The sequence below is a fragment of the Leuciscus leuciscus genome (genome assembly GCF_965113295.1).
Source record: "Leuciscus leuciscus genome assembly, chromosome: 4".
NCBI lineage: Eukaryota > Metazoa > Chordata > Actinopteri > Cypriniformes > Leuciscidae > Leuciscus > Leuciscus leuciscus.
In genome coordinates this window covers 25,045,838-25,097,225 of record NC_138728.1, presented here as the reverse complement: position 1 = coordinate 25,097,225, position 51,388 = coordinate 25,045,838, and the positions used below count along the sequence as shown (strand labels likewise).

The 51,388-nt window shown below is 37.6% G+C and overlaps 1 protein-coding gene and 2 long non-coding RNA genes across 5 annotated transcripts; 1 reads left to right on the top strand and 2 right to left on the bottom strand.

Annotated features, from left to right (window-relative positions):
* Positions 1-12,194: 12,194 nt before the first annotated feature.
* Positions 12,195-13,978, bottom strand: LOC309497219. The gene is made up of 3 exons (XR_014205443.1): positions 13,313-13,978; positions 12,327-12,410; positions 12,195-12,241 (listed from the first exon to the last, which is right to left on the bottom strand). It is a non-coding gene; the product is annotated as an uncharacterized lncRNA (long non-coding RNA).
* Positions 13,979-22,786: 8,808 nt separating this feature from the next.
* Positions 22,787-42,051, bottom strand: LOC309497233. The gene is made up of 4 exons (XR_014205457.1): positions 41,601-42,051; positions 41,459-41,501; positions 40,160-40,242; positions 22,787-22,836 (listed from the first exon to the last, which is right to left on the bottom strand). It is a non-coding gene; the product is annotated as an uncharacterized lncRNA (long non-coding RNA).
* On the top strand, positions 24,574-27,781 carry LOC309496203 (uncharacterized protein). 3 transcript variants are annotated; one of them, XR_014205059.1, is made up of 6 exons: positions 24,574-24,792; positions 25,028-25,083; positions 25,166-25,259; positions 25,753-25,834; positions 27,139-27,440; positions 27,604-27,781. XR_014205059.1 is itself a non-coding variant. In XM_082166164.1 (5 exons), the coding sequence occupies exons 2-5, from the start codon at positions 25,056-25,058 to the stop codon at positions 27,361-27,363; spliced, it is 429 nt and encodes a 142-aa protein (XP_082022290.1). In that variant the 5' UTR covers positions 24,574-24,792; positions 25,028-25,055; the 3' UTR covers positions 27,364-27,781. The 3 variants fall into 3 exon arrangements, 2 of the variants coding, with proteins under 2 accessions (XP_082022290.1, XP_082022289.1); XM_082166164.1 differs by having other exon boundaries at positions 27,139-27,781; XM_082166163.1 differs by lacking the exons at positions 27,139-27,440; positions 27,604-27,781 and adding an exon at positions 26,217-26,750.
* Positions 42,052-51,388: the final 9,337 nt, after the last annotated feature.

Below are 51,388 nucleotides of genomic sequence, written 5' to 3'. Positions count from 1 at the left end.
TATTTAATGTAGTAACTGTTAACAAATGTTCAGATATAGGTGTAATAATATTCAGCACAAGTTTTCAACGAGATACAAATAACTAGGGAGCGCTTTTTACTGGATTTATGCCAAATCATGTAGGTAGATGGTTTACGAACATAGGTGTTCACAAATAATGTATTTCTGGGATGTGCAGTGACACGTAACTTTGAAACTATTTCTACAATCTATTTATTCACTTGCTACAATAGACTTTAATTGTATTTATGCTATATTAGGGCTAAATGTGGTTTAAAACAGACCGACCAAACAAAGCCCAAATTTCAATGTCTATGTTTGGGCTAAATTTGGACCAAATCAGACGGACCAAACAAAGCCCAAATATCAACGTCTATTTTTGGGCTAAATTAAGACTATGACGGGCCGACTTGATTCAGCCCAAAAAACAATGTCTTAATGACGTCTGGTGCTGGGTGGGCTTTCTCTTGACATGATTATGTATAACTTATAAAACAATTCTAATACCAATCACAAATACGTCTCAGGACGTAACAACACACAAAAAAACATTGAATATGTTTTACATTTTTGTCGTTATTAAGTCTAAAATTGATCATTTATTAACTGGCACTGTAAAATGTACAGTATTTGTGATGTGGAAACATGATTCACATGTTAAAAATTATTTTACAACATGTGCAAATATATTTCACATGAGCTCCACATTATAACCTATAGAAACATGTTTTCCACATGTGCCACATGCTCCATTATGTTCACATGTGATGAAATGTTGTTCACATGTGGTAAAATGTTGTTCACATGTGGTGACATGTTGTTCACATGTGGTAAAATGTTGTTCACATGTGGTGACATGTTGTTCACATGAGAACACATGTGATCACATGAGGTCACATGTAATCACATGTGGAAAACATGTGATAACATGTGAAATTCGTGTGTTTTTTCTGTAAGGGTGATTTAACATCAAAAGGAGTCTATAACTTTATTTGAAAACTTTTGAGGACACTTTGAGCAGAAATAAGTTCAAAAGGTCAGATATGGACAGGTCTATATGGCTCATCAGAAGGAGTCTATGAGTATGTATAGAAAGTCCAAGATTGAGGAATCTTTGGACTTCTGTATGGCTGAAGTAACATCAGAAAGAGTCAACGAGGATATGTGGAAAGGTTTCGAGTACCTTTGGCCAGAAAGAAGTTCAGTATGTCAAATATGGACTTTTGTCAGGATGATATACTATCTGAAGATTTCAATATGGTGATTGAAATCATGATTGCCATTTATGGTGCTAATCTTTAAGGACTTTTTGGCCAGATATATGTTCAGTAGAAAAAAATGGACTTTTGTATGGCTGATGTAACATCAGAAGGAGTCTATGAGAATGTATAAAAATTCAAGATCTCTAGGGCCAGAAATCAGTAGAGTAGGTCAGAAATGGACCTCACAAGGTCAATCTGTAGATAATGTTCAAGAACTCTTTGGCTAGAAATATGTTCAGTAGGTCAAGTATATCTCTGTATAGCTGATTTATAATCAGAAGGATTCTATAACTTTATATAGTTTAAAAACTTTTGAGGACCCTTTAAAATGAGTTCAAAAGGTATGGACATATGTATGGCTTATTAATTATCAAAATGAGTCTATGAGTATGTATAAGAAGTCCAAGATCGAGGACTATTTCATCTATGCAATTAAACATATAACATATGTACTTTCGCACTGCACACTAAAACAAACTTATTCAGTTGTGCATTGAAGGGAAATCTTTTTCCATTGTGCAGCGACGAGATAACACAGACAACGATGTGCATTGAAGGATATCATATAAGCTATGCGCTTGTTGCATTGCAATGTATACAATAACTAGCTCATTCCCATGTGCATTAAAGAGATAACATGTGTTGTTGCATTTTTGCATCATTGCATTGCATATTGCACACCAGAACCAATGCATTGCTTTGCGTGAACGATCTAACGTTGTGCATTGAAGAATAACATGATGCATTTTTTGCAGTGCATTGCATATTGCACACAAGAACTAATGCATTGCTTTGCGCGAACGTTAGATGTGCATTGAAGAATAACATATGATGCACTTTTTGCATCATTGCATCTTTGCATCATTGCATATTGCACACCAGAACTAATGCATTGCACGAAATATCTAACGTTGTGCATTGAAGAACAACATATGATGCACTTTTTGTATCATTGCATTGCATATTGCACACCAGAACTAATGCATTGCTTTGCGCGAATGATCTAACGTTGTGCATTGAAGAATAACATATGATGCACTTTTTGCATCATTGCATCTTTGCATCATTGCATATTGCAAACCAGAACTAATGCATTGCACGAAATATCTAACGTTGTGCATTTAAGAACAACATATGATGTACTTTTTGCATTGCATTGCATCTGGTGTGCAATACAATGCAAAGCGAGAAGTGCTTAAACTATGTTATTCTTCAGTGCACAAACGTTCATTGCACGAACGTTGTGCACTGAAGAATAACATAGTTTATGCACTTCTCGCTTTGCATTGTATTGCACACCAGATCTAACTCATTCCCGTGTTCATAAAAGAGATATAACTTATGTGTTGTTGCATTGCATTGCACGAACGATCTAACATTGTGCATTGAAGAATAACACATGCACTTCTTGCCTTGCATTGCACACCAGAACTAATGCATTGCATTGCATTGCACGAACGATCTAACGTTGTGCATTGAAGAACAACAAATGATGCACTTATTGCATTGCATTGCATATTGCACACCAGAACTAATGCATGACATTGCACGAACGTTCTAACGTTGTGCATTGAAGAATAACATAGTTTATGCACTTTTCGCTTTGCATTGTATTGCACACCAGATCTAACTCATTCCCGTGTTCATAAAAGAGATATAACTTATGTCTTGTTGCATTGCATTGCAGGAACGATCTAACGTTGTGCATTGAAGAATAACACATGCACTTCTTGCATTGCATTGCACACCAGAACTAATGCATTGCATTGCATATTGCACACCAGAACTAATTCATTCCCGTGTTCATAAAAGAGATATAACTTATGTCTTGTTGCAATGCATTGCAGGAACGATCTAACGTTGTGCATTGAAGAATAACACATGCCCTTCTTGCATTGCATTGCACACGAGAACTAATTCATTCCCGTGTTCATAAAAGAGATATCACCTATGTGTTGTTGCATTGCATTGCACGAACGATCTAACGTTGTGCATTGAAGAATAACATAGTTTATGCACTTCTCGCTTTGCATTGTATTGCACACCAGATCTAACTCATTCCCGTGTTCATAAAAGAGATATAACTTATGTCTTGTTGCATTGCATTGCAGGAACGATCTAACGTTGTGCATTGAAGAATAACACATGCACTTCTTGCATTGCATTGCACACCAGAACTAATGCATTGCATTGCATATTGCACACCAGAACTAATTCATTCCCGTGTTCATAAAAGAGATATAACTTATGTCTTGTTGCAATGCATTGCAGGAACGATCTAACGTTGTGCATTGAAGAATAACACATGCCCTTCTTGCATTGCATTGCACACGAGAACTAATTCATTCCCGTGTTCATAAAAGAGATATCACCTATGTGTTGTTGCATTGCATTGCACGAACGATCTAACGTTGTGCATTGAAGAATAACATAGTTTATGCACTTCTCGCTTTGCATTGTATTGCACACCAGATCTAACTCATTCCCGTGTTCAGAAAAGAGATATAACTTATGTGTTGTTGCATTGCATTGCACGAACGACCTAACATTGTGCATTGAAGAATAACACATGCACTTCTTGCATTGCATTGCACACGAGAACTAATTCATTCCCGTGTTCATAAAAGAGATATCACTTATGTGTTGTTGCATTGCATTGCACGAACGATCTAACGTTTTGCATTGAAGAATAACAGTTTAGGCACTTCTCGCTTTGCATTGTATTGCACAGCAGAACAAACTCATTCCCGTGTTCATAAAAGAGATATAACTTTTATGTGTTGTTGCATTGTATTGCACGAACGATCTAACGTTGTGCACTGAAGAATAACACATGCACTTCTTGCATTGCATTGCACACCAGAAATAATTCATTCCCGTGTTCATAAAAGAGATATAACTTGTCTTGTTGCATTGCATTGCACGAACGATCTAACGTTGTGCATTGAAGAATAACACATGCAAATCTTGCATTGCATTGCACACCAGAACTAATTCATTCCCGTGTTCATAAAAGAGATATAACTTATGTGTTGTTGCATTGTATTGCACGAACGATCTAACGTTGTGCATTGAAGAATAACACATGAACTTCTTGCATTGTATTGCACACAAGAACTAATTCATTCTACTCATTGAACCCATGTTCATAAAAGAGATAACATATTTGTTGTTGCATTGCATTGCACAAACAATCTAACGCTGTGCACTGAAGAATAACACATGCACTTCTTGCGTTGCATTGCACACCAGAACTAATGCATTGCATTGCATAATGCACACCAGAACTAATGCATTGCATTGCACGAACGATCTAACGTTGTGCATTGAAGACTAACATATGATGCACTTTTTTGCATTGCATTGCATATTGCACACCAGAACTAATGCAATGCACGATCTAACGTTGTGCATTGAAGAACAACAAATGATGCACTTTTTGCATTGTATTGCATAGGCTATTGCACACCAGAACTAATGCATAACATTGCACGTAGGTTCTAACGTTGTGCATTGAAGAATAACATAGTTTATGCACTTCTCGCTTTGCATTGTATTGCACACCAGATCTAACTCATTCCCGTGTTCATAAAAGAGATATAACTTGTCTTGTTGCATTGCATTGCACGAACGATCTAACGTTGTGCATTGAAGAATAACACATGCACTTCTTGCATTGCATTGCACACCAGAACTAATGCATTGCATTGCATATTGCACACCAGAACTAATGCATTGCACAAACGATCTAACGTTGAGCATTGAAGAATAACATAGTTTATGCACTTCTCGCTTTGCATTGTATTGCACACCAGATCTAACTCATTCCCGTGTTCATAAAAGAGATATCACTTATGTGTTGTTGCATTGCATTGCACGAACGATCTAACGTTTTGCATTGAAGAATAACAGTTTATGCACTTCTCGTTTTGCATTGTAATGCACACCAGAACAAACTCATTCCCGTGTTCATAAAAGAGATAAGTAACATATGTGTTGTTGCATTGCATTGCACATACGATCTAACGCTGTGCACTGAAGAATAACATTGTTTATGCACTTCTTGCTTTGCATTGTATTGCACACCAGATGCAATGCATTAGTTCTGGTGTGCGATATGCAATGTAATGCAAAAAGTGCATCATATGTTGTTCTTCAATGCACAACGTTAGATATTTCGTGCAATGCATTAGTTCTGATTTGCAATATGCAATGATGCAAAGATGCAATGATGCAAAAAGTGCATCATATGTTATTCTTCAATGCACTACGTTAGATCGTTCGCGCAAAGCAATGCATTAGTTCTGGTGTGCAATATGCAATGCAATGCAAAAAATGCATCATGTTATTCTTCAATGCACAACGTTAGATTGTTCACGCAAAGCAATGCATTAGTTCTGGTGTGCAATATGCAATGCAATGATGCAAAAATGCAACAACACATATGTTATCTCTTTAATGCACATGGGAATGAGCTAGTTATTGTATACATTGCAATGCAACAAGCGCATAGCTTATATGATATCCTTCAATGCACATCGTTGTCTGTGTTATCTCGTCACAATGGAAAAAGATTTCCCTTCAATGCACAAATGAATAAGTTGTTTTAGTGTGCAGTGCAGTGCGAAAGCACATATGTTATATGTTTAATTGCATAGATGAAATAGTCCTCGATCTTTGACTTCTTATACATACTCATAGACTCATTTTGATAATTAATAAGCCATACATATGTCCATACCTTTTGAACTCATTTTAAAGGGTCCTCAAAAGTTTTTAAACTATATAAAGTTATAGAATCCTTCTGATTATAAATCAGCTATACAGAGATATACTTGACCTACTGAACATATTTCTAGCCAAAGAGTTCTTGAACATTATCTTGCTATACTACAGATTGACCTTGTGAGGTCCATTTCTGACCTACTCTACTGATTTCTGACCCTAGAGTACTCGATCTTGAATTTTTATACATTCTCATATACAGACTCCTTCTGATGTTACATCAGCCATACAAAAGTCCATTTTTTTCTACTGAACATATATCTGGCCAAAAAGTCCTTAAAGATTAACACCATAAATGGCAATCATGATTTCAATCACCATATTGAAATCTTCAGATAGTATATCATCCTGACAAAAGTCCATATTTGACATACTGAACTTTTTTCTGGCCAAATGTACTCGAAACTTGACCTTTCCACATATCCTCGTTGACTCTTTCTGATGTTACGTCAGCCATACAGAAGTCCAAAGATTCCTCAATCTTGGACTTTCTATACATACTCATAGACTCCTTCTGATGAGCCATATAGACCTGTCCATATCTGACCTTTTGAACTTATTTCTGCTCAAAGTGTCCTCAAAAGTTTTCAAACTATATAAAGTTATAGACTCCTTTTGATGTTAAATCAGCCATACAGAAGTCCATATTTGACCTATTTTTGACTATATAAAAAAAAAATAGAAGTCCATATTTGACTATAGAAAGTCCAAGACCATTTTTGACCTACTGAACATATTTCTGGCCAGAGTCCGTGAATATTAACACTATATACGTGATGTTAAATCAGGCAGACAGTAGTTTTTTTTTTACCAAAGAGTTCACAAAAGGATTTAGTCTATCATAAACTCATAGACTCCTTCTGATGTTAAATCAGCTAGAAGTCCATACACTGCATGAAAATTGGGATTTCCGACCCCGTAAACGGCCGTAAATCTCCCTAATTTTCGGCAGTTAACGACAATTTACAGCCTGTGAACGTCGCGTTCGTCTGTGCCGAATATTGTCGGAAACGAACCATGACGTATGCAGAGCGCTCGCGCCGGAGGTGTGAATGGCTCTAATTACCATATGAATAGCAGCTCCCGCCAGAGAAAGGCTTGAATTTCCTCACTCACTATTGGTTGAACCCACGTGGATTAAACAAGAAAAATCACTCGTGATTGGTTGGCAGATCTGTTACTATTGGTCACCCTCGCTCATTATAAATTCAAAAAATTATAATATTCATATAAATGATACATAAATTATTTTTTTTATATTCATAATATGCTATTCTGTGGTATATTCATGTCATTGTTAACCTATGGACTACACTATTATTACCATCAAGGACATGAATTTATAAAGGAAAGGAAAATTTGCCAGGGACATGCTGTTTATTCAAAGAAAGAGCTTTATTAGCACAAACACAAAACAATATACACCTATGTACAAAGCATAGATCATCTGCACACACAACAAATTGGAAGCTCAGTGTCTGTTTTCATCTTCGGAGCTGTAGGTGACTAGCGGCGTTCTCTCTGAATTCGATCCACTTTGAAAACGTCTGTGGTGCGTCGCCCTGTATTTAGGAGTCGCCTCTAATCTCGACTGCAGCGTAGCACAGAGCTCTGTGAGCTCCTGGCTGGTGGTTGAACTTCATCGGACATCAGATCTATGGTGGCGCACTTCCAAATGCCCACGTCATCCTCACCTAGCACACCGTCTCGCTTCTAGCAGCTGTAAAAACAACCAATACAGACAATCAGTACTGTGATGCACTGTGTATGGACACAAAACATCTATTAATGCACTTGAAAAATAGTCACATTGACTAAAAATCTTACCCTCTTTCTTCTCGCTCGACTCCGAGCTGAACTCTTCACAGCTTCGGCCTGCAGTGCCAGATCTGGTTGTTTGTACCTGAAGCTCCTGCGTACTGTCTCGTAGTACGTCTTACAGGCAGCTGGAAAACAATTAAATGAGAGTGATATGAATAAAAACAACGCAAGTCACAGTAAAATGAAACAAGGAGAAAATAGTCAAAGTTACTTATAATGTCGTCATGATCAGCGTCATGAAAATCTGGACTTGCAGACATAGCTCTGAGTAAATGTGAGGTTACGCCCTCGTTATGAGGCGAGGTTACTCTATGGAAACAAAATGTATGATTAAGATCGTAAACTATAACGGATCTATTTTCTTATACAAGAGAATGAAAGCATATTCTTTGAATCTTACCTTTAAAATGTTTGTAAGTTTTTATGAAAGTAAAAAAATAAAAGAATGTAAGATTCTTTAATTTTTTTTTACCTTGCTCCAGTTCGTAGCGCCCACAATTTGTCTCAGAGTTGAGAAGATGGCATACTGCTTCCTGTAAATTACATGATTATTTACAATTATTAAACAAATAATAGCCATCACTCCCATGACCTCTTGCTTTATGATGAAATCATGAAAAACTGAATATTCTTACATTTCACAAGGCCTGACAAAATACAAAAGTGACCGATGAGATGAATACTTACTGGGTGTCAACAGGTCTTTGCTCAGAGGTGCGCTAGCATCTTAAAGATGAACTGAAAAAAAATTTTTTTTATAACATGTTTATGACAATTAAAAGTAAATTACACTAAAAAAAATTATTAAAAATATCAATATAGCTTTTTTTTAAAGCAACACAAAAATTGCGTTTGTTAGTATAAGAACGCTGGCAATTCTGATGACGTCACTGGAATGGTAGGACCTGCGAAGGTATATGGCAGCTGCAACTGCAGGTCCTATACACACGAAAATGAGTCATTTTGGTTACGTGTTTGAGCCTGTGAGGGACAGGCCAGTAGTACTGACTACCACCACAAGGAGGACGATCAGTTTCAGGCTCCACCTACAGTACAGGATCGTTTGGGGGAGCGGCGCGCGCTGTATCGATTCGCCTCACTGATCAAGTGCAAAAGAAACTACGAGCATGCAACGCCGTTACGTTGTAAATTACACGAAATAAAAGTAATGCAGGTATGATCCAGATTGTATTTGCAATGTACATAGTCAATTATTAATGGAGCAATAGTGGTTCATGGTGTTATAAGAGGGAAATGTGGTGGGAGGTTGGAGGGCTGTAGTAGCCTGTCATGCACTCTCATTTATTGTATACAAGCACATTATGCATTTTATTAAATAGAGACTGCTTATATATGTCGTGTGCATTTAGAGAAAAATACTAAAACATGGTTGAGGTACTGTGCGTTTTAGAAAGTCAAGGCAGATAAATGGCAAATGTGATTGGACGAATTCATCCAATGGGATCGCTTGTTCAGTTAGCTGCACGCAAAAATGTTAAAATCAAAATACTCCCTGCATCAACAATGTTTCCTGACACGATGAACATCAGCTAGCTTCAGGGTGAGTAGAGAGGGACATTGGATTCTGTTGACAGACCTGCTGCGGTTTAGTTAGCTGCTAGTAAACGCATCAATCTGTGATATCGTCGGAGTCATTATTTATTTCTACAGTTTATATGGTCGGAGTGGTGGCAAAAGTGCTTCCAACTCGTTTAGCTGCTAGCTCTTTACCTAGGTTGGATCGTTTGGTATCTAGCTTGGTTTTGTGACTCAATTTCAATGAATGCCGAGTGTGTCAGTCTCAGTTTTGTTGAACGCTATAAAGCCTGGTTTCCTTGTCAAAGGTAACGTTAGCCTGTGAAAATGTATCGTAACCCCAGCTGCCTTAATAATGCGTTTACTAGCAGCTAACTAAACCGCAGCAGGTCTGTAAACAGAATCCAATGTCCCTCTCTACTTACCCTGAAGCTAGCTGATGTTCATCGTGTCAGGATTAACATTGTTGATGCAGGGAGTATTTTGATTTTAACATTTTTGCGTGCAGCTAACTGAACAAGCGATCCCATTGGATGAATTCGTCCAATCACATTTGCCATTTATCTGCCTTGACTTTCTAAAACGCACAGTACCTCAACCATGTTTTAGTATTTTTCTCTAAATGCACACGACATATATAAGCAGTCTCTATTTAATAAAATGCATAATGTGCTTGTATACAATAAATGAGAGTGCATGACAGGCTACTACAGCCCTCCAACCTCCCACCACATTTCCCTCTTATAACACCATGAACCACTATTGCTCCATTAATAATTGACTATGTACATTGCAAATACAATCTGGATCATACCTGCATTACTTTTATTTCGTGTAATTTACAACGTAACGGCGTTGCATGCTCGTAGTTTCTTTTGCACTTGATCAGTGAGGCGAATCGATACAGCGCGCGCCGCTCCCCCCAAACGATCCTGTACTGTAGTTGGAGCCTGAAACTGATCGTCCTCCTTGTGGTGGTAGTCAGTACTACTGGCCTGTCCCTCACAGGCTCAAACACGTAACCAAAATGACTCATTTTCGTGTGTATAGGACCTGCAGTTGCAGCTGCCATATACCTTCGCAGGTCCTACCATTCCAGTGACGTCATCAGAATTGCCAGCGTTCTTATACTAACAAACGCAATTTTTGTGTTGCTTTAAAAAAAAGCTATATTGATATTTTTAATATTTTTTTTTAGTGTAATTTACTTTTAATTGTCATAAACAACACGTTATAAAAAAAAAAAAAATTCAGTTCAGTTCATCTTTAAGGGCGAAAAAAACAAAGAATATTCAAAAATGTACAATTATTGAAATCAAACAAAAAGGTAAGAATTGCCATACTCTGCTCTTCTAAGCAAGACTGTCTGAAACATGTCATTAAGCCAATAAAATAAACTGTTACCAAACTTGATTCTCAAGCAGTAAGTAAAGACCAATTTATAGTTATGCGTCGACCAGCTGTAGCTACAGAGTAGGCTGTGTACATAGCGTACCCTTTAGCACACCCTGACGTGCACCTCTCCCAAAATGTAACAATGCGTCAATTTTACGTGGACAGAAGCGCTGTGATTGGTCTAGAACGCCTCCCTCGGGTTTCACAGGCTTCTTTCTGCATGTGTAATTGTGCGTCAACAGGGACAACAATGCAGAAGTATAAATGAAACAGTGTAGCCTATAGCGTAGAGGCTCGGGCTTCGGTCTGACGCAAAAGTATAAATCAGCCTTAAAGGATTAGTTCACCTCAAAATGAACATTTCCTGATAATTTACTCACACTGAGTGACAAGATATCCATGTCTGTCTTTCCTCAGTGGAAAAGAAATTAAGTTTAAGGAAAACATTTCCATATTTTTAATGGCATATACTTTAATGGCAACCAAAGATCTCAATGTTCCAAGACGGTTCAAATGTCCGTCTCAATGCAGCTTCAGAGTCTCTACACAATCCCAGTCGAGAAATCAGGTTCTTATCTAGCAAAACCATCTGTCATTTTATAAAATTATATATACACATTTATGTATTTTTTAAACAATTGTTTGTCTTGTGCTAGTCTGCTGGCATTACAGACATTTGAACCTTCTTTGAACATTGGGATTGTTGGTTGCCATTAAAGTCCAATCTCTGTAGAAAAATACTGAAATGTTAATCCTCAAAACTAAATTTATTTTCCACTGAAAAAAGAAATAAAGGTTGGGGCAACAGATAAAGTGAATACTCACTGGAAATTTCCTTGCGCTGAAATCTGGCTGCACATTTCTCCGGGTCAGAGAAGGCTTCCACAAGACATTCAAAGTTTGACTTAGAGTCTGAAACACATGAGTCAGCCAGTAAGTACGGTCATGTTGCCTATACTAAATTAATAATGAAATACTGGAGTCATTACTACGCTTAATTAAGAGTGAGAAGAACCTACTCATCTTGAATGGACAAAAAAAACTAATGTTTTTGTCTCATCTTTCCATAGAACATTTGTAAAAGTAACTGACACTACTGGAACTTCAAACGGGCAGAGGGACGACCAGACTCTGACCATAGAACGCTCCCCGTTTGAAGTTCCAGTGTCAGTTACTTTTCAAATGTTCTATGGAAAGATGAGACAAAAACATTAGTTTTTTTTGTCCATTCAAGATGAGTAGGTTCTTACTCTTAATTAAGCGGCTTAAATAACTCTGACCAGCACTGTATATATTTAAAATAGATTATTCACAAGCAGTAAAAAACTACTTGTCTTGAATGGAGTGTGACTTTGTGCAGAGCAATGTTTTGTGCAGGGGGAAAAGTACTTACCAGGACATTTCACTGCCAGGACGCTCCACTTGGCTAGACATGGCACAATCTTTATTAGATAAAACACATGAATAAGCCTGTGACTTGTGTTGTACACAACACAATATTATGTTTAAGTTGTCATCAGTACTCACCAGTTTTGTGCAACATGCTGGTGTCCTCAATGGGCTGCAGCTTCCTTCGTACATTATTGAAGGGGGTAACGTTATATCTTGACGCTTATACAGAGGTAATGTAAAATAAAATATATAAAGTTAAAGAATTTAAAAAACGATTACCCCTGATATTCTCATCCGAATCCAATAATACTGCAAAATGTTTGTATAAAATGTCAGGCCCAATTTGTATCAACCGATTTTATATTTCATCTAATCACCTCATCGTCCTTCTCCTCTGCCTGGTAACGTTGTTACGTTAGATGTCACATTCACGACGCACATTTATAAATTAGACAATTCACCTTTAAACCCACCTTGCATCATCTGTGAACCCCGTAGCAAGCTGCTATATGGACAAGCTAACTTAGTTAGCAAAGAGCTAAGTTAGCCAGTCAGACTCAGAAATCTATGCCATGCTGCTATCGGTTTACGTGCAGTTTAGTATCCCAAATTGACATAATCTCTCGTGTACAGCTAAAATAACATGGACACTGAACATGAACCATGAGCAGCAAGCTAACTTAAAAAAAAAAAAAAAAAAGCGCCAAAAGCTAACGAGAAGTTGTTTACACAGAGAGTGCGCGCGCGCGACCGGCTCTCTCTCTTCTTCTTCTTCTTCTGATTCTTGGCAGATGACTATTTTATAGTATACCGCCACCAACTGTACAGGAGTGTGTAATACCATGAACGTCATAGAATCTAGGTTTCTATTAATTTAAAAAAAAAAAAAAAAAAAAAAAAAAAAATTATATAGGCCAATTATACCCTTTTCATTAAACCAGTATTATTAAGATAAATAAATAAAGCTTTAAGTCTCTCCCTTGTCATGCCATTTTCTTCCAGAATTTCATGAATAGAGTTCTCCCCTTCCATTTGCTCCGGCTCTCTCTCTCTCTCTGGTCGTTCTTTTAGTTAAAACATGCGCCCTGTCACAAACGCAGCCGTTCATCTACATTACTCACCGATCAAATAAGACTTTGGCGGGACAAAAATTCACTTTGGCAGGCGCTAAAACAAGTTCAATGCAGGAAAATTCATGCGTGAGTTTCCATTAGACTCGCACGGTAGCCAGGAAAATGGCGAGCTCAGCTGTTGTTGACGCTGTGTGTGCTTCAAGATTATGACGCAAGTGCTAAGATTCCGATTGGCCAAGAGAAAAAGTGCTAATATTCCGATTGGCCCAGAGAAATTTAAATTATAAGATTTATCCAATAATGTTTCGCAATTCTAGCCTGCATGGCAGTTTACTGTGAGAAACAATACAGAAAATACAGGAATATATAATTGTTTGTGTTTTGTTAGCTTAAGTTTCAGTGTGGATTGTTTGTGTAACCTTTAGACATTAATGAAGATAATTTAATATTTTGTCTAAATCATGCAGAAAACCATCTATCTTTGGATAAAAGCGTCTGACAAATGGATAAATGTAAAATAATATATATTGCCACTGTACACTGTAAGTCCAGATGTTCCTTTATGAACAACAGCCTTTTAAAGTGGATTTTAATGTGGTTATTCAATTTGTCCCATTTTGTCTGTTTAATAATACTGCTATCACAAAAAGGGCAGTAAAAATTTCTGCAACATGTTGTGCATTGCTCCAAAAGTGGTAGCGCTATTCAAACTCCACTGGCTACCTGTCACATTCAGGATTGATTGATTTCTTCTGCTTCTTTTTCCGTTCTGAATTTGCCGCGCTTGACTTCGAGGTGTAACCTTTAATATTGTTCGGTCTGAAACGGCGCCCAGTGACGGATGGTGTAGCAATATTGTTGTCCGGGTGGAAATCGGGAGAAATTCGGGAGAAAGGTCGGTCCGGGAGATTTTCGGGAGGGGCTTTGAAATTCGGGAGTCTCCCGGAAAAATCGGGAGGGTTGGCATGTATGAGTCCCACGTCAATTTCCGACAATTTCCGACAGTTTGCAGTGTTGCCTGTAAATTGCCTTTTGCAGTCGTAAACCTGAACTTCCACGACAATCTACAGCGCCGGTAACTGTCGAAAATCCCACTTTTCATGCAGTGATATTTGACCCAAGGTCCCAGGTATTTCTGGCCAAAGAGTCCTCGATATTGGGCTTTCTATACATACTCATAGACTCCTTCTGGTGCTTCATAAGCCATATAGATGTCCTTATCTGACCTTTTGAACTTATTTCTGGTCAAAGTCCTCAAAAGTTTTTCAACTATATAAAGTTATAGACTCTTTCTGATGATAAATCAGCCATTCAGAAGTCCCCTTTTGACCTACTGGCCAATCAGCCATACAGAAGTCCATATTTGACCTATTTTTGACTATAGAAAAAAAAAATAGAAGTCCATATTTGACTATAGAAAGTCCAAGACCTGTGTGCAGCACTCATTTTATTTTCTTAAGGCACAAATGAATGAGTTATTTCTGGCATGCATTGAAATGCGACGTGCATAGCTTAAATGTTTTTCTTAAATGCTAAATCTTAGATCGTGTGTGCAATGCAATGCAACATTTATGTTTATCTCTTCTTTGCACAAGAGGCATTGTAATGCAATAGCTAATGCAATAATTTCCCTTCAATGCAGTGCAGTGCGAAAGCACATATGTTAAATGTTTCATTGCATAGATGAAATAGTCCTCGATCTTGGACTTCCTATATACATACTCATAGACTCATTCTGATAATTAATAAGCCATATATATGTCCATACCTTTTGAACTAATTTCTGGTCAAAGGGTATATAAAGTTATAGACTCCTTCTGATTATAAATCAGCTAGAGGCCCCATTTTGACCTACTGAACATAATTCTGGCCAAAGAGTTCTTGAACATTATCTTGCTATACTAAAGATTGACTTCTTGTGATGTTATATTAACCAGCCAGTAGTCCATTTTTGACCTACTGAACATATTTCTGGCCAGAGTCCATGAACATTAATTCACTAAACATACAGACTGACTTTTCGTAATGTTAAATCAGGTAGACAGTAGTCCATATTTGACCGATTGAAAAAAAATTGACCAAAGAGTTTCAAATGGATTTTTTCTATCATCAATCTTAATTATTATCTATCTTATAGACTCCTTCTGATGTTAAATCAGCCATACAGAAGTCCATATTTGACCTACCGAAAATATTACTGGCCAAAGAGTCCTTAAAGATTAACACTATACATTCAGATTGATATCTTCGGATGTTATATCATCCTGACAAAAGTCCATATTTGACATACTGACATTTTTTCTGGTCAAAGAGTCTAAACTTGACTCTTTCTAATGTTACGTCAGCCATACAGAAAGTCCATTATTGACCCAAGGAACATATTTCTGGCCAAAGAGTTCTCAATCTTGAACTTTCTATACATACTCATAGACTCTTTCTGACTCTTCATAAGTTATATAGATGTCCATATCTGGCGAATTGAAAATATTTTTGGCGAAAAGGTCCTCACAAGTTAACTTACTAAATACTCATAGACTTCTTCTGATGATACATCACTTAAACAGGTTTCCATATGTGACACTCTGAATATATTTTTGGCCAAAGAATCATTGTACATTAACTTTCAATACCTATTGACTCACGAGTAAAAATTTGACCTCTTTTGGTCTGATTTATCATCAGAATGAGTCTATAATTTTACATAGTTTAAAAACTTTTGAGAAATAATAATAGGTCATATACGAAGAATCAGAAGGAGACTATGAGTGTGTATAGAAAGTTCAAGATTGAGGACTCTTTGGACAGAAATATGTTCCTTGGGTCAATTATGGACTTCTGTATGGCTGATGTAACATCAGATGGAGTCAACGAGTATGTATTGAAAGGTCAAGTTTCGAGTACTCTTAGGCATGAAATATGTACGTCAACAGTAGGTGCAACCCGGTATCACGACAAGACGTGAAATAATCACGTTGGTCCACTTTGGAAAACGTGTAGATGTCACAGTTTAACACCCTCACACGTGAATCTTACACGTTTGCGTTTGAGCCACTAATCCTACCCCTAAACTTAACCTAACCATTTCTTAAAACTACGTAGGCTACAATTATAAAGAAAAACAACAGACAGACAAGTATAATCATAATTTATTTATTGAGAAAATGTCAAAACCGGTACCGAAAGTTATGAGGTTCCATTTGTGCCAAAAATGAGTCGACTGCTTTGTGCTTTGTACTACACATTTGTCTTTGTCAACAGTCATTGTCTAGTTGTTCGAAAAATTGGTATACGTTGATGTGTGTGTTCTCTGTTTATGTCGATTTGTTCCGTCGTCCTTACTGTATTGATCCTCCTTTTTCAGAAAAAATAGTATATGTTGATATGTATGTTCTTTGTTTATGTCGATTTGATCTGTCTTCCGTACTTGAACTGTAGTCTTAGCCTATACTGTCGTCCGGTTCAGTCATCTTAACTGTCGTCTTGTTCAGTCATCTTAACTGTCGTACTGTTCAGTCATCTTACTGTCGTCCTGTTCTGTCATCTTACGGTCGTCCTGTTCTGTCATCTTAACTGTCGTCCTGTTCTGTCATCTTAACTGTCGTCTTGTTCTGTCATCTTACGGTCGTCCTGTTCTGTCATCTTAACTGTCGTCTTGTTCAGTCATCTTAACTGTCGTACTGTTCAGTCATCTTACTGTTGTCCTGTTCTGTCATCTTAACTGTCGTACTGTTCTGTCATCTTAACTGTCGTCTTGTTCTGTCATCTTAACTGTCGTCCTGTTCTGTCATCTTACGGTCGTCCTGTTCTGTCATCTTAACTGTCGTCCTGTTCTGTCATCTTAACTGTCGTCCTGTTCTGTCATCTTAACTGTCGTCCTGTTCTGTCATCTTAACTGTCGTCCTGTTCTGTCATCCTAACTGTCGTCCTTTTCTGTCATCCTAGCTGTCGTCCTGTTCTGTCATCCTAGCTGTCGTCCTGTTCTGTCATCTTAACTGTCGTCCTGTTCTGTCATCCTAGCTGTCGTCCTGTTCTGTCATCTTAACTGTCGTCCTGTTCTGTCATCTTAACTGTCGTCCTGTTCTGTCATCCTAGCTGTCGTCTTGTTCTGTCATCTTAACTGTCGTCCTGTTCTGTCATCCTAGCTGTCGTCCTGTTCTGTCATCTTAACTGTCGTCCTGTTCTGTCATCTTAACTGTCGTCCTGTTCAGTCATCCTAGCTGTCGTCCTGTTCTGTCATCCTAACTCTCGTCCTGTTCAGTCATCCTAACTGTCGTCCTGTTCTGTCATCCTAACTGTCGTCTTGTTCAGTCATCCTAACTGTCGTCCTGTTCAGTCATCCTAACTGTCGTCTTGTTCAGTCATCCTAACTGTCGTCCTGTTCTGTCATCTTACTGTCGTCCTGTTCAGTCATCCTAGTTGTCGTCTTGTCCAGTCATCCTAACTGTCGTCCTGTTCTGTCATCTTAACTGTCGTCCTGTTCTGTCATCTTAACTGTCGTCCTGTTCTGTCATCTTAACTGTCGTCCTGTTCTGTCATCTTAACTGTCGTCCTGTTCTGTCATCCTAACTGTCGTCCTGTTCTGTCATTCTTAACTGTCGTCCTGTTCAGTCATCCTAACTGTCGTCTTGTTCAGTCATCCTAACTGTCGTCTTGTTCAGTCATATTAACTGTCGTCTTGTTCTGTCATCTTAACTGTCGTCCTGTTCTGTCATCTTAACTGTCGTCTTGTTCAGTCATCTTAACTGTCATCCTGTTCATTCTATCATTAAAGTAAACAGTTTCAAATGTGTACATACACAAAAATCACGCAAAGATGTCAAAATAAGAGCAAAGTAGGTTTACTAAATAATTCCATTGATGTTATTTTGTCTTGTTGCAGAAGTTGCTACCTAAACGTGCGTGTGTACATACTTGTAGATACATACATGCATATATCAATCAGCATTTGAAATTATATAAAAAAAATAAAAATAAAAAATATATATATATATGTATATAGGCCTACATCAATATCCAACAGCAGTTTGCGCTTATAAAACAGCAGAAATGTCAATTTACACTATTAACCGCTTAAAACCACCTTATTACGTATAGCCTATTATACAGAGGTAAAGAAAAAAGAAAGAAAAAAACAACAACCATAAACCATTTTCTAAATACACTCCTGAAAACAAGGAGCTTGCAAGCCGTAGCCATAAGCTGGAGGAGGATATGTTTTCAAAGGCAAAACAAGCTGCTCATCACAACAACCTTCTAGCTCAATAAATACAACATTAGAATCTCTTCAGTTACAGCCAAACTGTAAACTATGTACTACTATCTTCACTTCGAGTGTTAATATTTATGCATTGTGTGCTAAATTATTTAATATCTTTACTATAGTCAAATCAAAGTTTACATCTATAATATTATATAAAAAAAACGGTGCAAAACATAACTATAGAGATGGCAAATCAATACGTTTTCGATCACGTTGCTTGTATACATCATACAACTAAAGAAAGTACTCTTGTTTATTGGAACTTAAACCAATTCTTGTGGGCGGCACTAAACGCCATACAGAACAAAGGTTCCTCTACAAAATATTATCCTCAGGAAATAACTTGTTTTGGTGGAACGTACGTATCAAAGTAGTTTTAGCTGGGCAACAGAACACTCAGGTTAACCATAGTCCTCAGAAATCGACCAGAGTTTAAAATTACAACACAAAACGGAAGGTATCCGGACATCCGAAGAAAAAAAAAAAAAAAAAAGAAATCTGGCAGTGCAAACCCAGAAATGGTACCTCGTGGATATAGATATTGACTAGATTACTCCAAATGTCGGGGACTGCAGTATCCCAGACTCCATGAACTTGACAAAGTTGTCATAAGAGGTGTGTAGAGGCAGCCTTAACACAACTTGACACGTGTTAGCCTCTGGGAATACTCTCCTACTCTGATTTTCACCATGCAGGAATTCAAGCTGTGGCGGGTAGGGAAACCCAAGAAGTGGTATGTTGTCTACCCCTGAGGCAAATATTAATATTTGTTGTAGGGTCACAGGTCTAGTTCCCTCTAAAAGAGAAGCAAAACAGAAAAAAATAAAAAAAATAATATGCTTTTAACGACGCAAATGTTAAGCATGGTTAAACATGTAATATTGACTTTAAAACTATACCACACTTAGCATTAGCATTTATTTGACCACTTTTGAGGATCGCATAATACAAAACAAAACATACCATCCACCTCCAGCTGGGAGCCAGTCTTTCCAGAACATGAATGCCTGGTTCTCATGTCTGCGCCTGTTGCTCCCTGGCTCAGAAAAAGTTACAGTGAAGAGGTTCTGAAGGTCCTCCACATCAAGAACTTTGGGGCCTCCAACAAAAAGAGGTTTCATTACCTCAGGATGCTTGGCTATTGCCTCAGCAATTCCAAGCTCTTGAAGTCCCGCTACCAACCTGTAAAAGCACAAGAATTATACTCAACAAATACAGTGTTTCTATTCAAAAGTTAACAGCCAAACAACATTCCCACCACCTGCACACATTCCACCTTATCTTGGACACATGATTGATGGGCATACTGATCTTGGGCCATATGTCGTCATTTGCTAGATTTTTTACAGATGTTGTCACTCCATATAAAAGAGCTTTGACGATTCAGATTTTAGACTTGCGTTTATTTATATTTTCACTTCCAGATTTATACAGTGACCTTAAAACCTAACATTTTAAATTATCTTAAAGCCCCACTGGACTTATTTTTGGCTGTTAGTTTCATGTCAATTATTTTATAAAAGCACTCTATAATAATGTGTAGTTTTGAATGTTGTGTTAAGTTTGGTGCTCATACATTTCAGTAGGGAGCATCAGTGCTACAAGTGAAAAACGTTCATGTGTAGCCCTAGTGAGTTGCCCTTGTTCAAAATATTTGTCACAACTAAATGTAACAGGATTATGCAGTACTTTAAGAAGGGTACTATTACAAGGACAAGTGCAGCTATCAAGCAAGGAACCATGTCAGTAAAGGCATTCGTTAGTTTAATTCCAGGTACATAGACTAGCACTAAAATTACACTGTACTATTTTATTGTAACTCTTTAAAATGCAGTGTTTATTTATTATTGAATGCAAGTCTGTTTTGCCAAATCTTACATGAGATGTTCTTAATTGGCTTGCACAAAAAAAAAGATACTGGTTTGGAAGGGGAAACTTTGATCATTTGTTACTTACTGTTCCACAGCCTTTTGGGTTCGGCCCTCGATGTAGGTCTTTGCCGCTTCCTCCACAAGGGCTTGTCTTTGGTCTAGAGTGTGAAGGAAGCCAGGGCACCCAAGCAGAGAAAGAATGCCTGATGCCTCTATGAGTGCCTCACGAGCATCCATTAGTGTTTCTGCATCATTTATCTATTTTTAAAAATAAAGAAAAAAAATTAAGCAATGTTTTGTTACACCAAATCCTTAAGGGCACAATAAATGCAATGTGACACCTTATTGTTAATATAAAATTGACATCTGGCATATGCTACATTCTAACATAAGCATACATTTTGGAGTTTGCCAAAATCTGGGATTATGAACTTGACATACACAAATTTCTCAAATCAATTGCTCATAAAATATTCAGTTTGTTTTTAATTAATCAGATGAATGTCTGCAATCATTCCACCATGGTATACGACGTGTGCTTCAATTTACCCTTTGCAACTTCTCCCGAATTTCCAAGTCATCCACCTCCTCAATCTTGATTGGTGGAGTTGGACAATGGGCGACCAAGCAATAGAGGCGCTCTGAAAAAAAGGATGGCCTGATGCCTCCGTGGACAACGGCAACAGCGAGCATTTGTCCAATATACTTGTACTCTCCAGAATCCAAAGCTGAAACAGAAATTTGTGTTACAACAGTAACAAGTCAAACAAATTCTAGGACTTAAATTCACAGGTGCCAATCGTAATAGGAAAATGTGTATTTGAGCCGTCACTTCACAAATAATTATTTGTAAAAAAAAAAAAAAAAAAAAAAACACGCTGGCCAGTATGACTATCAGAAGATATTTGGTTTACATTATTCCAGTAGTATTGACCATAGGCTATAAGAAATAAAGGCATGTTCCTAACTCACATTCCCTTGTGTTTCAAAATAAAAGCCCTACAGTATGTTCTCTCAATGAATTGCACTGAATGTTTTATAAATGCAATTTATACTAATGAAAGCAAGCAGTTATTAGTGGCATTTCACAAAAGTTAAGCTATGCTGACAGAGAGGACAAGCAGCAGCAGTGAAGCAGACAGACCTACAAACACCCAAGCTCTCAGAGCTGCAGCAATTCAACAGGCTTAGATTATTATCTAAGTGTTTGACATTATAAAAAAGGATCCCTTACAGAGAGGATTTTCTTTAAAGAGTAAAATCGGCTTTTTTTTAAAACAAGAAACATCTCATAGATCGGTATGGCTAAACCCACCAGAATCCATATTAATAAACAGTCATTTTAGCATGTAAAGATCCATCTTATATTCACGTCAATCGGTAGAGTATCTGTTAATTTACACCAAAACCAGAGTGATGATTGTCAGGAAAGCAGAAAGGCGAACAAACATCTTTTTCATAGGTTCATTTTGATTCTGTCAACTTTGAATGTGTATTTTCTGATGCAAAAAATGTGTTTACTTACATGGAGTCTAGTGTGTTTAGTGAATGCAATTTCAGAAAATGTTTATGTAAAAGAAAAAAAAAAGAAAAAGGATCTTGCTCTAACAGAAAGCTCGACCTCCAGAGGATTCCTTTCCATAATGTTGTCAGACACTTGGGACATTAATCTGATTTTCTCAGTTGCAAAAACCATAAAGGCCATGAATTGAAAAACATAATTGTTATATTAAAAAACTAAACAGTAATTGCTTTCAGTGTTGCATACCACGGGATATCAAAGACACATTTTTCTTGTCCTCTGGTCCAGTAAAGTACATGCTGTCCTTGATTGCCATGACCAGCAGGCGGAGGAATTCTCTGCTAGGGCCGCCGTCATCTACAGCCCCCTCTGTGGTGCCATCAATGTCAACAAACACAATATTGAGGCGATGATCTGGAGAAAACCTTGGCCTCCTGAATGCTCTGAAGGCACTCTCCAGTACAGACTCCCTCATGACATTCACACTGTTGGACCGTGGAGGCACTCCAGTGTCAAGCCAGTTGGTGATGTTTTTTAAGATAGACATCAAATCAGGGCTGCAAAATATAAAATGTAAAAATTTTCAACAATTAAATGCTTTTATATAAGTGTATATATTATTACTACAATAACAGCCATGTGTGAAACAACATATTGTGATCCACAATATAAATAAAGACAATCACAAATGTCACAACAGTTTTGGTGCAATGAATAAGTGAAAATTGGAGGCCTGCAGTGGGTGAGCACTTACTTTTGAGACCCAACAAAAACCTGAGATGTTGCTGCTATCACTTTACTGAATTCTGTCAGATTACACATGGAATAACCCAGCAATTTATTTGTGGTGTTAATTGGTACTTACTCAATGGTGAGAGCCTCATCCAGTGTATCATTACTGGGTAGCAAAGTCATGGATCTGCCAAGGAAAGTAGCATCATTAGCTTGATATCAGAGAGCAACTACCACGAGTTAAAACCCCTTAACAGTCACCGTACCGTATACGGTGCGCCTAAGTTTACGTCACTATATTACAATTAAATCCTAATTTAATCATGACAAACTATATATTGTTGGAAAGGTCTAAGACTCCTTAATGGATATTTCAGCACTGTTTTTTGTTACAATTTATGCAGGAACAGTAATAGATGAATTTATGACAAGAGCGCACCTCAAAAAATCGACATCATAACAGGCGTTTCTGGCGTTTGTCACAAAAAGTCCACGCACACACTTTTAATAATTGAAACTTTGGTTTTCATGCTAAAAGTTCATAATAAAACATTTAATCTAGTATTTGTCAATAAAAAAATATAAAATAATATTTTCTTCTAAAAAGTATAACATATATATTATCCTCTAAAATATGATATTATATTTTTTTATCGCCTTTTTTTATTACATTACGTATTTTAGTAGTTATCATAAATTAGGTATCATTTGAAAGCTTACGATCTCAGAATTCATCCTGTGAAAACTGTTTTGAAATTGGACATTGTGTTACCATAGAAACGGTACTCTAAATTATTTTATCAGGCTCCTCCCCTTTTGGGCATAATTATGTTTCATAATTTATGATAAAAATATTTTCTAATCTTGACAAAACACATATTGTCAGAAAGGTCTGAGTCTCAAGGTTCCATATTTAGTGACAGAAGTGATATTTGGACAGAAATTTATTAATTTGTTATGTTAGAATGCATACAGTTAAATTCAATGGAATTCAATGACACCCGGTGGCTATTTTCGGTAATACGCCTAAACAAAATCTCATGGGAACTTCAATTTTTGTGATATCAACTTCAAATTTGGAACACAACTTGGTTAGATATATGGCTTTCATTTTATAGTAATTTTTTGGTAAAACATATTTTGTAAAATATATATTTTATATAAAAGAAAAATATGAAATAAATTATATTTGATTTAATGTAAATTTAAACTTCCATAACTTTTTCATACTTAAATTTTTTGAAGTGCTTTCACTTCAGCAATAATCTGCAATTTTTTCCCTTTAAAACAAGACCAAACTTAGGTCTATACTCCAAAGCATTCTTGAATTACAACCATTTAAGCTTGAATAGTGCATTTTAATGTACATTCTCAAAAAGGGGGGTGACTGCTAAGTGGTTAAAGAAATGTTCATTTTAAACATTAGCACTATAGGTTATAGTACCAAAAGTAGTGTTGACTTTGCTAGCAAATGGTGTCATTAATAATCAAAAAACAAATTATATGCCGAAAATTGCCTACTAGGATTTGTGACTTAAAGGAGAACTCCGGTCAATTTTAACATTGAGTTCATTTTTTTGTAAATTTGGAGTGCTGTCAGTACAGAGAAAACAACGACAAAAATCGGTGTTGCCTACACCATGTTATCCTCTTTTTAAAATTTGCACCCTGTTGACTTCAATGGGGAAGTTTTAAACCTGCTTTTAGCCTCTTAACATCCTTGATGTGTCATTACAAGTGCCCAGCCAATGTGAGTGATTCCTTCAGAGTGAACGCGGGTAGATGTGAAAAATATGAATAAAAATTAAGTTAATTCGGCCAGCGCTCATACCTGTATAATTTACATCCTGTTTTCGGTTGAAGTCCATAGTAATCGATTGTCGAGTTCACGCGCATAGGTTTAGGCCGTTTCTCAATACGCGTTCTTGTCTGTACTTGTGTTCTTGTGAACTTGTGAAACGTCATCAGTTGGTGCCCAAGTACCGTCCCAATACACAAGTTTGCATTTTGGCAAGAACGGTTAAAATTCCCGGAAGTGTTCTTGACACGCCCATTTTACCGAGGATGCATAGGTTGGTAACTTGTGAACTTGACGGCAGAAATATCCCAGCATTCATTTCGGCATTCCAGGAAGGTCAATACAGTAAGTCGTTTTTCTACAATTTCTTACGCTATTTCATCACTATATTCACTTCTGAGAACATTTGATGCGAGAAATCAACTGTGTAGATTTCAAATTCTGGCATTTTTACGAAAATTTATGGCGAATCGAAAATGTGCTCAAACGTTTTTGGAAGTGAGAATCTCCATAACCGCCTGCTAGCTATAGCTAGCGAGCCAACCGGCCAGTCTGCTCACAGACTCGTTTTACCCCACAGTCAAGAGACCATTGCAGCAGCAGACAACATGGCAGAAGAAAGCCAGACACACAACTGTAAGAAAGTTTTACTTTCCGTACCGCTATTATTATGTAATTGCCTTCTGAATAATGTGATAACATTTTAATTGAAACAAAGGGACATCTGAGGAAACCGCAGCAGTAATTGCGTGGCGAGCGGCCAACGAGGCTCTCTTCACTGGTCGGAGGAATTCCTCCAAAAATGGATGGGAGTGAGTAACGTTATGCATAATTTGTGTTTGTACTACAGACTGTTATATAAAAAGGTTTGTACGCTAGGGGTAGTTGGTCGATTGGTGTGTTTGGTTGTGTCTGCCAGTCTGTCAGAAGAGTTTTATGCACCAAAATGAAAGAAAACAAATAAATACTATAAAGCTAAGAAAGCAAATTTAAAACAAAAAATAAAGAAGTTGTGTAAGTTACATTTTAGTCTGTTGAATATATGTGATTTAAAGTGGGTTGTAGTGTGATATGAAACACTGCAAAATACTAGTGACAAGCACAATAAATAGTATAGGTGAAATTTATGATTTGGTTATGATATGAATGCAGAAAGTTATATGGAGGCAGTATTGCACTTAAGTGTATGATAGTACATGCATGCAGGGAATAAGAGGAGTGACAGTAATACAAATAATAATTATTGTTAGTAGTAATATTAGTAATTGTGTTTACGTTGTCCTCTCTTCTTTTTGCTTTTTTCAGAGTATTTGTGAACAAGTCTGACCTGGCTATCACAGCCAAACAAGCTATGAAAAAATGGAATAACCTCAAGGAAAAATACAAGGTAACCTACCATTTAATCTCTTTTTCAGTAATGTAGTGGGACTAATTTAAGCTAGATTTACCAAGTTAATATGCAATTATTTTTACAAGTGGAGTACAAGTATTATAGGGCAAGGACATGCATTATCAAACACTTTTAGGAAATTGTAAACTAAACAACATATTTTTTTCTGTGTGGAAAATTAATATTATATGTTTGGCATCAGTATTTTAACTTCCATCATTATTGCATGATATCTTAAACTAACTTGACATGAAGGGAATTTATACAGGATAGCATTGCAACAAACATTTGTGGAGCCATTCAAACTGTGGAAACTTTTTGGGACTACAAATATGTTCAATAACAGTTTTCACCGTTTTATTTATACATAATTTTTTAGGAACTCAGGGATCCTCCAACAGGGAAAGGGGTGGAGGCAGGTGGAGTGACTGCTGCTACCTGGCAGTGGTACAGTCAGATGGATGCTGCACTCCAGGGGCAGCACTCAATAAGTCCGCCCCTGGTAGTGTCAGCAAAACTGACTGCCACTACAGGTGGCGTTGTCACCTCTCCGTCCTCTGCCCCTCCCAAAGAACGGGCCAACCCGCCACCAAGGAAGAGGGCCAGGGTCAGTGAGGCAATCCTGGATTTCATGAAGGAGCAGGCAGAGAGGGAAGAGGAGAGAGAGCAGGAGGCAGTGGCGAGGGTAGAGGCGAGGGAAAGAGCAGCCTCTGACAGGGCAGAGAGATACTTGACTCTCTTTGAGAGACTTGTAAATAAATTGTAAATAGCCTGTATTATTTGTAATGTTCTTGGTTTACGATTATTGTAATGAATTTTCTTCTATAAATATTTTTTAAATTGAGTTTCAGTCTGGATGGTAGATTAATAAACATTTGCAGTACATCAAGAAGTAATATGCAGGAAAGACAAATGGCAGTCAGAATCATGGCTTCTTTTTGACATTATTTGTAGACAGCCATCAAATTTGGCATGTTTCTTTTCAACTAAAATAGTTGGTGATTAATAGGTATTTTTTTCTGTTGTCATTGCCATTATGCTAGGTGTGCTTAAAAAAACAGTCAATGACCATATACACAGTATTTTTTATTATTCATCAACTAAACAATTTTACAGTCTAACTAATATAATGATACAAATAAATATATTACATTTTCAAGGTAACATTTTCATTTTCATTTATTCACTATTTATTTGACAGGGACAGTGCACACTTAAAATAATTAGAGAGTTATAATAAGAATAGAATAAGAGTTTTCTAGCAGCTAATTCGCATCTATTGTCCCTGGGCATTCACTCAGGTTTATCGCCTCAATCATAATCATGCTCCCGCAGACATGCAGGCAGCTCTCCAGGGGCAGACACCTGTGCAGCAAGTCTGGCACGGAGATTATTTCCTGAGGACTCCCTATCCTCATCAGGAACGTTCCCCTGATCTTCATCCTCATCGTGAAGTTCCTCCTCCTCCTCCAGGATATCATCTGTCGAGAGACAGAGGTTGTGGAGGATGCAGCATGCTGCAATAACTTTAGGGGCAAATAGAGGCCGAATCTCCAAAGCCCTCAGGAAGATGGCTCGCCAGCGGGTTTTTAGCATTCCAAAGGTACGCTCAATGATGTTCCTGGCCTTGGCATGGTGCTTGTTGAAGCGTGCTTCAACTTGGCCTGATGATTAAAATACAGGTAATGTAAAAATATATGTAGTGTTTCAAATGCAAAGTAACAAATCCAATAAAAATGTTCTCTGTGTATTCTTACCCGCTATAGGCTGGCGGTATGGAGTCATGAGGGTGAGAGGATGCTGCAGACATGGGTACCCCCCATCTCCAAGAAGAAAGGAGCCGGCTGGTGGATATAGGGACTCCTTGTACATTGGAGATCTCCGGAGGACAAGGGCATCATGGACTGACCCGGTGTTGCCAATGTAAATATCCAGAAATTTCCCTTTGCCATCACACACACCCTGGAGAACCACGAGCAAAGCCTGCCCCGACCTCCTCCATCTCTTCTGGCTTGGGGAAATGAATCACCTTGTGAACCATGGCCATCATGTCATCCACTATGCTGTGGACTATTCTGCCAACTGTGGCTCTCGGTATGGCGAAGATGTCTGCTGTCACTCTGTATGAGGTGCCACATGCAAGCCAGTAGAGACAGACAGCCACCTCGATTTCGTGGCTCCATCCATGTGGCTTTTGCCGAGGCAACATCTGGACCAGCAGGTTGATGGTTTCTCTGGAGAGCCTAAAGGCTGGTTTCAGGTCAGCTTCAGAGAAAAAAACTCTGAGGATTGGCACGTAGTTATTTATTTGTACATACCTCTGAGAAGGCGTTTGATCCTGTGTTTAAAAAAGAAATACACACACACATATATTATATATATATATATATATATATATATATATATATATATATATATATATATATATATATACACAGTATACACTGTATATAATTACTTATCATCAATTAACATTCTAAAAGTATTTTTTTATTACTATCATTTTGGTATAATTTTGGTATTGGAGAAGGAGTGGGAAGCAAGGAAAGGCCAACACAATGGTAAGTAAAAAAAAAGGCTGTTCCATTCCTTCTAGTCTGGTTATATGTATTTCTTAAAATTATGTAGGCTACAGATGTACTAATAAACTTTACTTGATTTCTTTTACAAGGCTTTCCTGAGTTGTTTTATTAGTGCAGCAGATTAGTAAAAAAATCGTTCACTTTGGTATAGAAGCATGAAATTTGGCACAGATACTCTCTAAGGGCCACTATTTTGGAAAAAGGCGTTGGCCACTCAAAAATTCAATATGTAAAAATTTTTCAAAATGGCCGCCATTGCTATTCAATGCTTATTATATCAATTATTCAAACAGTGATCCAAGCATAACATTTTATACAAATACTCTCTAAAGGACATGTTAATAGAAAAAGATGCTTGTCCCTCAAAAATTCAAGATGGCCGCCATTTTTAAAGATGGCCACCGTTCCTGTCGAATATTAATTATTTCAAGTGTTCAAATGGTGATGCAAGCATAAAATTAGGCAGAAATACTCTTCAAGGAACACTCTTTTGGAAAAAGGTATGTGCCACTCAAAAATTCAGGATGGACACCATTTTCAAGATGGCCACCATTTCTGTCAAATAGTCATAATGTCTGCTTTGTCTGCCTCCTCTCCTTTGACCTGTCCAGCTTAGTTAAACTTGCCAGGGATATAAAATCCCCACCGGCATAGGTCTCAGGTTCATTGGAGTACACAAGCCTCTCCACCACGGCAAGGTGTAGTCCACAGAGAGGAAGTGCCACTGTTAGAAAAAGGATACGCTGCTGGTACAGGTTGCACATACAGTGGGGAGAACAAGTATTTGATACACTGCTGATTTTGAAGGTTTTCCTACTTACAAAGCATGTAGAGGTCTGTAATTTTTATCATAGGTACACTGAAACTGTGAGAGACGGAATCTAAATCCAGAAAATCACATTGTATGATTTTTAGATAATTAATTTGAATTTTATTGCATGACATAAGTATTTGATCACCTACCAACCAGTAAGAATTCCGGCTCTCACAGACCTGTTAGTTTTTCTTTAAGAAGCCCTCCTGTTCTCCACTCATTACCTGTATTAACTGCACCTGTTTGAACTTGTTACCTGTATAAAAGACACCTGTCCACACACTCAATCAAACAGACTCCAACCTCTCCACAATGGCCAAGACCAGAGAGCTGTGTAATGGGCTACAGGACAATAGGCAAGCAGCTTGGTGAGAAGGCAACAACTGTTGGCACAATTATTAGAAAATGGAAGAAGTTCAAGATGACGGTCAATCTCCCTCGGTCTGGGGCACCATGCAAGATCTCACCTCGTGGGGCATCAATGATCATGAGGAAGGTGAGGGATCAGCCCAGAACTACACGGCAGGTCAATGAACTGAAGAGAGCTGGGACCACAGTCTCTAAGAAAACCATTAGTAACACACTACGCCATCATGGATTAAAATCCTACAGCGCACACAAGGTCCCCCTGCTCAAGCCAGTGCATGTCCAGGCCCATCTGAAGTTTGCCAATGACCATCTGGATGATCCAGAGGAGGAATGGGAGAAGGTCATGTGGTCTGATGAGACAAAAATAGAGCTTTTTGGTCTAAACTCCACTTGCCGTGTTTGGAGGAAGAAGGAGGATGAGTACAACCCCAAGAACACCATCCCAACCGTGAAGCATGGAGGTGGAAACATCATTCTTTGGGGATACTTTTCTGCAAAGGGGACAGGACGACTGCACCGTATTGAGGGGAGGATGGATGGGGCCATGTATCGCGAGATCTTGGCCAACAACCTCCTTCCCTCAGTAAGAGCATTGAAGATAGGTTGTGGCTGGGTCTTCCAGCATGACAACGACCTGAAACACACAGCCAAGGCAACTAAGGAGTGCTTCTGTAAGAAGGTCTTACAGACCTGAACCCAATAAAAAATCTTTGGAGGGAGCTGAAAGTCTGTATTGCCCAGCGACAGCCCCGAAACCTGAAGGATCTGGAGAAGGTCTGGAGGAGTGTGCCAAAATCCCTGCTGCAGCGTGTGCAAACCTGGTCAAGAACTACAGGAAACGAATGATCTCTGTAATTGCAAACAAAGGTTTCTGTACCAAATATTAAGTTCTGCTTTTCTGATGTATCAAATACTTATGTCTTGCAATAAAATGCAAATTAATTACTTAAATCATACAATGTGATTTTCTGGATTTTTGTTTTAGATTCCGTCACTCACAGTTGAAGAATACATATGATAAAAATTACAGACTTCTGCATGCTTTGTAAGTGGGAAAACCTGCAAAATCAGCAGTGTATCAAATACTTGTTCTCCCCACTGTATCTGCGAGACGGAAGGCGGAAGGACCATCAGAATTGAGACTGGTTTCAACAATATAGGTGACCAGTTCAGAAAGAGCCATAGGAAAGATGGCTGGTTGAATCGTTTCACTCTGTGACTCTTTCTCAAGCCTTCTGAGGTTTCTCTCTGTTGTAAAGATGAATGAGACGCAAATGATGGTATTTCAGCTCCTGTGCAATGGCATCAGCACCACTTAGTTGAGACAATAATTTAGCATCATTCAGTGTTTGTGCACATTCATGTAGTCTGTCATTCAGTTGCAGTGTCATTACCTGACGTAGGTCAGATTCAGGAGATATGTTATCACAAAGAAAGCAAACCTGATCATCTAGACTTTTCTGCATCATGGTTCTGCGATGCTTTGTTTGGCCTTCATCTATCTCACTACATTGAGCATCGGATTGTTGCTTCTGGGCACGAAGTAACTTTGTGTTGTTGAACCGAAGTCGACAATTGTAGTGATACTTCGCTTGGTTCCTTCTCAAAGCTTCTATACCACCACCTTCATCCAGTCGTTCCAGGTCCAGGGTCATTGGCATTTTGTTCATCTTGTGTAAGAGTGGAATGTTGGTGGCAATCATTTTATAGCCATCATGTTGAGAAACATGATGGGTAGGTGGTGATTGGAGGGGTTCCTTTGTGTCTGTCTGACAAAGACAACATTTCTTCCAATCAGTTGGCCTCTTGGCTGACATGGGATTTTCATTTGCCATTTTGGGGGTTTGTTGTTTGATTAAGGCCGAGGGGTTATCCTTTTACCACCTCAATCATAGACATAGTACACATTCAGGTATGGGATACAACTAGGTACGGGTCACCTACACCTAGCCCGATCATTCATCCAGTGCCATTTAAGTCCCGTGTGATCTGTACACCTTCCAGGTAAGCATACATGAACAAGTCATGTATTGCCCCGCTTACCCTTGGCTCGGCTCTCCCGCGCTGGCACAACCTGTCAATTCAGGTGCGGCTATCTAACTACTATTACTAGCTAATTGATGAGGGGCTGGTAGACAGCATTTGGGACACTAAACTTAGCTATACTATTACTACTAGTCAAGAACTACAGTGTAAGTAAAACTAGATCAGCTGACACTGAACCCCATGCTGAGTTCCACAGCAGTTAAGTCACCAGTGTGCCCTGGTTGTGTAATGACGTTCACTCTATTAAACAAAACCTTCCTTAACACATTAAATTGAGCTCTGACAGAAATGGTGGCCATCTTGAAAATGGTCACCATCTTGAATTTGAGCGGCACACACCTTTTTCCATGATAATGTTCCTTGAAGAATATTTGTACCAAATTTCATGATAGCAGCACCATTTGAAAAAAAGATGTAAGGATTCAAGAGAAATGGCGGCCATCTTGAAAACTGGTAGCCATCTTGAATTTTTGAGGGACAAGCACCGTTTTCCAAAAAAACATTCTGAAGAGAGTATTTTCACAAAATGTTATGCCTACATCACTGTTTTAACAATTGACATAATGAGCATTTTACAGAAATAGCGGCCATCTTGAAAAAATGGCCGCCATGTTGAATTTTTCGGTGGCCAACGCCTTTTTCCCAAAAAGTGACCCTTAGAGAGTATCTGTGCCAAATGTCATGCTTCTATACCAATTTGAACGATTCTCTTGAAATATGCCATTAATCTGCTGCACTATATCTGCAAATGTAAATGTGAGTGTGAACCTTTGTTTGATACAGGTCTAAGGTAGTGCAGAGCATACTGTAATTTAAGCTACTCAAACAAGCTATTCTATTTACCTAATCCCAATGTATTGGATAAGGAATCTATAAACTAGTCATTTTTCCTATTCATCCAGGGTTCTCCCCTAGGATTTTGTGAGGAGGTGATGGTACTGGGGGGCACAATCAACATGATCAAATGTAGCTTGATTGATGTAATCAATTGTAATATTGAGTGATGAAAAAATTGCTTTATATTAACTAGGGGTACAGTATCCCTGTTGAGAACCCTGTTTTAACATTTCAATCTACTTGATCACATTGTTTGCCACTATTATTTAAGTTCAGTGCTGATTTAAGTCAACTTAATAAGATAATGTACGTACATAATCAGAGACAAACGCTAAAATAGCATATTGTCGTTCCATCTTCCTCCTCCTCATCCTGGTTCTCCTCATTTGTAGACGCCTTCTCAGCTCAGCAACTTCCTCTTCTGCTTCTTGGTAAAGTATACCCATGGTGACTGCTAACATTACCCGGTCCATCTTTGACCTAACAGTTATTTAACCTTAAGTATTTGATCTTCTCCAAACAATAGACTACTTGAATGACAAACAATAGCCTGCGCTTTACCGGCGTTTTTTTCCCGCCTTTGGCTAGTGATGTAACAGTTACACAAACAAACAACAGAAGCAGAATGAAAGGAGACAGGCGTTGCTTTATTGTTATGAATATACATTACATTGTAGTGTACAGTTGTAAAGTTAGTTATCCCTTGAGCTGAGGGTAGGCTTGGGTGATAAAGCCTGGCTGTTATCGTCAATAATTATCGTTATGTTTGGGTACTGCAGACGGCGTCTGTGCGGGGGTATTATTGCGCAATACCAGCAAGAACCTGCAAGAACACATCGTCTCAAACTGTCAGCAGCGTTCTGTGTGCTCGTCACCTTGTGAGTTCATTCTTCCAAGAACAACTAGCAAGAGCGTTCTCCCCAAGAACACGAGTACGTTCTTTGCATTCTTGGTATTGAGAAACAGCCTTAGTTACCTATGATCAGGCCCGCACGGAATCCGCGCCCGCAGACTCCCGCAGAAACCTCCGCAGATTTCCGCAGTTTCCCCCGGATTGTAGTGTCCGTCATTGACAGGCTACAACCTGCGCGCGCACGCGATTGTGAGGGGGTAGTAGGCTGCGCTGATTGATGTTTACATTTTATAATGAGAGAGTGAAAGTTGAACATGTCTAAAATAAAACTGAACGCGGTGGAATTAAGGAAACGTCACTTGTCTGTAAAAATCACGGCACAGGACAGAGCAAAAGAATTTGCAAACGATTTTTATGAAGATGGCGGAGTTATGTTTTGTAAAGCCTGTCAACACTCCGTTGATTACCTGAGGCGACAGACGGCACTGGAACATCTCAAATCCGCTCGCCACACGAATAGAAAGGGGAATGCTCTTGGCAAGTTTATTTAAAGTTTTATTTTCTTTGTGTTGAAAAATAATAAAAAGTAATCATGATGAGAACAGTGCTGGGTGGTGTATGATTTTGCTACCGCAATACCGGCGCAAAGCGTAAATAACTAACGTTACTCTGTCTCACTGCCGATTATAATATCAAATCGCTATATTGACTAGTGTCTGTGAATATTAAAGACTGCTATTAAAGTCTGATAGTTTTGCGAGTCTCTGTAAATGAGTGCCGCAGATTTACACTACACGACGTTCAGCATTTCATCATCAGATACACCAAAGTCCTTCTCTGGATACACTCAGAAACCCGTCAAAATAAAAGTTCGGTTTAACTTGATGAATATTAATGATCACAGAAATATACTAATATTGTACAATCGAACGTGCTTCTCAAAGTAATATTGATAGGCTAATAGTACTATATTTATTATAAATGTTTAAAGTAAAATCAAACCATTTCACATTATTTTATTTAACCAGTAAACCTCTGTTGTGCAACACTTTTATCAGTTTATTTGATTACAAACCTTTTGATAATACATTTGTATTTATGCTATGTTTTTGTAATATATGTACTTCTGGAATAAACATAAGCAAATATAAAGGTTTAGTAAAAAAAAAAAGAGAGAGAGAGAAACAATACAACTAACCAGCTTCTTAAAAATACCATAATGCAATTTTTTGTCATCAAACAACCCAGCACTACAATATTAACACGTTGTATAGTGCTTTCATTCAATGTACTATATATTGCTATAAACAACAATATATCTAAATGTGTGTGTGTGTGTGTGTGTGTGTGTGTGTGTGTGTGTGTGTGTGTACACGTACATTTATATACACATACACACACTACTGTTCAAAAGTTTGGGGTAGGTATGATTTTAAATGCTGTTTAAAGAAGTCTCTTCTGCTAACCATGGCTGTGCTTATTTGATTAAAAATACAACAAAAATCAGTTACAGTATTAAATATTATTCCACTGTAAATCATCTGTTTTCTATGTAAATATATAAAGAGTAATTTATTCCTGTGATCAAAGCTGAATTTTCAGCATCATTACTCCAGTCTTCAGTGTCACATGATCCTTCACAAATCACTCTAATATGAGGATTTGATGCTCAAGAAACATTTATGATTATTATCAATGTTAAAAAACGTTATTTACATTTTAATTTCAGGATTCTTTGATGAATGGAAAGTTCAAAAGAACAGCATTTATCTGAAAAATTATATTTTGCAACATTATAAATGTATTTACTGTGACTTGTGATCAATTTAATTAATCCGTGATGAATAAAAGTGTTGATTTAGGGGAGAGCGGGGCACAACCTAACGCTTTTTGACTTTCTCAGTTTGTGTAAATCTACTTATGGTTCAGTGTATTTATTTTTCCCCACATTAATTTCCCACATGTCTAGTACAATTATGTGGTTTTGTTTTATTAATACAGTATATACTTTTTTCTTGACATACCCCGAAAGAATGGAAGTGAAATGTGACAACATGCCCCATAGGTGGGGTACATTGTAACATGTGTGGGGCACACTGTAACATAACATATGACAGCTTAAAATGTTATCTGATCTAATAAAAAATATATACAAAACAAACTAAAATATTTTCTAAATAAAATACAATTAAAAAACGTTTTCATATAAAATAATGGCAATTTTTAATAATTAAATATAAACAAATTTTTTAGTTTTGACTACGAACACATGAAAACACAGTTCTGTCAGGACCACTATCGTCATATATGATTGACAATTAGCATACAATTTGGATTGGCGGTATGGTTCCGTTCTGGGCGAGAACTCCCTGCGCATCCATGCAGCCTAGCATGGATAAGAGCAGGGAGAGCAGCAATAACCCCCCTTGGGGTAAACAGAACAGAACCAACATGAATGTATTGCAGATATCATTAATTCAAGATTTTAAAGTACGACATAATTCGAGAATTTATTCTGATTCGAAGGGAATCAGAATGCCAAATTCTGACTGATGAGAGGAGGAGCTGGGGATGGAGGAGGGTAATTCGCTCCTGAGAAACACGATAGTTGCTGATAATACTGAAGCAGCTTATATATGTATACGGTGATAGGCGTCGTATTCCTATAGGTAGATGTGGATCAGCTGAGAGTCACTGATGAGAGCTTGACTAACGTGACCTGCCAGAACTAACGCTACGCTTGATTTATACAACATAGTTCAAAACAAATAAATAATTAGTCATTTCTGAACATTGACTCTAAGTCTTTATTCACCTTTTTCTCACGTTTTCCCAATAAAATTAATAAAAGTATAGAATATAATAGCATATTTCTAATAGGGGCACATTGTAACGCAGTGTTACAACATGCCCCCGCCTGCACAACTGGGGTTTAAACCCTGCTAGTGTCTTCTGCTAGTTAGCGAAGCATTAAATAACTATCTCAACTGTTAAATAACATCTTGGAGATTAAAATAATATCAGATTTGTCTTATTTTAAATAAACACAAAAAATAGAGATGGAAAATTAACTTAAGTAAGAAATTTACTTTTGCTATGGTTTAATAAATGTCTATGGATATCTTCCCAAAAAAATAATAATTTTGGCGGATTTTTTTTTTTCTATATAGTGTTGATATGGCAACTAGTAAATACACAAAGTTTCGTCATCCAAGCATGTGCGGAAGTATATAAAACAAGCGTGTTACAACTAGCCCCGCGTTAGGTTGTGCCCCGCGCTCCCCTATTTAATTTATTTCCCTCAAAAAAAAAAAAAGATTTCAGATAAATGCTGTTCTTTTGAACTTACTATTCATCAAAGAATCCTGAAATATAAATGTAAATAACAGTTTTCAACATTGATAATAATCATAAATGTTTCTTGAGCATCAAATCATCATATTAGAGTGATTTGTGAAGGATCATGTGACACTGAAGACTGGAGTAATGATGCTGAAAATTCAGCTTTGCATCACAGGAATAAATTACTCTTTATATATTCACAGAAAACAGCTGATTTACAGTGGAATAATATTTAATACTATAACTGATTTTTGTTGTATTTTTAATCAAATAAGCACAGCCATGGTTAGCAGAAGAGACTTCTTTTAAAAGCATCTAAAATCATACCTACCCCAAACTTTTGAACGGTAGTGTGTGTGTATGTGTATATATATATATATATATATATATATATATATATATATATATATACATACATACATACATACATACATACATACATACACACACACACACAATCACACACATACACATACACATACAGTGCTTAGCATAAGTGAACACACCCATGCTAAAGTTGACTTAAAAGAGGAATACAAAATCATCTTTTGGAAAACTTAATGCCTTAATCAATAAAATGAGGAAAACTCTAACCTTCAAGGGCATCAATTCTCTTTGTGAATGAATAATGTATCGTAAATAAATAAATGTTCTCCGGATACTATGCATCCTGATAAAGTTCCCTTGGCCTTTGGAATTAAAATAGCCCCCTCAAATAATAAAATACTTTTTTACCCCCCAGCATCATTCAGAACACAGACATTGGCCTCTTGTATGTCTAAGACTCCATCTACAGCTGAAAGAAAGGAGTTCATTTATGATTTCATAAAGACCTTCATTGAAGCTGACATCCCTCTGGAAAAAAACTCTAAATTTTCCTCATTTTTGCAGAAGTACTGCAAACAGGGAGGGTCAATGCCAGCTCCATCTCACCTACGCTCTGATTATCTTCCACACTTATTTCCTCAGTATTTGGAGGACATCAAGCAGGCTGTACATGGAAGTCCTGTTTATGTAATTGCAGATGAAACAACAGATGCTTGCGGACGTTGTGCTCTTGCTATTCTCCTCCAGCCAGTGGGCAAGCCACCTGTTGCAGCAGATCTCATTTTTTTGGATCGGGTTAATTTCAGCACCGTATCGCAGGCTGTCATCTCCTGTCTTAACTCCAACAACATTGATTTTAATGATGTATGGGCTTTTGTCACAGATTCTGCCAGTTATATGAAAAAAGCATATAACACGATTCTCTATGGCCTCTTTCCCAATGCCGTACATGTCACCTGTCTTGCACATCTTCTGCAGTTAGTTTTAGCAGTGTTTCCAGAGACATTTGAAGAACTGAACCGGATGTGTGGTTTGGTAAAGCGTGTTTTCTGCCAGTCACCCCAGCGTCGTCTTGAATTGAGGGCCTTCATGATGCAGCAGGGTCTGTCTCCTCTCATGCCAGTGTTTGCTGTCCAGACAAGATGGGGTTCCTGGATAAAAGCTGTGCAATATCTGGCAGAAAACATTGATATTTTGCATGGCTTCATCCAAACGCTGCCACTGTCCTCTAAAGCTGTGCGGGATCTTAGAGTTCTGTTAGAGGAGAACGGAAAACTCATGAAAATCCAGGCCACCTTCATCGTTGAGCATAGCTCCGATATACTTGCCACCCTGGTCAAGCTTGAAGAAACCTCCAGACCCGGGGCTGCCACCATCTTCAGTCAGCTAGAGGACCTCAGCATGCTGTTTGAGTATGGGCGCACCGCAGAGGCTGAGGACTGGCGTCCCCGCACCAGAGAGCAGATGAAGGAGTTAAATGACGATGAGCGGTACACTTGTTCTGAGATGTTTAAAGAAGCAATGGCACAATGTTCTACCAAGCTTCAGGCTGTGATGGAGAGACATCCTTCCACTGAACTATTTAAAGCCCTCCCAATCTTTGATCCAGCCAAGGTATCTGGCTTAAAACCTGATATGAAGAGTTATGTCCAAGTTGTCCCTGCTTTGAGCAAGGTGTCTGCAGAGGAGTGGCATCGCTACATCTGTATGGACAAGAGTGATACAGGCGAGGTTAGTGCAGTGGAGTGGTGGGCTGCAAGGGAAGATCGAATGCCAACACTTGCCCCACTGGCTGCACTATACCTACATCTCCCCACTACTTCAGTGGATGTGGAGAGACTTTTTTCCCACTATTCTTCTCTTCTGACACAGCACAGACGCAGCCTAACCGAGGACAATGTTAAGATGATGCTGATTGCCAAATTCAACAGCAGAGACTCAAAATAAGCTCCAAACACATTCAGTAGCTTTTCTGATGTCAAATGACTTTTTCTGATGCTAAATTAGTAGTAAAATAGTAAATTAGTGTTTTTTTTTTTTATATATGAATGTATTTATTAATATATTTATTTAATTACATTTTTATGTATTTATGTATTTAATTAACTGTTCTGTAACTGATTGTCACACCAGTATTTTATTTATTTATTTAAAAGTAATTTATAGCTCTTAAAAGTAGTTCATTACTTTATATACTTTATTTATTTTAATATTGATATTTATTTTGCCCTATTCTTAAATTATATGCAATTGCTTGTTTAATGATCTGTGCACAATACAATTTTCTCCGCTGTTTAGTGGATGGACAATAACATAGGTAAAATGTTCTTTTTCTATTTGTATTTGTATTGTAAACCTTAAATAAAAATTAAGAAGTGAATATTTAATATTTTACTTTGTAATATTTTCAGTTCCAATACTCTAAGATCTGTTTAAAGGTGCAGTGTGTGATTTTTAGAGGCATCTAGGTTTGCGAATTACAAACAGCCAGTCACTGACGGCCTATTCCTCCGTTTTCAAACTCGAATGAGAAGCTACGGTGGCCGACGAAAAGATGTCGTTGTCTGAGTCAGCAGCAGAGAGTAGTGAGTCAAGCAATGAGGTTTCTTTAGCGCTGTTTGTTCGCTTTCGGCTACGGTAGAAACATGACGTCACAATATGTCGACCTTCATAGTTCCCGCGGTTATGTAGATATAAATGACTCATTCTAAGGTAATAAAAACATAACGTTTCATTAAGTAAGGTCTTTATACACCACTGAAAACATAGTTATGGATCTTATATTGCATTTCTGTCAATAGATCCTCAGAAATATGACACATTGCACCTTAAACACATTTAAAACCATTCCGCATAATTCCGCAGATTTTCCCAAAAATTCCGCACAGAAATCACAAAAAAAGTCCGCAGATTCCGTGTGGCCCTACCTATGATCACGCGCGTGAACTCGACAATCGATTACTATGGACTTCAACCGAAAACAGGATGTAAATACAGGTATGAGCGCTGGCCGAATTAACTTAATTTTTATTCATATCTTTCACATCTACTGCAGTCAGATTCACCCGTGTTCACTCTGGTTATGTCACGTTTTATGGAGTTGACATCTTTTGGTTAAAACAAATATAGTTTTGTTTTAACAGATTACTTACTCGCTTGGATCAACATGACAACTTTCTGTTGTTGGGTGTGATGGGGACACGTCATTTAGCTGGTGTTGATCTTCCACCAAGTTCTGTAATAAAACCAATGATCAGATTTACAAATACATATTCTGTGTAATTCATTCTGTGTATTATCTAATAAACATGCAGAAAGTATGTACACCAATTTTTTCGATGTCACTGTGCCAAAATTTCAGTTGTCACTACAAATACCAGTAAATTTTCAGTTCTACATACTATTTGCTACCATAGCAAAAACTATAGAACTATTAAACTGTTAGAAAATAAGAAATACAAAATACATTTAATGAGTTAATTAATGATGATAATTATAATAATTATAAGTATGTTACATCAAAAATGACTGACTAAACATTACTGATAAGCTGTATAAAAAAATAAATAAATAAAAAAAAACCAATAACATGAAGAACAATTATTTTGATTTCTTTTACAAAAAATAGTGGCTACACTGCACAATGAATTTCTTAATTACATTGTATTTATGATGCAATGATTCACAAGTCTGTAGAACAAAAACTCCTGCTTTTTAACATCTCTGTATTTGCCTACAATGCTGCAAAAAACATGTTGTAAAAAGAAATCTTAGAGCTCCAGGCATAGACTTATTCAATTTAAGGTAGTGCATCGTATTAATTGGTCTAGGGTGCAACTCGGCAAGATATTTCCTGTTTTTTTGTTTTGTTTTGTTTTCTCAGAAATTCTTACCACAGTAATAGACCCCAACCCATTGACCGCTTTATTTGGGGTTCTTCCGGAAAATGTTAAACTTACAGCTTTAGAGATGGATAATATTGTTGTTGCACACTGTTGGCTAGATGACTTATACTAATCAATAGGAAGCTGCCATCTACTCCAACCCTACCGTCAGTGGGGTTTTGACCTACTTTTTTCCCTCAAACTTGAAAAGATTAAATTTGGAGTCAGAATGAAAAACCTGATCTTTTCTTGAAATCTTGAAGGCCATTTTTATATTATTTTAAGGAGACTTTTTCCCCCTAGTTTATTTAGTTGTTTATGTATATGCATATGTTACTGTGAGGGAATATATGTTCATTTGTATGTGAGCATAAATTATGTAACAATCTGATGCTTATACTGTGCTTGATATCTTACGTAATAATAAAATAAAAAAAACAGAAAAGTGCACACAAACATAAAACGCAACAGCGTGTTTGAAAGTAGCCGCTTATCAGCAAGTACTGTTTGACCTTGTTACCAGTGCATGCCAAACAGCATTTTGTTTCAACACACTGTTAGACTTACATCATGCACATCCTCTTCATCACTTGAGATGACAACTTCAGGTCTGTTTAAAAACAATTAAAAACAACACTCTTAGCCGTTAAGGCATAAAGCAAGCACTGAATTTGCCAGTCATAAAACAAATAACCAGAAATATACATACAGTGGATCTTCAGTCTGAAGTGGAGTACAACAAGCTGAATCACCTCCAGCCTCTTGTGAGACATCTGCTGCTGACTGTCCTGAGGACACTTCCTGCTTGTGTGTACAAAATTTTAATTTGTTATTTCTTTGAAAATGTTTGTAGAAGTAAAAATGTCATGCACACAAACCTGAAAGGATAGTTCGATTGCAATTCGGACATCTTCGTCATCACTGGAACTGATATACAAATAGATCAATTTTAACCCACAACAAACACATTCACCAAAAAGTAAGGACATTCTTACATGTCGTTTACTAGCACAGAGTAGCACCTATTCTCTGGTTGGGTGAGTGAATCATTTAATTCTTCAGAAATTTCACCAGTTGTTGTGCTGTTTGCATGGAATAAGAAAAATACAGTACTTTTATGTTCAAAGATAGCCCATACTTAATTTAAAGTGAGATATGAACAGTCAGTAGACAAAATTTACCATTTGCATGTCGCAATGTGTTCTGCCAGTTGAGAGAGGATTATGCTTTGCTTGCATGTGAAACACTCCTGCATGACAGCTGGAACCTGCTATTGAAGTGTATTAAAAATTAAACAAAACATGAACATACACTTTCTTTAAAAAAGGTTAGTTTATCGGTTTGCACATTGCACTTACGTTTCCTTCATGAGGTTGTAGTACAAGACGTTTTTGCAGGGGAATAATGTAGATTGGGGTCCGCTTTCCTTTACAGAAATTTCTTAAATAGGCCACCGAGTAGCCCGAGGGTGGAATTGAGAACTCCCTTCTGCGATCACTCCTGGCTAATGTGAATCCCCCAGCACCTCTAAGTAGAGGGTATGCCTGGTAAAGGCATTCGGCAACATCTGAATGGCTGCCCACATTACTCGTAAAAGTAATAAATTTGCGGCCCAGACCACATTCCTCCAGAATCCTTGTGTCCTCGACACTTGGCAGAAAAGTGCTCTCTGGTTCAGAGAGACAGGAAAAATTATGACTTCTTTTTTCCTTTGAAGGTGTTTTCCCGGAAAGCCCCCAGACTCTGAATATGGCCGAAAAAGTCTTGAAAGATTCATCTGGATGTCATCTTCCCTTGATGATGATGATGATGCTTGGCTACTCTGAGAATCAGAGGTGGATTGATTGGGTCGCCAGCGGGTTGAGTTTGTTCTGTAGCATGGGGTGGTTGGGAACAGACTGTGAGACGGGGGCCTAGGGGGGGGCCTAGGGGGCATCAGAGACGGGGAGGATGTCCCTGGCAGGATGTCCCTGGTAGGAGTTCCTTGTGAGGAGGTACATCTTTCAGCCAGTAAATTGGTGGTTCTTTGTATCTGGCGAAGTAATTCGCGCATGTCTTCTTCTGAGCTGTTCAAATACATGCACAAATTAAACAATTTAAAATATTACACTAAAAAATACTTTTTATTTATTAAATTTGTTTAATATTTTAACTTCAAAAGAATGGTTCACTTTAAAATGAAAAATAAAGGTCATAATTACTTTTCATGGTACATTCATAATTAATTCATGGTACTAATGCCCCTTTTTTTCAGAACACTAAAGGTAAAAATAAGAAGTCCTGTTCAATATAGTTGTACGGGAAATGCACCCCTGAGTAGCCTATGGCTCCTGTCACTTTAAAACCGAATGCACTGATCTAATATAATGACGGATGTGCATCTGATTTTCTCCATATTGTTTAACTTCACTTAATACATGACCTAATGTGTTTACGTGAATACCCGTCCAGTCGGGCATTTTTGCGCGTTAGAGGCATACACACTTCTAGTGTGCGCGCGCTGCTGAGGACTGCCTATTAACAAATCCTGAATTCAGATCTCTTGCAGGGGTTTTATTGTAATTTTAATAACTTATCAAGGAGGTTTTGCCTTTTATTTTCTCATTCATACACAATTCTTTATAGCTCAAACTGATCAGTCATGGTGCAAAGCATTGACACCGTTTTAAGATTTCAGAAAAGTTCATCTTCACTGTTCAGTTGCATTTTAACACTTTTGAAACGTGGATTTAAGACATTTGAATACATAGCTACGCCTTATTTTTACAATAACAAATGTAGGACATTTTATGGCTTTAATGATCCACGGGCACCCTGTAAAAAGATGCAAAAGTAGCCTACAGGTTGTATATTCCAGCCTGGTCTCATTGTTAAATAAGTAGGTATTAATTCGTAATTTTCAAAGATAGAAAATGTACTTTTTGTACGTTTGGATATATGCTGAAACGTATAATATGGACGTATCTGCAACGTTTAAGCGTAACATTATTACGATTTTACAGCTAAAAAACATAAACTATTTACGAATATTTCATATCATAAAGATATCTGTATGATTCCCCTTTTACCATTTTATAGATTATAAATGTAAGATCCCTTAACCTTACTCCCATACCTAAACATACCCATTTTATAGACAATATTAAAAGGATAAAACGTAATGGACAGATATGTGTAGGGAAATGGCAGTTTTATTAAAGGGATAGTTCACCCAAAAATGACAATTCTGTCATCATTTACTCACCCTCAAGTTGTTCCAAACCTGTATGAGTTTCTTTGTTCTGCTGAACACAAAGGAAAATATTTGGAAGAATGTTTGTAATCAAACAGATCTCGGTCCCCATTGACTTCCATAGTAGGAAAAAAGATATACTATGGTAGTCAATGGGGACGAGATCTGTTTGGTTACAAACATTCTTCCAAATATCTTCCTTTGTGTTCAGCAGAACAAAGAAACTCATACAGGTTTGGAACAACTTGAGGGTGAGTAAATGATGACAGAATTTTCATTTTTGGGTGAACTATCCCTTTAACAATAGGCTATAGCATTAAAAGATAGTTTGAGCCACTAATCCTACCCCTAAACCTAACCATTTCTTAAAACTAAGTTGGCTACAATTATAAACAAAAACAACAGACAGACACGCATAATCACAATAATTTATTTATTGAGAAAATGTCAAAACCGGTGCCAAAAGTCGTTCACATGACGATGTGTCGCAGTCCGCTCTGGCAGAATATAATAATAGTTTTGTATGAGGTAACGTTACAGAGCAGAATTTAAGTTAGTAATCCATGAAAATGTTCATCCGGTTTCAGTTCGCTGTTCGCTCTGTGAAGGCGCGCGCGCTTCTCCAAATGTAGTACACGGCATGTCGCAATCTGTGACGAAGCATAGACAGTATAAGAAATGGACAGAGTCATCTCATTGGAACTCAACTGAGGCAAGTGAAGCCCATTTTCAGCGATTTTTTAGGACTTCCGTTCCTGACGCGCAGACTCAAACTGAGCTTGACGACGTAGATGTGACGTGAGCAAACCGTCTGTCTTCTAGTAGCTGTGCCGAGAGAAATCTGAATCATTCCCTTCCGAATCTTGCAGAGACGGAGAGCGTGAGTAGGAGGTGTCCATGAACTAGGAGCAGGAGAAACTTTGGCTAAGTATTCTGATTAATTATTTTGTCATTTTGCCTCCCGCGAGCTTCTCCTCCCGTCAATACGGTAATCTCTCTACTGTTCGACAGAGAGTCGCGTGGTTATGACGCAATCGTTAGCCTACTTTTACAAAAACTGTTTTTACGGGGCCATAACGGAAGCTACAAGGTAATGGAGCATTTTATACATTGTCGTGTTTCTTTAGAAATAAATAATGGACAAATGGAGTCTTCAAACGCCTCAGATGTAAAGTTATTCGCTGTCAAAGTGACGCCAAAATGAATGGGAGTCAATGGGATGCTAACAGCAGGTGAAGTTCTGCTACAAGATGGTGGCACGCGGCCGGCTTTAACTTCCGGTCGACTTCCTTCCCGCTTGGAGCCATGACGAGACCCAATGGGCGTTTGATATCACTGCCGTAAAACATGCTTATGGCGCAATTTTTGAATTCACCACGAGCGCGGGATTTTACGTTTACGGTCTCTGCTGAGAATGGAGATGAAGATCGCTGGATAAAGGGCTGAATTTGGATCTGTTTCTTGCCAACAACTTATGGATTCTAAAGATTTGGATTAGATCAAGCTAATAAAATCAATGTCTTTTGTGAATTATGGTGTTTCAAAACGCCTTTTGTGTCTCACGGTAAATAAACCAAATATTACAAAATGGCTAAAAAGAAAGTATTTTCAAGGTTTTAAAGTGTATTCTTGTTTAACACCATGTAGGCTAATTCTCTGAAACGAGTCTGCAGCAGCAGGCACGAACAGAGCGAAATTGTATTATTTATGAGACTATATTATATGAATAAACTGTATTAATAAATGCGACTGAAAATGTAATTGATAAGACAATTGAATGCAATAGAGTCAAAATATTTATGCCACGATTTTAATATGCATAAGTTAAATACGTACCAATTTGTACCAATTAAATTACGTTTTTTGTGCTGTCAATATGTAAATGTTATACGTTTTAGTGCTGCAAATACGTTATACGTTTCTGTGTGTATAAAACGTAAATAAATGTACATATGGTAGAACTACAAAAACTACTTTTTTTTTTTTAAATATAGAAACTCAAAATATATATAAACTTTGCGGGAAATATTTTTTTGGAAGCAATTGCCATCGCATCGTAAGCAATTGTTCGTATAACAATTGCCACCAGTAGTTGATACCCTGGACCTCCTGTCAAAAAATGATTGATTGACAGGTGCCACGCCCCTTCCGGTGACAGGTCCCGCCCCTTCCGGTGACATGTCCCGCCCCTTCCGGTGACAGGTGTCCCGCCCCTTTTGACTTTTGATTGACAGTTTGACAGCTAGTTTTGACTTTTGATTGACAGGTTGACAGTTAGTATGACTTTTGATCATGTTTTGACAGCTAGTTTTGACTTTTGATTGACAGTTTGACAGCTTTTGATCATGTGGTTATTGACAGCTAGTTTTGACTTTTGATGTCTTTTGAAGTCTTTTGAAGGCTTTTGAAGCCTTTTGATATTGACAGAAAGTGTTATAACAATATGTCATGGTATCTGACAGCTAGTTTGATGCCTTTTGAACATGACAGTTAGTGTTTTTGAAGCCTTTTGATCGTTTGAAGAGACTGTGATTAAATAATACGTCATGGCTATATGACAGCTAGTTTTAATTGTTTGAAGCCTATTGAAGCCTTTTGAACATGACAGTTAGTGTCTGTGAGTGTGTGTGTGTTTTTGAAGTTGGTATCACACACACGATCCTCCCTACATATTCCTGAGCGTATCCGGGCTGTACTGTGAAACTGATAAGAAAAAACTGTGGAAGTTTATCTCACACAAAAGTTGAAAAACCATTCAGTTCTTTTAAAAGAATATAAAATAAAGATCTTACTAAAACCTCACACCAAAAGTTTCAATAAAATGGAGTCACAAAAACAATTGCAATCAGTTAAATGTTTATAGAGTTAAAAAACAAACAAAAAACAAACAAAAAAACATACAGGTTATGAAACAATCAGTTAAATGTTTAGAGAGTTGAAGAAAAAACATATAGCTTATGAAACAACGCAATAAATGAAACGGGTTCACAAAAAAAAAAAAAAAAAAAATCATCTCACATGTTTAGATAACTAAAGCGCCTCTCCAGCACAGCCCCAGCCTGAGTGGTGCGCGCGCCCTCCGCATTCTGACATCCCCCTCCTTCTGCTCCTCCACATTCCAGAGCACAGTGATAGTGAGAAACAGAGATTTTATAAAATAATGTCTATTTCACACAAATAATATAATATACAATAATATAAAATATCATCTTACATAAAACATTCTGTTCTTTAAAAGAATATAAATGATTATAAATAATATAAAATAAAGATCTTACTAAAACCTCACACAAAAAGTTGAAATAAATGTAGAACTATCCAGTTTAAATAAAAAGGATTCACAAAAAATTGCAATGAGTTAAATGTTTATAGAGTTGAAGAAAAAAACAAAACAAACAAAACAAAAACAACATAGGCCTACATGTTATGAAACAATCAGTTAAATGTTTAGAGAGTTGAAGAAAAAACATACAGCTTATGAAACAACGCAATAAATGAAACGGGTTCACAAAAATAAAAAAATATCTTTATTAGAAATCAGGGCCCTCTGGCCTCTTTACACCAGCGTTTGACCTGCGGAGCTTTCAAAAAGCACCAGCCAAAGGGTGTGTGTGTGTGTGTGTGTGTGTGTGTGTGTGTGTGTGTGTGTGTGTGTGTGTGTGTGTGTGTGTGTCAGAGAGTCACACAAATTCAGTGATCAGGATATCAGGTGCTGAGTTTATAAGAAGTATAATCTTAAAAGTTTAAATTATATCTTTTAAAAATACAAGATTGTTTAAATGAAATCTTTAAAGTTTGAATAAATACACATCTTCTATTTATCTTTTAGAAGATTACTGTAATGATTTTGTTTAACGGTTATTAAACAATGTCTGTTCAAAAACTGTACTTAGTCGTCTTAAATCTCATTTATATGAAAAGATTTTGTCCGTGTGGAGTTTCAATTTTGATGGCTTTCCATAGCCATGATGATTTTTGTACCGTAACTGCATATTCGATCATGTACACCTAAACACGCTGATCTTTCTGAATTTATTTCAAAGTATAATCTTAAAAGTTTAAATGAAATCTTTAAAGTATGAATAAATACACATCTTCTATTTATCTTTTAGAAGATTACTGTGACCTAAAGTATTATTGTTATTAATTAAACAATGTCTGTTCAAAAACTTTAGATGGTTGAAAAACCGTACTTAGTCGTCTTAAATCTCATTTATATGAAAAGATTCAATCAGCTTTTTTTGTCCATGCAGGGATTTCATTTTTTTATGGTGGGGGCTTTTCATTGCCATAATGATTTTTGTACCGTAACTGCATATTCTATCCCGTACACCTGAACACGACCATCACAGAAACCTACATTTGTACATTTTCAAAAATGAAATAAATAAATAATTTAATATAATTTCAAAGCTGTATTGCACGCGCGCACACACACGGTTCTAAAAAAAAGAACTAATCTCTATGTGGATCATGTCACAGCGTATGTAATGTTAGTCTGCTAACGCCTTTCCAGAGCCAAAGTTTTGTTCATACTAAATTTATTTCAAAGCATAATCGTAAAAGTTTAAATATGATCTTTTAAAAGTAAAAGACTGTTTTAGTTTAAAGTTCTTAACTTTCTTTCTTAAAAAAATCTTTAAAGTTTGAATACATTCATATCTTCTATTTACCTTTTAGAAGATTTCTGTAATGATTTTGTTTAACGGTGACCCTAAAGTATAATTGTTATAATGTGAGACAATGTCTGTTCAAAAACTTTCGATGGTTTAAAAACTGTCCATAGCCATAATGATTTTTGTACCGTAACTGCATATTCTATCCCTTACACCTAAACACGACCATCACAGAAAACTACATTTTCAAAAATGTAAAAAAAAGTTTTAGCTAAATAAATATATAAATAAAAACACCTTACATTTCCAGAGAGGTGAAGTAGTTCTTTATGCAACGATAAAAAACAATCCAAAAAGCAAATAGTTTAAGTTGTCAAACAAAACACCCCCAGATCCTTCAGAGATAAACTACAGTGTGAACTGAAGCTTCAGGATATAGGGTAACAGACCAGATGAGTCTCGGGGGACAATGTCACAGTAAATCTAGTCCGCGTTCCAGAGTACATCCAGAGTTTTATACTAAATTCATTTAAAAGCATAACCTTAAAAGTTTAAATTAGATATTTATATATGTCAATAAAAGTTTTATTAAAATCATATCTTCTATTTATCTTCTTAGAAGACTTATGTATTATTTTTACTAAACAGCGTCTGTTCAAAAACTTTAGATGGTTGAAAAACTGTACTTAGGCGTCTTAGATCTTATTTATACAAAAATATTTCAAACAGTATTTTGTCCATACAACATGTTGTCAAAGTTTGTCACAATGTTTTGTTGTTGCGTTATTTTGAAGAAATCCGAGGACTCTACGTTGCTCTTATTTAGACTAAGTTGTATCATCGAGTTAAATGTAAATTTGCAAATCCAAATGATAGGAAAACTTTATGATAGGAAAGTACGGACAGCGCCTTTGACCAAGCCTCTATATATGGGGCACTTGCGTAGAGAAGGCGCACATTCTTTGCACACAACTAGGTGACCACAGGGGATGAAGACAATGTTCACTTCCTTATCCATGCAAACTTTGCATGTGCGCTCCTCTTGAAGTCTTCTTAACTGTTCCTCCATAGGCAAGTCTGAAAGATCTTGACTCAGTGATGCAGCTTCATTTGTCTGGGCCATCAGTTTTCTCAGCAGGCAGACATCATTCTTCTTGATCCAGTTGCGGAAGACCTCTGCTGCTGCATTTCCTTTCGACAGGACTAACTCAATGAGCTGCCCTGTCTGCTGCTTGACTGTAGTGCAGTTACGAATAATGTCATACTCTTTCTGTGAGATGACGTTCTCCTCTAGAAGATGGTCCATTAAGCACTGCACACTTTTTAGCCGCTGTGACACGGCAAGATGATGTTTCTTAAGAAAAGTAAGAAACGTACTTTCTCGCTCCTCCTCTCTCTTCTCATCTTCCGCACGTAGTAAATCAGACACCAATTCTTGAACGGTTTTGTAATTTTCTCCACTTGCGAGAATTTTGCTTTGAACGGTTTGCTTCACCACAGGATTGTTCATCATCACTGCATCTTCTCCAGGACCCAGGTGTACAGCAGCTGGATCAGCAAATTCTCTTGAGTCGCTGTCTCCATTAGTCAATAGCTGTTCAAATAGTCTTGGAAATCTTGCTTGAATCTGATGAACAAACTCTTGGCCCTTTTCTTGCAACAGGTATTCACATCTTGGAAACCACTTAGCATGTTCTCTCCATGGATCATCACCAGACTCCCAACATCTGAGTCCACCATCACAACAAAAGCACTTCACGTCATCATTACGACCAACATAGTAAAAACCAGCCTTAGCCAATTGGTCTGGTCGAACAGTTATTCTTGAGGGCCAGTTGACAAATGTGAGCAACCTTTCTTCACACTGTTGCATTGCCGATCCATTGGAAAGGCCGCCACCAGATAAAGGTACATTATCTGCACGGTCACCTTGAACAAAGCGGCAGTTGGGGTAATGCCTCTGGTGCTCTGATGCTGCCCGATCTCCCGGTTCCCAGTTGCTAAGCTGGCCTCCACAACTGAAGCAAGCCACTCTGTCGCCCTGGCCAACGTAGTAGAAACCACTTTTGGCAAGCTCAGCTGGAGCTAATGTAGCAAGAGTCCAATTCTGAAAGGTGTCAAGGCGTTCCAGTTCCCGACGCATGCCAGGATTGTGACAAGCCGGAGGTCGCTGGTGAGACATATCCTCAACTCCACGGGAGGAAATGGGGCTGGAGAGGGCCAGGTTGCTGAATGCCGTGTTTAAGTAACCCACCTGCTCCTCCATTTGGCTTGAAAAAGATGCCGTGGCGGTTGATGTTACGGCTGTCGCAGGGCTGGAAAGCTGTAAGATGGCTACGTTGCGAAGTGGGGGAAAAGGCAGAGTGAGAGGATGACAGGAGGTTTGCTGTGGCGGGTAAAAATGTGACCACAGGGTGTGTCCACTCAAGCCCTTCTCTCTGCTGGACATCCCATGACTAGTGTCTAGTCGTCCATGACAGAACACATAATCTTATTAAACTTATTAAATACCCTCTATGATGCAGGAACCGATGCTAAAAACAAAATCAAACACCACAATTTCAAAAATTGAAAAATCACCACACAATTTCAGGTATTCACATCTTGGAAATGGTTGCCACCTCGGGAATACAGTCATTTAAATGCAGA

Coding starts and splice junctions, on each gene's coding strand:
- LOC309496203 (XM_082166163.1), top strand. CDS start 25,056: ATGGCAGAAGAAAGCCAGACACACAACT. Junction 25,084..25,165: donor AGAAAGCCAGACACACAACT/GTAAGAAAGTTT, acceptor ATTGAAACAAAG/GGACATCTGAGGAAACCGCA. Junction 25,260..25,752: donor TCCTCCAAAAATGGATGGGA/GTGAGTAACGTT, acceptor TGCTTTTTTCAG/AGTATTTGTGAACAAGTCTG.